General features: G+C 37.9%; 2 protein-coding genes across 2 annotated transcripts; one reads left to right on the top strand and one right to left on the bottom strand.

The window, feature by feature from the left end:
• Positions 1 to 8,284: 8,284 nt before the first annotated feature.
• THAP6 (THAP domain containing 6) lies at positions 8,285 to 25,430 on the bottom strand. Its single transcript, XM_007463203.1, has 4 exons — positions 25,328 to 25,430; positions 23,894 to 24,101; positions 20,444 to 20,569; positions 8,285 to 8,539 (listed from the first exon to the last, which is right to left on the bottom strand). Exons 1-4 carry the CDS (start codon positions 25,405 to 25,407, stop codon positions 8,285 to 8,287), a joined length of 669 nt encoding a protein of 222 aa, XP_007463265.1. The 5' UTR covers positions 25,408 to 25,430.
• Positions 25,431 to 26,409: 979 nt separating this feature from the next.
• Positions 26,410 to 42,471, top strand: RCHY1 (ring finger and CHY zinc finger domain containing 1). Its single transcript, XM_007472406.1, is given in 10 exon segments — positions 26,410 to 26,644; positions 31,381 to 31,500; positions 31,751 to 31,866; positions 36,704 to 36,782; positions 38,383 to 38,427; positions 38,537 to 38,595; positions 38,684 to 38,710; positions 39,904 to 39,986; positions 39,989 to 40,023; positions 41,815 to 42,471. Coding segments are annotated over 10 exon segments (783 nt in total). The 5' UTR covers positions 26,410 to 26,554; the 3' UTR covers positions 41,944 to 42,471.
• The last annotated feature ends 29,618 nt before the right edge of the window (positions 42,472 to 72,089 follow it).

The following is a 72,089-nucleotide window of genomic DNA, read 5'->3' on the forward strand; positions in this document are numbered from 1 at the left end:
CCCAGTGACTAGACAGACTCCCGAGCAGGTGGAAGCTGTGGATACCTGAATGTCTTGGCTATATATGCGGTGAGGTGACTTCACCCTGCGTGCTCAGCCGCCCTGTTTATGCTTGGCAGTAGCATCAGACAGATCCAGATTGTGGCGATGAGTCACCATGGGCTTTCCCCAGCTTCAGACATAGGGTGAGTTCACATTTTATCCTTCAGTCTCTAACTGCCCCAGTAGGAGCTTCTGAACGGAATGATTGAAGTCTGGCCTTCAGGTGTTTTGAATATTCAATAGTAATTCAGCATTCAGTGAATCGAAATCTCTGGGTCTGGCGTTGTAGATCAGGGTCGACAACGTGTCTCTGTATAATAGCGAGAAAATGTGTCATTATACCAGCTGTGAGACCATGAGCAAGTTACCTGACTTTTCTGTCCAATTTCCTCATCTATAAAATGAGAATAATAAGAGTACTTACCTCATAGGTTTGTTGGGAGGTTAAATGAGTTAATACCATTTAAGCACTTTCAGTAGAGATTGGTGAAATGTAAATGTTAGCTATCATTACTACTGAAAAAAAATAACTTTCTGTCTTGGACAAACATCTCCCCTAGAACCTGGATATCTGAAACGAAACAAAGAAAAGGGGCTTCCCTGGTGGCGCAGTGGTTGAGAGTCCGCCTGCCGATGCAGGGGACATGGGTTCGTGCCCCGGTCCAGGAAGATCCCACATGCCGCGGAGCGGCTGGGCCCGTGAGCCATGGCCGCTGAGCTTGCGCGTCTGGAGCCTGTGCTCGGGAACGGGAGAGGCCACAACAGTGAGAGGCCCGTGTACCGCAAAACAAAACAAAACAAAACAAAACAAAACAAAGAAAAGGCAGAATGTGAGGATTTATGAAAATTGTGAAAAGTTCTATGAGAGTGTGCAATACTTCTCAGGTAGCAGTACTTTGAAGTCCTGTTTTTCAGTTTTTTGAGGTATTGAGTCAGTTGGAAAGCTGAATGGGAAATTTCTCAACAGGAAATGAAGGGGGTTTTCTTTGGGGTTCTGCTAGGTGATCAGTCACAGGCAAGCTAACTAAAATCTTGTCATCATACCTTCCCAGACAGTGGTTTCTGTAACTTGCAATAGTAAAGCTGGCAGGGGGTTGAGAGAGTTCTTGGAAATATCCAGGAGTTACAGGAAATGGTAGTAATTTAAGACTTGGACCTAACTTCAGCCAATGTCTCCAGGAGATGATGAGGGTAATGGTAACAAGCAACTACTAGTTTTTCAGAAATGGCGTAGTTTTGATTTAAATTTGTAGAATGCTGTTAACATTTTATTTTCTCTCCCACCCTCCCTGCCTGCCTTTTTTCCTTCCTCTCCTTTCTCTCTCTCTCTCTCATACCGCCCCCTGCCCGCCCCCGGAAGTATATGCTCCCTTCTCTAGAACTAGGTACTTTTAACAGTTTGCCATATATCCTTCCATACCTTTTCCTATATATTTACATACACGCACACTCAGAAACTGTTCTGTAGGTGGCTTAAAAATTTTTTTATATAAATGGGATAATATTTTGTGTTGCCTTCTAAATTATTTTTTTCACTTAAAATATGTCTTTTCTTTCCATGCCAATCCATATAGATTGATCTCTTTCTTTTGAATTGTTGCTTGTTATTGCCTTTATGGGTGCACCATAGTTTTATTTATTGATTCACCACTTGGTGGAATTTGGGTTGCTTTCCATTTTCTGCTCTTACAAACAATCCTCCCATAGCCCTCTGGGGCACATGCAGAGTGCCTTTGCTATAAGGTACATTTAAAAATAACTTGCTGAAACTGTTTTTAGATTTAAATTATAGAATACGTTTTCATTTCACTCTAAAATTTTCCAGTCCCTATGGGCCTTGGTGAGTTTGATCCTTTGGATAGCCACATTTCATTGCTGGCTAAAACCATTTCCTATCTTTTCAACAAAATATGTCCAGATAGTGGTGACAGCCACAGAAAGGTGAAATGTACATCTCAATAAGGCATTCCCTACTTTTAAGACCCACCCACAAGTCATGGTCACTCATAGAGTGGCAGCCAAAACATTTTTTTAAATCCTCAGGATTTCAGAGGTCATTCCCTTCAGCTGTAAAGCCTGGCAGCATTTTGTACCATTATAAAGTCTACCTCTTTTATAAGCACCAGTACCCTTCATTTCTAATTAAATTCTATGTTGAGTACACTTTGCTGGCAAGTCTGCAACTGACGCCCATCTCCACAAGGTGCTCACCTCTAGTATTTGTGGTTAGCATTCTGCACAGCCTGTATGCGTCATTATCTTTGTTTGATAAAACACTTGTCTTTTAAAAAGCATGAGGCCAGATTTGCTGAGTCATATGTGATGTTATTTTTTAACTGCACAAGCTCTACCACAAGGATTTGGGAAATTTATTATCTGACACAAATCTGTTGGGGACTCCTCAGCTAAGGTTAGTTCAAAGACTGTCAATTTAGTAAGTGACTGGGTACTCTGAGACAGTGCTACTCAAAGTAGCTAGTCCAGAATGAGATAAGGTGCTCCTCGTTCTACATTGTAAATCAACACATTGTTTCATTCAGGGAGAAAATCTTGCTGTGAAAAAATGTTGACTAAATAGTGGGCTTGGTGATGTAGTTGATTTACTTTCTGGTGCCAGCTCCTTCACTCGGACACTGGTTTCTGAACCACATGATGAGTAGCACTGTTTAAAGTGCTTTATGAAATCGAATGAATAAATGAATGAATGAGACATACCTAAGACAGATTAAATGACTTTTCAGGGTTGACGTGGGAGGATATGATTAAATAAAATTTTCCCTTTCAGTGGGACAATGTTCCTTGCCTGCTTTTGAGCTGCCACAGAGAGGGAAAGTTTATTTAAGGCACAAATAGCTCAACTGGCCACTGTTGCCTGTACTACTATTATTCCCTATCTCCCTATCAAGTTCATTTTTCCTTCTTGTGTTTTGCCCTTCTTCCTGTTCTTATCTCCTTTTCCCATGCTCCTGCCATGGCATTTAAAGAGAGAAAAATAATGTATGGAAAGCTCATTGTATGGTCTATGTTTTACAACCAGTTAAATATAATTCTCACTACAACAGGGTGAGGAAGGTATTACTGTCCACTTTGTAAATAGAGAAGCTCAGTAACTTGGGCCAGGTCCCATATGTAATAAACTGACAGGCTTGAGAATTGAACCCAGGTTTGTTTGGTTCTCCCCAGGTGGTTGGGTCTCCTACTCTCACATCTAAGGAGGGTGCTAACAGAATCCAGGCCCTGGGACAGAACCTTTTAAGGTGCCCACACTGACACACTTAAGTTCCATTTTGGAACTTGGAGGCTCCATTAATTTCATAGTCACCTACTTTAATTGCCACGGTCCTGCCATGTTGCCCACTTCCCTGTGTTTGTGTTACATACATGTGTGTTCCTGTAGGATATGAATTCCTTCATCTAATCATCTTTGTATCCCTCGCAACAGTGTATGGGGCTTTGAAAACGGCACACTCTATGGGTTATGATGTTAAATATGCTAGTCTCTAAACTTCTTTATGTGCTTAAGATAAAGATTAAATGAATGAGACTGAGACTGAGCACTTATACTTTAAGATGTTGCGGTATGAATTCTATTGCACATGTGTGTCTACTAATAAAGCAGGGCACAGTGAGGAGAAAGGCATGAGGCAGCCCATCCTCCTGAAATGCACTCCTTGGTGTCCCTGGATTATGACTTTTGGAACATCTTACTAGCCTCTAACTTCCTTGAGGGTAGGAACTGGTCTTTTATCGGTTCTCTAGTGCCTACATTTTCTGGCATACGGTTCCCGAAACTTGAAAAATACTTGTGAAATTGTTGAATGTGCTAAGTTCTCAGCATTTCCTCTTAAACTGCTGTTACCGGTGCTTACTATGGACCCCCATGCGGTTCTTAAATGACAGATTGTATCTGGCTTCTGCTTCTGAGGTTTCCTTGTACTGGTCCGACATTTTCTTCTCCCAACTCCATCTCTTCCAGCTCCTGCTTTGCATCAGGCATAATTCTATGAGCAGAAGTACAGCTGGGAGGAAGGTGAGGGATGTGAGAGCATGGGCACCACGGTTTCTCCTGAGCAAATCTCCAAAAGGGAGATGTGACAGTTCTTAGAAGTATGGTGAAATGCAGTTTGAGGAATCAAAGTCTATCAGGTGTAAGCTTCCAAGAGTCCTCTCTTAGTGCAGTACTTAATGCCTGTAGCATGGAACTGTGACAACACACAGGAAATGCTGCCTACCAGGGAAGCTCATGAAAGATTCAGTGTCTAAGTTTTCCTGGAGGCTGCTCATGTAGGTACTCTTTGCCTAAGATATTCCCCAATATCAGCACATTATCAAATGGGCTCGGCATAAACCACGTTGTTTCTACAAACTGTTGAGGCACAGAAAGCCCCTCTTATCAGTTAGGGAATGGTGGAAACCCTTCTGAAATCCAAATTCCCAGATGCCAGCCAAGAGCCAACTTTGCAATCAGGTCTTTCTACGGACAGCAGTCTCAGGCCTGCTATGCTAATTCCTTTTTTTCAGACCCCTCAGCTTCAGATTTGTGTGGGGGGTGTGCCACCTTTACAGATCTTACAGAATGTAGGAGCTGTGGCCTCCATCATATCGCCATTTAATTCACCACTCTGGCTCCTGCAAATTTAGATAGATGCTGCAGGATGACAGCAGACTAAAGCAAATTCAGCCTAGTAGTAGCCCTGACTACGGCTGTGTGCCAGATGTGACATCTTGCTAGAGTCAATTAACATGGCTCTGGGTACATGGTATGCAATCAGTGATCGGCTGGGTGCATGCTTTCCCATCCCTATTAAAAAACAAGATCAGAAACAGTTCACATTCACATGGAATTAATAAAAAGCGATGTTAACAGCCTACGTTATAACTCTCCTGCTTCTGTTATAATTGAGAGAGACCTAATCCAGGTAGATATTCTACAGAAAATCACTTAGTCCACTATATTGATGGATTATGTTAATCAAATGGGATGAGCAAGATGTGACTACTATATCTGACGCCTTGATAAAGTACATATGCTCTAGAGGGTGAGATAAAACTCATGAAATTCAGGGGCCTACCACATGAGTAAAATTTTGGGGGAGGAGTGTCCAGTGACCAGGGGCACGCTAGGACATGCCCTCTGAAGTAAAAGACAAACCAGTACAACTTGCATCTCCCACTATGAATAAGGAAGCACAATGCCTAATAAGCCTCTCTGGGTTCTGACGGCAGTGTATTACAAATCTGAGAATACTGCTCTCAGTTATATACTGGTGACATGAGGCTGCCAGTTTCGAGTGAGGCTGAAAGGAAAGAGGTCTATGGTAGATTGATATTGTGGTGGAAGCAGGCCTGCTACTTGGGTCACCTAACCTAGCAGACCCTAAGATATTAGTTATTGGTGGAGAAAAAAATGTAGCAGAAGTTAAAGCAAAACCACTGTATACATACTCTTGATTTTTGTCTGATCATTTTATTGAATAACTGAATGTATAAAAACCACATGGAGAACATTACTGGGAAAAATTTTTATTCTTCAAATATATAATGAATTCTTCACCAATTTATTTCTATAATAATTTTATCTTTTTATTAAAACTCTCTCTCTCTCTATATATATATATATATTTTTTTTTTTTTGCGGTACGCGGGTCTCTCACTGTTGTGGCCTCTCCCGTTGCGGAGCATATGCTCCGGACGCGCAGGCTCAGCGGCCATGGCTCACGGGCCCAGCCGCTCCGCGGCATGTGGGATCCTCCCAGACCGGGGCATGAACCCGTGTCCCCTGCATCGGCAGGCGGACTCTCAACCACTGCGCCACCAGGGAAGCCCCGTAAATATATTTTTTTAATACGTTTCATCTTTTCTCAAATGAATGACTATGGTATAATTGTGATTATCTTTAGCAACCAAAATCTATTTCCAGAAATTGAAACTTGATATGGAGAAAAATGCCATATCAAGTCCTTTGTACCTGATTTGGTGCTGAGGTTGAACTGGTGTATTGGTTTGTTCCAGGATCCAGAGGCTATTCCAAGCTTGAAAGCAAAGTGATATCCTTAGGTTGGCCTTGGCTGCTTAAGGAACCTCTGGATGCGGGATGACTGGCTCTGCTCTGCACAGGACAGTTCCTTCTCAGGCTAAGCTGGAATCTCTGGGAACAATGGACTGAGGTATGCACCGTGTTCAGGCATTTGTTTGGGTGGCAGGTGGAGAGGACCCTCTCTCTTATGTCAGATTTCTATCTATTGGTAATCATTTCTCCATAAAAATAAATGGCAAGTGGAAAGCTCTGGGTTCTTGATGATACCAATACTTTGCCCACAGTTCTCTCTCTCTTGATGATACTAAGACCAACAAAAAAGCAGACAAAAGCTGAGTTCACTGTGAACACTAGTAGTAGAAGTGACTGTGGCAACTGTGACGATAGTGGCAGAAAGTGGGAACTGATTTTTGGAAAGGTCTTCTGGGCTTGATTTATTCTAAGCAGCCAGTAGAGATCTAGGATTTGGACATACTGTGCTTGGATCTATCCTCTTAGTTTTCTCCACTGTCCACTGACTTTAATTTTTTTTTTACTCAAAAACAGGTTGAGGGAAAGAGTCTCCATCTCTATCACAGAATCTCCATAAAACTTAAGATCATACCCAAACTTCCCATTAGAGTGTCCACTATGAATTCAAAATTAAATAACTCAAATAAATAATGGGTAGGTAATGAGTTTTTTTTAAGGTAGTAAAACGATAGGACCTCCATGATTTCTTCTTAGCATAATGCTAATCTTTCAAATGTGGGTAAAATCCCATTTAGAGGGAAGGTTTGGAACCCTACATAAAAATGTAACGTGCGTTAAAACAGAAAATTCTTAAATATAAAAAAATTCAAGTGACCATATCCTTACTGATATTAATGTAACACAAATAAAATTACAATGAACATTAGCAAAAAATGCAGCTCATTTCTAGTTAACACATTGAAATAACTGATATTCAAATTGTAACTATTATAGCATGGATGTGTGAATGAAGTTCATGAATTTACACATGCTTCAAAGTAGAAATTGGCTTTGGGCTAGTAATTTTATTCTGATCCACAGTGTTTATGACTCTTCATTTCAGTTGTTTTTACTAAGAAATTAGGAGATAAACCTAAATTTCTGATCCTTGGGTTAATCAGAAAATAACTAAGAGTTATTCTTTTGTAAATTCAGTAAGAAGCTATTCTAAAATTGCTGTTTACTTATCCAATTCTCTAAATAAAAGCTCTTGGATAGTAATCTACTCTCCTAATTAAAGGAAAATATTGTAACTCTCTCTCCAATTCCTATTTTAACTAGAAGAGCCACATCATTATTTTTAATGGTTTCTTCTGTATTTCGTATTTTAAAAAACGTTAGTAACACTACTTTCTGTAAAATACAAAACAGCATTGAAAGTATCCAGTTACTACTGGCATTCAGATTTTGAAGATACACCTTTATGATGAAATAACAGTCATGAAACAAACTGTTCAGAACTGTCAGAGTAACCATTTGAAAATCAGATTTATGACCCTCTTTAAAAATTTGTTAAAGCTATGCTGGTTTACATCAAAGTACTCCTAGTGAGGAGGAATGATGTACTGTACCGAAAAAACAAGACCTCATCAGGGGTCTTCTTAACTTGGCTCTGAACAACCTTAAAAGCCAAAAGATCTGCACCATATGTTGTTCTCAAGGTCAGTACCATGGGATGCCCTGTAAAAAGATCTTTTGGTATTACTGATAACAAAAGCACCTTGGATTGGATCCAAGATGGGCATGTGTTATAAATGAATTCTGTTTTGTGGTAAAATACAGTTAAAGTACAATTCAACATACTTACCATAAAGCCTACATAAGCAAAGGTACTCCTTTGAAGCCAAAAATCTGATGCTGCTAAAGTGTCCAGTTTCTACTATTACAGCTTAATGTGGCTGATTTGAAATCATTTCCTTAGTCCTACAGAATCTTCTTGATTTTTAACATCTTACAAGTGACCTGGCACTAGTTTAGGTCTATAAAAACATAATTGTCAAAAGTCACCCAACAACCAGCACAAATTTCTGCACATCTTAAAAAAAAAAAGCCTTTGGATGATAACACTAATGCGTAATGCTGCGGAGGATCCAAAGAAGCACTCTAAATGATGGATATTATTTAATGATGGTAATCATTTTCTGAAAAGCTGTACCAATAACCATTTTAGGTAGAACATAACATGAAATTATTTCATGAAATATAGTCTTGTTCTATGCTCTCCTGACACCACTCCCAAGAGAAAGCTTCCAGTCTATTTGCTGTTTCTTTGCTGATGAGACATTCATCCTTTAATTCCCTGATTGTCTTCCTCAATGATTTTTGTAAACGTCTTTCTCGGCCTAAAACATTCCGCAGACTTTTCTTGGTATCCTCTAGCTCGCTGATCACTTGATCTAATTTATGCTTAAGTTTCTTTGGACTGTCCATCACACTGTAGCTATGTTCCTAAAAACATAAACACCAAGTTATTAAACCAGACAGACAAGCAGTGAGATAAAAAATTATAACTAGGCCTCAGCTATTTCTCCACTTACTATACTTAGAGAAGATCTTTAAGTTGGTGATACTAAGAGGTTTAAAGAACACAGGAAGAGGATGAGGGTAGAACAGTATTTTTGGCACCTAGGGCCTCCCTCTTTGTCTAAGGCCAGGCATACACGAGGAGTACAGAATCCTGTGGATGGGAAGTACTTCTCACCTGGAGGTAGGTATCTGCTTATGAACAGCAAGACATGCACAATGACTATACAGCTTTTGGTCCCTAAGTGTGGAGCTGCTAAGTTTAAGTTTTACCTATCACAAAAACTTAAATTTTTAAACTTTTAACTGAATTGCTTTATTTTGATGAATATTTCACTTTATAAGGTATGACAGGAAAGGAGCACTGAAGCAGGTCCTCAGGCTGGGTGTTATGGATTTAGAGAGGACTCTGGTCTTGGGGTTTTAAAGAGATAATTTAAGTTCTCAGTATTTTCTGTGGTTACGTTTATGTCTGCTGGGTAGACTCTTCTTCATCCAAAAACAACACTGACATATCTTATAAATGTAACATAAAATAATTTTGAAAAGCTGTTACTTTAGTGAAGAGGACTTTGCTTTCAGCCAAGATGCGATAACATAGACTGGATTGACTCCTATCTAAAAAAACCCCAACACATGGCCAAAAGATGTAAAAATGTTTGAAGATAAACAGACATCAGGCAACGAAGGCAGATACTGCAGAGAGATGGGAAACAAAGAGGTGAGTGCTGTGATTGCCCAGCTTATTGCCTTGAGAGAGTTCTAGGCCTCAGTGCAAGGGGAGGAAACCCAGGGAGAGCTTGGTAGATAGAGTTGAGGAGATAGTGCAAAGTATCCAGGGAGACCAAGGTGGCTACAGTTCATAGGGCAAAGTATTAGAGAGGAAAGAGCTACACAGAGAGGGAACCCTGGAGATCTTCAGAGGCTCCGCCTCAAGTATTTCCTTGTAGGAAACTGCTCGAGGTTGAGGAAAGAGAGACCAGAACAGGTTAGGAGTGCCCTGAGCTCACAGGGCATAGACACTACCCCCACCAGGCAGACCAGATTCATGGGGCACTGAGCAGAGTATACAAAAGTCTTGCCTCAGTGGTGGAGAACAAATAGCCTGAGACTGAGCACTGTTCTAGTCCTACCTAACAAAGCAAAACCTGAAAGGATCAAATCGTTTCCAAATAACCAAACGCCGCAACCAAGCTCAAGAAAACAGGACAAAAAACTATCCAACATCCAGCAAAGTAAAATCCGGCACTCAAAATTTACCAGGCACACAAAGCAGCAGGAAAATACGAGCCATAATAAGAGATAAACCAATCAATAGAAACCAACCCAGAACTCACAAATGTTAGAATTAGCAGACAAGGGAATTAACAAAGTTATTAAAACTGTATTATAGGGCTTCCCTGGTGGCGCAGTGGTTGAGAGTCCGCCTGCCAATGCAGGGGATACGGGTTCGTGCCCCGGTCCGGGAAGATCCCACATGCCGCGGAGCGGCTGGGCCCGTGAGCCATGGCCGCTGAGCCTGCGCGCCCGGAGCCTGTGCTCTGCAATGGGAGGGGCCACAACAGTGAGAGGCCCGCGTACAGCAAAAAAAAAAAAAAACTGTATTATATATGTTTAAAAGTTAAGCAGAGACATGAAAGATATTAAAAAAGAATCAAATAGGATACCTGTACATAAAACTTACAATTTAAATTTATTTATAATAAATTTAATAGATTTATTATCATAATAAATAATATATAACAGATTTACTATTATTTAAATCTCTTTAAAAGAAAATTTTTTGTTTAAACAAAAAGTAATAAAATGTAGTGTGGGGTTCATAGCATATGTAAAGTGAAATGTATGATAGCAGTAGCAAAAAAGGTTGGAAAGGAGAAATAAAGTATATTATGGTAAGATTCATATACTATATGCTAAGTGGAATAATATCACTTATCATGTAGGCTGTGGTAAATTAAAGATGGATGCTATAAACCCAAAAGCAACTATCAAAGAGTTATGGCTGATGAGTGAAAAAAAGGAGATAAAATGGAATTGTAAAAAGAATTCAGTTAATCCAAAAGAAGGCAAAAAAAGGAGAAAATGAGAACAAAGAACAAATGGAACAGGAAATAAGTAAAATGACAGATTTAAACCAAACCATATCACATTAAGTAATGTGATATAAAAAAATTTAAAGTAATGTAATAATAATCACATTAAGTATAGAGTTTAAATAATCCAATTAAAAGGCAGAAATTATCAGGTTATATTAAAAAAATCAAGACCCAAGAGTACATGCTGCCCAGAAAAAAAGCACTTTAAAGATAAAAAGACACAAACAGGTTGAAAGTAAAGGAGTTGAAAAAGATATACTATGATAACGCTAGTAAACAGAGAACTAGAGTGGATATGTTACTATCAGACAAAGTAGACTTCAGAGCAATGAATATTACCAGGGATAAAGAAGGCCATTTCTTAAAAATAAAGGGGTTAATTTATCAAGACATAAGAATACTAAATATTTAGTACCTAATAACAGCTGCAAAATGTAACAAGCAAAAACTGACAATTTAAGGAGAATTAGACAAATCCACAGGTATACTAGAAGATTAACAGCTCTCTCTCAATAAAAAATAGAACAAGTAGACAGAAATTAATTAAGAATGCAGATTTGAACATTATCAATTTGACCTAATTGACATTTATAGAACATTCTGGCTAACATCAGCAAACTATACATTCTTTGCAAATGCATGCAGAACGTTTACCAAGACAGACCATATTGTAGGCTATATGTCTCAAAAAAATTAAAAGCATTCAAGTCACACAATGTATATTCTCTGACCACAACAGAATTAAGTTAGAAATTAATAATAGAAAGATACTGGGGAAATTCCCCAATATTTGCAAACTATAAAGCACACTTCCAAACAACCCATGGATCAAAGAACAAATCAAAATGGAATTTGGAAGTATTCTGAACTAAATGAAAATGAAAACACATTTAATTTGTGGAATGCCGCTAAAGCAATACTTAAGGAGAAATTAATATCACTAAATGCTAACGTTAGAAAGGAAGAAACCTCAAATCTATGACCTCAGCTTCCATCTTAAGAAACTAGAAAGATGAGGGCTTCCCTGGTAGTGCAGTGGTTGAGAGTCCGCCTGCCGATACAGCGGACACAGGTTCATGCCCCAGTCCGGGAAGATCCCACATGCTGCGGAGCGGCTGGGCCTGTGAGCCATGGCCGCTGAGCCTGCGCGTCCGGAGCCTGTGCTCTGCAATGGGAGAGGCCACAACAGTGAGAGGCCCGCGTACCGCCAAAAAAAAAAAAAAAAAAAAACCAGAAAGATGAGCACATTTTACTGAAATAAGTAAAAGGAAATAATAAAGATGAGTGGAAATCAGTGAAGTAGAAAATAAAAACAACAACAAAAAAGAAAAATGAGAAAAATCAGTGAAAGCTAGTTCTTGACAAGATCAATAAAACTGATAAATCTCTAGGCAGACTAATCAGCAATAAAAGAAAACAGAAACAAATCACTGACATCAGAAATGAGACAGATGGTATCACTACAGATTCTATAGATATTGAAAAGATAATAAGGAAATGTTTTGAATAATTTTAAGCTAATAAACTTGACAACTGAAATAAAATGGACAAATCCCTTGGAAGATAACAAGCTCCTTAAAAAACTTTCCCACAAAGAAAATTACAGTCCCAGATAGTTTTACTGGGGAATTCTACCAAATATTTATAGAAGAAATAACTGCAAATCTATACAAACTTTTCTAGAAAATTGAAAAATAAGGCAACATTTTCTAACTTTTTCTTTGAGGTTAGCATTATTCTGATACTGAAACCAGACAAAGACATTCAAAGGAAAGAAAACTATAGGCCAATATTCTTTGTGAACATACAAGGAAAGATTCTAAACAAAATTTTAAATCTAATCCAACAATATATAAAAGGGATAACATCATGAAGAAGTAGGGTTTATTCCAGAATGCAAGGCTGGTTTAACATTAAGAAATTAACTGGGGAATTCCCTGGTGGTCCAGTGGTTAGGACTCTGCTTTTACTGCCGAGGGCCCAGGTTCAAATCACTGGTGGGGTAACTAAGATCCCACAAGCCATGTGGTGTGGCCAAAAATAAAAATAAAAACAAATCAATCAATGTAACTAATCATACTAACAAACTAAAAAATAAAACCCATATGATCTCTCAACAGACACAGAAAAAGCATTTGACAAAACTAACACTCCTTTCTGATAAAAATTCCCAGCAAAGTAGGAGTAGAAAGGCGCTTCCTATGTAACAGTATGGATGGACCTAGAGGGTATTATGCTAAGTGAATTTAAGTCAGACAGAGAAGGACAAATACTGTATGATTTCACTTATACGTGGAATCTAAAAAACAAAACAAATGAACAAACATGAAGCAGAAACAAAGTTGTAGACACAGAGAATAAACAGGTGATTGCTAGAGGGGGTGGGGAGGAAAGAAACAGGTGAGGAAGTACGAGGAACAAACTTCCAGTTACAAAGTAAATGAGTCAAAGGTATGAAATGTACAAGTGTTGGGAATACAGTCAATAACTATGTAATATCTTTGTATGGTGACATATTGTAACTATACTTATTGTGATCAGTTTGAAATGTATAGAAATATGGAATCACTATGTTGTATAACAGGAAAGAACATAATGTTGTAGGTCAATTATACTTGAAAAACAGACAAACAAACTCAGAAAAAGAGCTCATATTTGTGGTTATCAGAGGCAGGGGATAGGAGGAGGGAGAATTGGATGAAGGCAGTCAAAAGGTAAGAACTTCCAGTTATAAGAGAAATAAGTACTAGGGATATAATGTACAACATGACAAATATAATTAACACTACTGTGTTATATATGAAAGTTGTTAAAAGAGTATATCCTAAGACTTCTCATCACAGGAAAAAAATTTTTTTTCTATTTCTTTAACTTTGTTTATATGAGATAATGGATGTTCATTAAACTCACTGTGATAATCACTTCCTGATATGTGTAAATCAAACCGTTACTGTACACTCTAAACTTATACAGGGCTATATGTCAATTATATCTCAGTAAAACTGAAAGAAAAAAATTGAAAGGTACTTCCTCAATCTGATAAAGGGCAGTTATGAAAAACCTACAGTTAACATCATATTTAATATCATATGAATATCTTTAATAGTGAAAGACTGAACAACTTCCTTCTAAAATCAGGAACAAAGCATGAAGATCATTTCTCAGTACTTCTCTTCAGCATAACCTTGGAGGTTCAAGGTAGTGCAATAAAGCAAGAAAAAGAAATGAAAGGCACTCATATTGGAAAGGAAGAATTAACACTGTTTTTTTTTTTTTTTTGGCCACGCCACGTGGCTTGTGGGATCTTAGCTCCCCAAGCAGGAACTGAACCTGGGCCCTCAGCAGTGCAAGCGTGGAGTCCTAACCACTGGACTGCCAGGGATACCATAAAACTGTTTTTTTTTTTTTTTTTTGCGGTACGCGGGCCTCTCACTGTTGTGGCCTCTCCCATTGCGGAGCACAGGCTCCGGACGCGCAGGCCCAGCGGCCATGGTTCACGGGCCCAGCTGCTCCACAGCATGTGGGATCTTCCCGGACCGGGGCACGAACCCATGTCCCCTGCATCAGCAGGCGGACTCTCACCCACTGCGCCACCAGGGAAGCCCCATAAAACTGTTTTTAATGACAGACACCATGATCGTCTATGGAGAAGATCGGATAACCTCTAAAAAAAAGCTTTGATAATTAATATGTGAGTTTAGCAAGTTTGACAGATACAAGATTGATATACAAAAGTCAATTTATTTAATAGAGAGAGGACAGTAGAAGCAAGAAGAACTACAATCCTGCAGCCCGTGGAACAAAAACCGCATTCACAGAAAGATAGACAAGATGAAAAGGCAGAGGGATACGTACCAGATGAAGGAATAAGATAAAACCCCAGAGAAACAACTAAATGAAGTGGAGATAGGCAACCTTCCAGAAAAAGAATTCAGAATAATGAGAGTGAAGATGATCCAGGACTGTGGAAAAAGAATGGAGGCAAAGATCGAGAAGATGCAAGAATTGTTTAACAAAGACCTAGAAGAATTAAAGGACAAACACCTAGAAGAATTAAAAAACAAACAAACAGAGATGGACAATACAATAAATGAAATAAAAAATACACTAGAAGGAATCAATAGCAGAATAACTGAGGCAGAAGAACAGATAAGTGACTTGGAAAACAAAATGGTGGAATTCACTGCCACGGAACAGAATAAAGAAAAAAGAATGAAAAGAAATGAAGACAGCCTAAGAGACCTCTGGGACATTAAATGCAACAACATTCGCATTATAGGGGTCCCAGAAGGAGAAGAGACAGAGAAAGGACCCGAGAAAATATTTGAATAGATTATAGTAGAAAACTTCCCTAACATGGGAAAGGAAATAGCCACCCAAGTCCAGGAAGCACAGAGAGTCCCACACAGGATAAACCCAAGGAGAAACACGCCGAGACACATAGTAATAAATTGGCAAAAATTAAAGACAAAGAAAAATTATTGAAAGCAGCAAGGGAAAAAGGACAAATAATGTACAAAGGAACTTCCATAAGGTTAACAGCTGATTTCTCAGCAGAAACTCTACAAGCCAGAAGGGAGTGGCATGATATACTTAAAGTGATGAAAGGGAAGAACCTACAGCCAAGATTACTCTACCAGGCAAGGACCTAATTCAGATTCTACGGAGAAATCAAAAGCTTTACAGACAAGCAAAGGCTAAGAGAATTAAGCACCACCAAACCAGCTCTACAACAAATGCTAAAGGAACTTCTCTAAGTGGGAAACACAGGAGAAGAAAAGGACCTACAAAAACAAACCCAAAACAATTAAGAAAATGGTCATAGGAACATACATATAGATAATTACCTTAAACGTGAATGGATTAAGTGCCCCAACCAAAAGACACAGGCTTGCTGAATGGATACAGAAACAAAACCCATATATATGCTCTCTAAAAGAGACCCACTTCAGACCTAGGGACACATACAGACTGAAAGTGAGGGGATGGAAAAAGATACTCCATGCAAATGGAAATCAACAGAAACCTGGAGTAGCAATACTCATATCAGATAAAATAGACTCTGAAATAAAGAATGTTACAAGAGACAAGGAAGGACACTACATAATGATCAAGGGATCAATCCAAGAAGAATATATAACAATTATAAATATATATGCACCCAGCATAGGAGCACCTCAGTACATAAGGCAACTGCTAACAGCTCTAAAAGAGGAAATCGACAGTAACACAATAATCGTGGGGGACTTTAACACCTCACTTACAACAATGGACAGATCATCCAAACAGAAAGTTAATAAGGAAACACAAGCTTTAAATAAAACAATAGACCAGATAGATTTAATTGATAGCTATAGGACATTCCATCCAAAAAACAGCAGAACAGCAGATTACGCTTTCTTCTCAAGTGTGCCCAGAACATTCACCAGGATAGTTCACATCTTGGGTCACAAATCAAGCCTCAGTAAATTTAAGAAAATTGAAATCATATCAAGCATCTTTTCTGACCACAACGCTATGAGATTAGAAATCAATTACACAGAAAAAAACATAAAGAACACAAACACATGGAGGCTAAACAATATGTTACTAAATAACCAAGAGATCACTGAAGAAATCAAAGAGGAAATCAAAAAATACCTAGAGACAAATGACAATGCAAACAGGATGATCCAAAACCTCTGGGATGCAGCAAAAGCAGTTCTAAGCGGGAAGTTTATAGCTATACAAGCCTACCTCAAGAAACAAGAAAAATCTCAAATAAACAATCTAACCTTACACCTAAAGGAACTAGATAAAGAAGAACAAACAAAACCCAAAGTTAGCAGAAGGAAAGAAATCATCAAGATAGAGCAGAAAAAAATGAAATAGAAACAAAGAAAACAATAGCAAAGATCAATAACACTAAAAGCTGTTTCTTTGAGAAGATAAACAAAATTGATAAACCCTTAGCCAGACTCCTCAAGAAAAAGAGGGAGAGGACTCAAATCAATAAAATTAGAAATGAAAAGTTACAACAGACACTGCAGACATACAAAGCATCCTAAGAGATTACTACAAGCAACTCTATGCCAATAAAATGGACAACGTGGAAGAAATGGACAAATTCTTAGAAAGGTATAACCTTCCAAGACAGAACCAGTAGGAAATAGAAAATATGAACAGACCACTCACAAGTAATGAAATTGAAACTGTGATAAAAAATCTTCCACCAAACAGAAGTCCAGGACCAGATGGCTTCACAGGGGAATTCTATCAAACACTTAGAGAAGAGCTAACACCCATCCTCTCTCAAACTCTTCCAAAAAATTGCGGAGGAAGGAACATTCCCAAACTCATTCTGTGAGGCCACCATCACCCTGATACCAAAACCAGATAAAGATACTACAGAAAAAGAAGATTACAGACCAATATCACTGATGAATATAGATGCAAAAATCCTCAACAAAATACTAGCAATCAGAATACAACAGCACATTAAAAGGATCATACACCATGATCAAGTGGGATTTATCCCAGGGATGCAAGGATTCTTCAATATACACAAATCAATCAACATGATACACCATATTAACAAACTGAAGAATAAAAACCGTATGATCATCTCAATAGATGCATAAAAAGCTTTTGACAAAATTCAACACCATTTATGATAAAAACTCTCCAGAAAGTGGACATAGAGGGAACCTACCTCAACATAATAAAGGCCATTTACGACAAACCCACAGCAAACATCATTCTCAATGGTGAAAAAGTGAAGCATTTCCTCTAATATCAGGAAAAAGACAAGGATGTCCACTCTCACCACTATTATTCAACACAGTTTTGGAAGTCCTAGTCATGGCAATCAGGGAGGAAAAAGAAATAAAAGGAATACAAATTAGAAAAGAAGAAGTAAAATGGTCACTGTTTGCAGATGAAATGATACTATACATAGAGAATCCTAAAGATGCCACCAGAAAACTACTAGAGCTAATCAATGAATTTGGTAAAGTTGCAGGATACAAAATTAATGCACAGAAATCTCTTGCATTCCTATACACTAATGATGAAAAATCTGAAAGGGAAATTAAGGGAACACTCCCATTTACCACTGCACTAAAAAGAATAAAATACCTAGGAGTAAACCTACCTAAGGAGACAAAAGACCTGTATGCAGAAAACTATAAGACACTGATGAAAGAAATTAAAGATGATACCAACAGATGGAGAGATATAACATGTCCTTGGATTGCAAGAATCAATATGGTGAAAATGACTATACTACCAAAAGCCATCTACAGATTCAATGCAATCCCTATCAAACTATCAATGGAATTTTTCTGAAACTAGAACAAAAAATCTTAAAATTTTTATGGAGACACAAATGACCCCGAATAGCCAAAGTAGTCTTGAGGGAAAAAAACAGAGCTGGAGGACTCAGATTCCCTGACTTCAGACTATACTACAAAGCTACAGTAATCAAGACAATATGGTACTGGCACAAAAACAGAAACATAGATCAATGGAATAATATAGAAAACCCAGAGATAAACCCACGCACCTATGGTCAAATAATCTATGATGAAGGAGGCAAGGATATACAATGGAGAAAAGACAGTCTCTTCAATAAGTGGTTCTGGGAAAACTGGACAGCTACATGTAAAAGACTGAAATTAGAATACTCCTTAACACCACACACAAAAATAAACTCAAAATGGATTCAAGACCTAAATGTAAGACCAGACACTATAAAACTCTTAGAGGAAAACATAGGAAGAACACTCTTGGACATAAATCACAGCAAGATCTTTTTTGATCCACCTCCTAGTGTAGTGGAAATAAAAACAAAAATAAACAAATGGGACCTAATGAAACTTCAAAGCTTTTGCACAGCAAAGGAAACCATAAACAAGACAAAAAGACAACCTTCAGAATGGGAGAAAATATTTGCAAACGAATCAACGGACAAAGGATTACTCTCCAAAATATATGAACAGCTCATGCAGCTCAATATTAAAAGAACAAACAACCCAATCCAAAAATGAGCAGAAAACCTAAACAGACATTTCTCCAAAGAAGATGGCCAAGAAGCACATGAAAAGCTGCTCAACATCACTAATTATTAGAGAAATGCAAATCAAAACTACAATGAGGTATCACCTCACACCAGTCAGAATGGGCATCATCAGAAAATCTACAAACAACAAATGCTGGAGAGGGTGTGGAGAAAAGGGAACCCTCTTGCACTGTTGGTGGGAGTGTAAATTGATACAGCCACTATGGAGAACAGTATGGGGGTCCTTAAAAACTAAAAATAGAATTACCATATGATCCAGCAATCCCACTACTGGACATTTACCCAGAAAAAACCATAATTCAAGAAGACACATGCACCCCAATGTTCATTGCAACACTATTTACAATGGCCAGGTCATGGAAGCAACCTAAATGCCCATTGACAGACGAATGGATAAAGAAGATGTGGTACATATATACAATGGAATATTACTCAGCCATAAAAAGGAATGAAATTTGGTCATTTGTTGAGATGTGGATAGTTCTAGAGACTGTCATACAGAGTGAAGGAAGTCAGAAAGAGAAAAACAAATATCCTATATTAATGCAAATATGTGGAACCTAGAAAAATGGTACAGATGAACCAGTTTGCAGGGCAGAAACTGAGACACAGATGTAGAGAACAAACGTATGGACACCAAGGGGGGAAAGCGTAGGAGTGGTGGTGGTGTGATGAATTGGGAAATTGGGATTGACATGTATACACTGATGTGTATAAAATGGATGACTAATAAGAACCTTCTGTATAAAAAAATAAAATAAAATAAATAAAAAAGTAAAAAATAAAAATAAATAAAAAAGTAAAAAAAAGTAAATTTATTTCCCCACTTCAACAGTAAATAAAACAACACTGTCTATAACAGCATCCAAATATATAAAATATTTAGGGATAAATCTGATAAATGGAGTGAAAGACCTGTATACTGAAAACTACGAAACACTGCTGAGATAATTTAAAGGTCTAAATAAATGATGTGATACAATGAATTCATGGGCTGGAAGACATAAAATAGTCTTATTAAGATGTCAATTCTTCCCAAGTAGATCTGTAGGTTCAACATAATCCCAGTCAAAACTCCAGCAGGATTTTTGTAGAAATTTATAAAGTAATTCTAAAATTCATATGAACATGCAAAGGACCCAGAATATCCAAAACAACTTTGAAAAAGAACAAAGTTGGAAGATTAACACTGTCTTATTTCAAGAATTATTATAAAGCTATAGTAATCAAGACAGTAAAACAGATCTGGATTCCAGGCCTGGTTCTAACATCAACAGGCAATGAGATGAATAAAGCTTTAATAATGTGTGTGTACGACTGTCCTTTAAGAAAACCTAAAGACATAACTATTTTTTAAATTAGATATTTCCATATAGAAACTATAGTACCTATAGGAAGGACTTAATTATTGTATTTTATTGGTTGAAATATCCTTGTGAAAGCACTCTTTGAACTATGTAACAAAAGATTAACTACCTGTGAATTGTCATTGCAAATATATAAATTATAATGCCCCTGGGAAGCAATATTTCTGGATATTACATATTAAAAAAAAATCTCAAACACCTAAACTCCTAGTTTTTCAATAAGATTTTGAAAACTTAATCCTAATAGAGAGGACATGGTCATCTTAATAATATTAACATTAGCCCAGTAAGTAATTTTACTTACAAAAATGAACTGGGACTGGAATTCTTCGATACACGAGGAAGCACCAACAAGCTGGTGATTGTGGTTTGTGACTGGAAGGGCTTTGAGGGTGAAGTTTTTCCTACAATGAAGCTTTTCTCTTTTCCCCTGTTAAGAATAGTTAATAACAATCATTGTAGATTTTCTGTCCTTTTCAAAAATTTTAACCTTCTTAACTGTATGTAGTAAAATTAATATATTTCTTTTTATGGAAATTGCTTTTAAAAGTCAGTAAAATTTAGGGGCTTCCCTGGTGGTGCAGTGGTTGGGAGTCCACCTGCTGATGCAGGGGACACGGGTTCGTGCACCGGTCCAGTAGGATTCCACATGCTGTGGAGCGGCTGGGCCCGTGAGCCATGGCCGCTGAGCTTGCATGTTTGGAGCCTGTGCTCTGCAACGGGAGAGCCACAACAGTGAGAGGCCTGTGTACTACCAAAAAAAAAAAAAAAAAGTCAGTAAAATTTAAATTTACTGAGAGTACTTTAAAGGAACTTCCCCAAAGTAACTCTAAAGTTGATCTGGAAACATGAATTTTTCTGTAAAAAAAAAGAAAAAAGAGTGATAATGAGGGAAGATATACCCTACAAAGTATTAAAAATACCCTACTCAGTAACAATAGTTTAAAAAGTATACTACTCTCTTAGAAAAATCTGAATAGATCATGTAGATAAGAGCCTTTAGGATAAAAAGTGCCATTCTAAATAAGTGGAGAAAGGCTACAAATCATGAAAAAATGAACTAATTATGAAAAACAGTTACATCCTTTATGTATAATAAGTCAAAATGAAATTCTATCTACTGAAAATTTATGTAAGAATGAAAACAATGAGGAAGTAGAAAAATACATGGGAAATATTTACATAATCTTAAAGGCTAAAGTCAGATAGCACAAGAGAAAATATAGGACTACTCCAAAAAAAGTCTGAATTTCAAACAAAACAAAACAAAACAAAACAAACCAACCCCATAATGTGAGCTAAAGACAAATAACAAAAAGTAACCGCAACATTGATGGCAGTTAAATGATTCATAGCCTCAATATCTAGTGTTGTTCCAAAACAGCTTAGAAAAAGACGAAAATGGAAGAGGACCTGAATAAGAAATTCACATAAGAAATAAAAACGTCTAATAAACATATGAAAAAATGCAGAAACACATTTTCTAATATTCATATTCTAATATTCAGAGATAAATTAAAATAAGATGCCATTTTTGCCTATCAATTTTACCAAAGATTAAAATCACAACTTACATTGAGAATTAGGGGGAACAGACACTTTTATGCATAACTAGTAGGTAAGCAGATTGGTATAAGCTTTATGGTGGGCCTTTATATATGTTGACTTCACTATAAAGTTTAGTTAAAAAATTGATGTTCCATATAGGTTTCTCTTAAAAACGTGATCCCTTAAGCTGCAACACAATCATGCGGGCTGCTTGTTAAAAAGTGCAGATTCCTAGACTCCAAACCAAACTTGCTGAATCAAATTCTTTGGGAAAGGGGCACAGGATTCTGCATTTTAAGCAAGCTCCCTGGATAATACTTATGTAGACTAAAGTTTGAAAGCCATTGTTGTGGAAAAAATATATACTTTTAAGAGGACATCTGTCACACTGTCCTTGTGTCTTTTTTTTTTTCTTTTGGCCATGCCACATGGCTTGCGGGATCTGATCAGGGATCGAACCCGTGCTCCTGAAGTGGAAGCATGGAGTCTTAACCAGTGGACCACCAGGGAAGTCTCCTTGTGGAAAAATATTTAACATCATGGAAAACAGTAGTTAAGAGTGAACTTGGGAGCCAAAATGCCTGGGTTCAAATCCAGCCTCTACCATTTAACAGCAGTGTGACTCGGGGAATGTATTCCAGCTTTCTGAGCCTAAGTTTTCTCAAGTGGTTAAATGAGAATAATAATATTATTTAACTCTTATGGTTGTTTTGAGGACTAAAAGAGTTTATATGTAAAGTGCTTAGAATAGTGCCTGGCACACAGCCAGCACTATATGAATGTTGAAAGAACGAAAGAGTGAAGCAAAAAATAAAAAGGATATACAGTATAATTCTATTTTGTAAGAATATATATAGATGAATTTATATACAAACATACACATACAAATGACTGGAAAGATACACATCAGAGTGTTAACAGTATTATTTCTGGATTACGTGATTATTGTTAATTTTAATTTTCTTTTTGATTGTATCATCTAATTTCCTATAATAAAAAATTTACTTGTTATTAGGAAATAGTTTTTCAAAGTTAGTAATTTATGGTTTATTTGATTTAGTATGTCCATATTTCTTAAGGTCCTCCTAACATTACAGATGACTCCCTGCTATAGGAAACAAACCCTTGAGAGCAAATTGCACAAGATACTGTACATTTATTAATATGGAAGAAAGTGAGGCAGTCTCCACCGGATAGCTCAGGTACTGCAATATGAACACCCGCAAACGTGACCCAGACCACCTGGAAGCAGGCACTCTTCTAGACTACTTTCCTCGTTTCCAGCTGTCAGGAAGGAGACACCTTTCAATGGAGGTTCACGACTATTGTTGTGGGAACCCACAGGCTCTCCCTGAATTCTCCACATTGGAATCAGTCAGTCTCTATAGTTTCTGGACACGAATACACTTTCAGGTATACGAAGTCACGTGAGATAGTGAGGGTGAAGCAGCCCACCCACGGCACTAACATCATTGAGGAAAAAACACAGAATTCAACCAGAGTTTACTTCAACAATCGTTTGTCTTTTTCTGACCTCTCTTCTTTACTTCTCCTATTTTGGTTTTCTACCTTCTAGTCCTACCTAGGCTTTAAGCTTGAATGTGTGTGTGTGGCTCTAAAAGTATACTTTGGGGCTGTCAGAGGCTCTGCTCTTGACTTCTGCTGCAGTGTGAGGAGCACTGCCACCTTGGAACTTCAGTTCAACGCTCTCATGTTCCTCCAGTTTTCAGACACGAATCTTGAGCTATACCAACTCCTAAGGTAGCCTGCTTCACCAAACCTTAGTAACATACAGATATTTCTGAGTGGATACTGGTAAAATTCTCCTACTACTCATTCAAAAGCTTAAGCAACAGTTTACAAACCTAAAAACTTAAAAAATGGGCTTCAAATTAATAAGCAAACAATAAAAATGGTAGCAAGTGTGGTGAAGTTTCTTAAATAGTACCATAAAAAGTGGGTAATGGGGCTTCCCTGGTGGCACAGTGGTTGAGTGTCTGCCTGCTGATGCAGGGGACATGGGTTCGTGCCCCAATCTGGGAGGATCCCACATGCCGCGGAGCGGCTGGGCCTGTGAGCCATGGCCGCTGAGCCTGCGCGTCCGGAGCCTGTGCTCCGCAACAGGAGAGGCCCACAACAGAGGCCCGCGTACCGAAAAAAAAAAAAAAAGTGGGTAATGATGGTAAGCAGTATGTCATAAACAAACCTGTGAGTGAGATGGGGAATCAAAGATAGAAGGTATGACTCCAGGTTTCAGTTTAATATTTGGAGTACTTCTGTCAAAATCTGTCTTCTTAAAGTGCCTTGAACACAACACATCTCCTTTTTTAGGCTCCCAAATGTCTACAGCATTCACATCAAGTCTTTTCATTGCTAATACCCATTTTCTTTTGACGTTTTCATCTGTGGGGAATCTAGAAAAACATACAAGAAGTATTTTAAAATTAAACACTATAGATATATACTTGAATTAAGGCTGTGCCTAAATTGATTCTTGGTATTACTCTTGGGAACTGGAATATTGAGGAAACCATCATGACTCATGCTTTCTTAACTTTCAGTTTTCATAGTCAGATTTTTCTACCAAACATGCTGCAGGCATATGGCCCTCATTTACATCTTTCTCATATTATAAAGAAGAAAAGTTTCAAACGACATTTAACACCTTTTAGTAAGATCCACAATTGAAGGTTTTTCTTCATCTGTAGATGATAAAGAATATCACTTGGGCCTTTTCCTATCTGAGGAATTTATCCCAGATGAACAGAGACACTTGTACTTTCATTCTTCTGTCAGCATCAAAAAAAATTGCTTAGTACAGCATTTAATACAAAACAGGGGTATAAATGCTTAGTGAATGAATGCAGAGAACACCTGCAGAGTTTGGAATTCTGGAGATCAGAATTATTTTGAGATCTGGAGGCCAATAACCATCTTTTCCAATTTTTCCAGCTGGTTCAAATCCTTTTTGGAATACGGTAGGGTACACATACTCATTTTTGATTTCCTTATACCTAGCAAAGTAGTTAGCAGGTCTTTCTCTGGCACACAGCACAGTGCCTGGCCCAAAAGCAGCAAAATAAACCTTTAGCAAATGCATAATTATTAAATCTTATTGCTCCTTCTTTCCTATTCTCTCAGAAGAATGACTAAAATTTTAAATTAGGACGATCTTGGTTGTAATTTGGTTCAGGACCATCCTGAACTTGTAATTTATATTTTTTTCTCTACAACATAGGCTTGATCTATTTCTAAAGGACAGAATATATTTAGGCAAAGATCCTTCAGATTGTAAACTATACGTAAACAACACTGAACTTCTTAGAAGGTATGTTAAAATATAAAGTAATAATATTAGCAAAAATGAGGTTGATATTTTTGATAATCAGCCTGTGATTCCTTTGCAGGTATCTTAAGCTTCTAAACGAAATGATAAAAGTGTAAAAGTATCACTGTCATTTCAAATTCAACTCAAAAGGCTATTTAAAAAGAACCTGAGAACTGAAGTTCAAAATTGAACGTCTAGGGCGTATAGCTCAGGGATAGAGCATTTGGCTGCAAAACTGATGATTTAAGTAGAACTATCTTTTGCTTTTTCTAACAGTCAGAAGTACTTGGCTTAACTACAGCAGAATCTTACACGTGAAATGTCAGTCCTTTTAGCTTGGAATTTGGTAAACAGCGAGAAGCACATCCAATGGCCGAGCAACATTTCACCATGGTTTTAGCAACTCATACCAGAACTGAAAGAAAATTAAAAGGGTTAGTTAACTCCAAAGCTAAGGGTAACATAGTTACCTTTCCCGGTACTTTCCAGTATGTTTTAGGTAACATGAAATCATGTTAGAAAGCCAAAGGGAAATATTTTCTTCCAAAACCTGCAGCTCTGCTCATACAATTTTCTAGGGGTTTGGCTTCTTTAATAAGGCAAGTCATATTTAGCGATGCACTGAGGCGCCCAATTTCCATTTAGGAGGCCGGTACATGTCCCTTCCACCGCTTCGTACAGGCACCATGTTCCCTCGCCACCACGCCTTGGCACACTGACTCCCCTGGCACACTAACCTAGGCTGAGCTCCCAGCCCAAGCGTTGCTTCCCCAGGGAAACCTTCCCTGACAGCCAGATTAAGTCAGATTCCCTCTAGGATTAGCTCTCGGGGAACACACACGTCTCCTTCCTAGCACTTCTCAAAGCTGTAATCCTCCATTTATTTCAGAGTCCCCGATGAACGTCTTTCTCGGCACCAGTCTGTGAGCTCCCTGAGGGCACGGTGGGGAGTGCGTTTTTTCTCACTTTTGTCCCCACGGCGTAGCTGCTGACTGGCACAAAGTAAATATTAGGATATATACTGAAGGAATGAAGAGGAGGTAAAGGAGAAGAGGAGCTCGGGGCGCCTACCTGCCGGCGGAGCACGCGCCGGACCCGCTCAGAGCCAGGAGGCCGGGCCGAGCCCGGCCCCTTTCTCGAGGCTTCGGCCGCCGCCGGGAGAGGGAGGGGCCGCCCTGTCACAAATGCGGATGCGGCCGGAGAGCGGCCCTTCCTCAGGCGCCTTACTCCTCGCCCCGAACCACGCCCAGGGTGTGGGCGGGTAGCGAAAGGGGGAAAAGGGGAGGCAACCTAAGAGTCATTACCATTTGCGGCGAAGGCAGCGACTAACTCAGACTACAGAGATTGCGCTTCCCCTCGCTTCCGTCCTGTCAGCTCGGGAACCGGAAATCCGGCTGCCCCGGGTCACGTGCCCAGCCGCCATCTTGGTTCCGGTGGGAGCTGCACCCGGAAGCGGGTAGGGTCGAGCTGTGATGCTTCTCAGGGCGTAGCTTTCGTCCTGGGGGAAGGGTCCGTGGAATTTGAGGGGAGGTGGAGGAGATGGCTGCCTTGGCGCGGGAAGACGGCGCCCGCGGGCGAGCGCAAGGGCGGCGGGGCTGCGAGCACTATGACAGAGGATGTCTCCTGAAGGTGAGGACTTCAGTGGGCTCTTCCCCTACGAGCTTCCACCGGGCTGGGCTGGGGGCGGGGTGGGCAGGCAGGGCGGTTTTAGACTTTTGGGCTGAAGTTTGAGGTTAAGCTGTTGTCAGGATACCTTCCCCTCTCACTGGGTTCCTGCTGTAGAGAACGTTTATGGCAAGGCGACCGCAGGCCCCACTTATTCTCTTGTGTTGTGCTTCGCGAGCAAAGCTCGTCTTGCTTGGGAAGAGCCTGGCCTTGCACATTGGTTAGTTTATCAGTGGGTTCATTTATTTAGTCTTTCGCTGCTGGAAGTAGACTGAGGCAGCCTCAGGCCTGTGCCGCTTTTCTCCAGGATCACTTTCAGGTGTGTGATGAAATAAGAGAACAGGGGCAAGCAGGTGTAGAATCAGAATACGATTTCATCTCCTGTCGTAAGTTTTACAGCTTGCCAGCTTCGTTTTAGAGTCAGTGAGTATGCCTAAGCCTGCCAAGGAGGAAACGTAAGTGTGTAATAGGAAGACAGTTATGTAATTGCCACTAAATAGGGAATTATGTGTAGGAGAGTGTCTAGTATGCATATACTGTTACTTTAGCTGTTTGAGGAAAATTCCTAGTCAGTCTAGAAGTTTAAAAATTCGCATCCGTCCAATTAAAGTTCATTAATTTTTCTTGCAAGAAGCGGTTTAAAGATTTTGCTTAGAAAGCTTGAGCTTTGGAGTCCCACAGCCCTACCCCCCAAATTTTAGCTCTGCTCTTTGATAACTCAGTACTTTTTTTTTTTTTTTTTTTTTTTTTTTGCGGTACGCTGGCCTCTCACTTCTGGGTCCTTTCCCGTTGCGGAGCACAGGCTCCGGACGCGCAGGCTCAGCGGCCATGGCTCACGGGCCCAGCCGCTCCGCGGCATGTGGGATCTTCCCGGACCGGGGCACGAACCCGTGTCCGCTGCATCGGCAGGCGGACTCTCAACCACTGCGCCACCAGGGAAGCCCGATAACTCAGTACTTTTGAGAAAACTGGTTAATGCCCCACATATAAAATATGGGTGATAGAAGTTCCTGTTTCATAAAAAAGTATGAGGCCTGTAAGGATAACCTAAAGCCTTTTTTGTAGGCGGTGGTTTGGTGACCATTCCTCCACTGCCCTGGATAAAGCTCTTTCAAAGGTGGTCATTCACCAGGTGTTGTTTTAAGGAGAGTGAGTGCTACCCGTATGATTCCATTTCCATTGAGATGTGTTAGAGTTTCAAACTTCAGGTCTAAAACTAAATTCAACATCCTCATCCTCCTCTCCCCCCAAGAAGTCACACAAATACCTCTGTGTTTCATAGCACTCAGGTAGTTGACCCTGAGTGTCAAATGCTTTTTTGCCCCCCTCCCTTCCCTTAAATACCAGAGACCAAGTGAAGAGTTTTAAGGAGGAAGTAATCAACTAAATTAAAAGCTGCTGTTTGCCTTTAAATTTGGCAAGGAGGAGGTCACTGGTGATCTTGAGGAGAAAAGTTTCTGTGGAGAGGTTGGGACAGAGTGTGATTGGAGTGGATTCAAGAGAGAATGGGATTAGTGGAAATGGACATAGCCTTTATAGACAATTGTTGGAGTTTTGCTGTAAAAGAGAGCAAAAAAAAAAAAATTGAGGCTGCGGTTCTTGGGAGATGTGGGATCATGGGATTTTTTTTTTCCCATGGGAGGGAAAGATGGGAGGTGTTGCAGCATGTATGTATATTCTTAGAGGTGACCCCCCAAAATGAGAACGTTTATCATACAGGAGGGAGAGGGAAAACTGCAGGAACCCTGTCTTTGAGTAGCCAAACTGAAGATGGGATCCAGTGTACAAGGAGAGGAGTTGGCCTTAGATAAAAACATGGACTGTAGACTGTAACAGAAGGACAGACGGTGTGAGGTACATTTGCAAGTATGTTGACAGAGTTTGTGGGAGAATGTTCTCTTTTGATTACTTCTGTTTTCATAGTGAAATAAGCAGGAGTGTAGCAGGAAGAAGAGGTTTTTGAGGTTTGAAGAGAGAGGAGAAGATATGAAATAATCATCTAGGTGTTCGGTCCTGGACGGTGGAAGAATGAAGGAATTGACTAGGGAAACATGGTAGTAAGAGCCCACGTTTTATTAGGGGTTATGACTTAAACGTGAGAACAGCCAGTGTGGTGGTGCTTTTGCTTTAGCCGTATTTAGGTGTTTCTGTGCAGGTTGAGTAGGAGAGAATTGGATTTAACCAGAGTTGGGGTTCTGGGTAGGTGAGTATGTAAATAGAGAAGGAACTAGGGTGTGTGCAAGGGAAGAAGTGGAATTAGTTGGAAAAGGAGGAGGTAGTGGTTAGAGAATTTAATGCTTGAAATTAAGATACAAACAGGATTCAATTCTTGTTCTAAGCAATGGTTCTTAAAGTGTGGGTGATTGGACCCCTGGGAGTTCCTGAGGCCCATTAGAAGACTGCTTTGTACTGCTAAGACATTATTGTCTTTTTTAGCATGTGTGAAACTAATGACTAAAACCGCTAGCACCTTAACATGAATCAAGGCAGTGGCACTGAACTGTACTAAACCTATAGTTATAAAGAAAAAAAGCCAGTTTCACTTAAGAATGTCGTTGATAGAATTAAAGCAGTAAAATGATTAATTGTATAAAATACCAACCATTGAATACATATCTTTTTGTATGTCTGAAATGGGATGTTTTCATCAGGCACTTTTGCAGACTTACATTAGGTGCTTGTTCTGAGGAAAAGCTCTGTGCAATTGGATTATGAACCGAACGAGTTTCGTTTTTAATGGGACATTTTTTTACTTGAACTATGATTATTCAGACTTGAGTATTTGCTGGACATTTTCTCCACTAGGAGGGAAGTGAGACTGTCATTGCAAGGAAAACAATCAGCAGTGATAAAATTCAAGCTTTCGTGTAAAAATTAGAGTTTTGGAAAATCTGTGTTAGCCTCTGTGAGCTTGAAAGCTTCACAATACTTATTTTTCTGATAAGATGGTTAGTGATGTTAACAAATGTGATTTTTTGATATTGCATGTCAAATGTGGGAACATTGGGAAGAGCTACATAATTCAGTGAACTGATATTTTCCAAATGACCAGTGGGTGGATAAAAGGTCCATTCACAATGCAAGATAGATCAATGGAAGGGAGAAAAGTTCACTGATTAGTTTCAGATTTCATGTTGCAACTACCTGTTCTTAAGATTTGTTGAGTTTTGGTGTCGTATCAGAAGAATATCCATAATTTTCTAAGAAGGTTATTAAAATACCCCTCCCTTTTCCAGCTACATATTTGTGTGAGCCCAAAATTTCTTCATATACTTCAGCCAAAACTGTGAATGCAGAAGCACATATGAGAAGCTACCTATTTGGGGGGAAAATATAGCTGTTTTTCATTAAAATGTGTTATTTATGTTAACATGTAATTGGTTTGTTGCTATCATTTTAAAAATAAGTAATATTTTAAAAACCTGTAAGTTTTAATTTATAATATGGTAGGTGTCAATAGATATAATTTCACAGAAACAAAAGCTCTTTGGGATCCAACATAATTTTTAAGACTATATGTAAAGGGGTTGAGACCACAGTGTTTGAGAACCACTGTTTTGTGGCATGACTGAGAATATGTGGCTGAGGAGGGCTGGAGGACAAGGCCATTGCAAGTGAGAAAGGGAACTGAGAGTTCAGGGTATTGGAGGGATTATCACTGTTGGATGTACAGATAACTAAGATTTAGAACAAGAGTAATATTGGAAAGAAAAGAAGCCAGTTGAGTGTTAAAATAAGAAAGGAATGAGCTATGGTATGGGAAGTCATGGCATAGGAAGTCTTCAGAAATGAGAGGATCTGAAAGGTCACAGTGTACTGGAAAGTATCAGGTTAGCTTACTGGCCTGCAGACTTCTCCAGGTACTAGTTAGGGTAAGGTCTACAAAAAGACCCAGTAGTAATGTGAGTTAAAGAATAAAGAGTTTATTTCTTCTCACCTAACAATTCAAGGTGAATGATCCAGTTTGGTAATGAGGCTCTGTTTCACATTATCATCCTAGGGACAAGTTTTTTCCATTGTATTATTTTGCCATGGAGGAGGAGGCATGCCCAGTTTCTTAATACGCAGGCCCAGGAGTGGCACTGATTTCTTCTGTGTGTATTCTGTTTGTAAGAACTTTGTCATTTGGTCACAGGTAACAGCAAGGAAACTGTAGTATAGCTGGGCAGTCATGTGCCCGGGAAGAAGGAGACAGTAGATTTTGTTGGACAACTGGCAGTCTTTGCTGCTCTTGAAAACAAGGACTGTCTTTTACGTTTATTGCATCTTCTAAAGTATCAGATACATAGTTGATGGTTAGTAAACTTAAGAGGACTAAAATATAATCTTTATAGTATTTAATGCTTCGGGTTTGAAGTTGGTAAATGAATTTATCTGGAATGTCTAAGTAGAAATTGCCTGCCTGCCATTTAGGCTGAGAATGAGTTTAGGGTGTTGTGGGATTAGTTTTGCAATCTAGGGACTTCCATCCTTCACAGTTCTTCTGTCTTTAACTACAAGGTTGTGTTCAGCTTGACACAGAAATGTAGATGTTGAAGGAAAAACAGTGAAATGTCATGCTTAGTGTCAGTTTACCAAATGATCTATTGGTTGTAATCTTTTGACCTTGTTCCAAGGAGGAGGAGGAAGGAAATTTCTTTTTGCATTGCAAGCTTGTCTTTTCTTGCTTCTTATAACTGTTTTTCTCCCTTGGGGATTAGGCACCATGCTGTGACAAGCTTTATTCTTGCCGGTTGTGTCATGATAACAATGAAGATCATCTGCTAGATCGCTTTAAAGTAAAGGAAGTGCAGTGCATAAACTGTGAAAAAATCCAACGTGTAAGATTTTATCACAAATTTCTATTTTCTTTCTTTAAAAAAAAATTATCCTAAGGTGGTTTAAAAAATTTAATCAAGAGTATTGCCAGTATGACTTTAGCTCTTAAAGTAAGCCTTATCTTGGATTTCAGTGTATAAAAACTTGTAAATATAAAACTGCCTGTACATTAATAAAAATTCTGGATATTTAAATAGTAATTCAAAATGTTTTGGTAAACTCTAAGTTTTTAGTTACATGTGTTTTTTTCAGGCACAACAGACTTGTGAAGAATGTAGCACATTGTTTGGAGAATATTATTGCAGTATGTGCCATCTGTTTGACAAAGACAAGAAACAGTATCATTGTGAAAACTGTGGAATTTGTAGGTACTGTATGTAAAGTATTCTTTTCTAATTGCTTCTGATATATCTGAGGAATAGTAGTTTTTAAAATCAACTTAGTTGGAATATAATTATTGATACATCTTATAAAATGCATTCATTTTAAGTGTCTAGTTCAGTAACTTTTGACAAATATATATACTGGGTTACTACCAACGCAAATCAAGATAAAAAATATTTCCATTACTCTAAAAAGTTTCTTCATGCCTTCATCATTTAACTAGGCCATCGACAATTGTGTGCCTATTTAAATTTTAACTTTGGGGTAGAAAATATGCTTTTATATGAAGTGTTTTGTAGGCAACGAAGGTAAAAAATGAGGGTAGATTTTTTTCCTTTTTGAAGATTAGTTTAAAAAAAATTGTCAAAAGTTTTGATAAAATCACTACAGACTTAAAAATGGGAAAATACAGAAAAGTAGAAAGAATGAGAGTATTGATAAAACAGCCTGAAGTCCAGTCACCCACTGACAAGGTACTATTGACATGTTGGTATATAGGAATTTTTTTCTTTCTAAAAATCCTGAAGTGTTAGATGTATACATAAGCATATATGTAACGTGTATGTTTTAAAGTATACTAATACAACAAGCCACTCATTTTAAGAAATAGAATGTTACCAATACTGCTGGAGCTCTTAAGTATTCTATGTTAATTCTTTCTCCTTGATCCCACTGGAGAATTTTAAATCGCTTTCTCTTCTTTTATGTAGTTGTTTTTAAGGAAGGATAACAAACATACCAAAAGATGTACCAATCATAAGCAAATAACCTTTTCTAGTTTTTAACTCTAGAAGTTTGATTTGGGTCTTTTTTATATCTTTCATGTCTATACTCTTTGAACGTGTGGAATATAGTAATAATAATTGGTTTAATGTTCTCTGCTAATTCTAACATCTTTTTCAGTTCTGGATTGATTCTGATTGATGGATTATTCTTTTTTGGTTGGGTTTTCCTGCTGCTTTGTGTCACTGGTCATTGTTGGATACCAGACATTGTGATTTTTACCTTGTTGGGATATTTTCATATTCCTACAGATCTTCGTGAGCTTTATTTTGAGATGCAGTTAAGTTACTTGGAAACAGTTTGGTACTTCTGGGACTTGCTTTTTTAATTTGTTAGATGGATCTGGAGGTGTGCTTGTTCTAGGAATAATTATTCCTCACTACTGAGGTATTACTCAGTACCTTCCTGAGTACTCTACCCAGTATCCCATGAGTTTTAAGGTTTTCCAGTCTGGCTGATGGGAGTAAGCACTGATCCTGGCCATGTCTGAGTGCTGAGCACTGTTCCTTCTAGTTCTCTTGGATGGTTCTCTCTCTGGCCTTGGGTAGTTTCCTCACATGCGTGCACTGATGTGTATCCTGCTAAATACCTGAGGGGGCTCCCCTGTGCAGCTCTGTCCTCTCTGGTGCTCTGTCCTTTCTGGTACTCTGTCCTGTGAACTCCAGCCATCTTCTCAGTCAGGAAGTCTTTTTGACTCTGCCTTACTTCCTTCAACTTGTTTGGCCTGGAAGTGCTCTAAGCAGTAAACTGGGGCAATTGTAGGGCTCACTTAATTTGCTTCCCGTATCTCACAGATCATTGTCCTTCCTTGCCTGATGTTCAGTGAAACTTGTTTCATATATTTTGTTTCGGTTTTGTGGTGGTGGTTTTAGGCAGGAGGGTAGATCCAGTCTCTCTTATTCTGTCTCGGGCAGTAGTGGAAGCCTCCCTGCAGGGTTTTACCTGTGGAATTTGACAGGCTGATTCTAAATTTCACCTGGAAGAGAAAATTCACATAGCTAAGCAGATTTTGAAAAGGAAGAATAACAAGGAGGGGGTTGCCTTTCCACATAATCAAAACATGATAAAATTAGAGTAATTCAAATGGTGTGTTCTTTGTACAGGAATAGACAAATAGATAAAGGGAAGAACAGTGTGTTTGTGAGTGTGTGTGTGTGTACATTCACATATTTATACATATGAATTTATAACAAGTGGCATTTCAGATCAGGGGAAAGGGAATTAGGGAAATTGATTATCCATTTGGGAACAAAAAATTGATTACTAAAACTGCATTCATTAGAATATGGTTTTAGCATGTTATGACAGAAACTCTAAATAACAAGTGCTTCAAAAAAGGTAGACGTTTATGTTTCTTATGGAAAAGTCTGAACCATGTAGTTAATTAAACAGAAGTCCAGGTTCCTCTTATTTTTTTGCCATCCATAAGATATTTTCTTGCCTACATAGTTTAGAAGAGTCCATATTCTGATATATCAGTGGAAAGGGGGAAATAGGTGAATGGAAGGTATACCCTTTTCTCCTAAGGGCATGAGACAGAACTCTCATTTGTCTTTTCTGTTCATACCTTCAGAGAAGTTAGAAAATAGTCTTTATTCTGGCAGCCCTGTGCCTAGCTAAATGTTCTGTTGTTGTGCAAGAAGAGGTATAAGAAATTTGGGGACAACTAGCAATCTCACCTTTACCATACCTAATACATTTCAAATGGATGAAAGAAAAATATAAAAATTATAAGCCATAGTATTAGAAGTATATAGAGGAATATGTTCATGACCTATAGGTTTCAAAAGTCTTTTCAAGACCAGAGGCAGAAGCATAAGGCATAAAGGGAAATATGTCTTTTTATTACATAAGAATTAAAATGACTGTATAACAAAAGATGTAAAAAAAAGATAGATGACATACCAGAAAAATAATTGTAACATATGCAAGTGAAAAAGATTAATACCCAAGATATGTGAAGAGCTCCTTTAAATAAGGTTCCTCAAAAAAAGTAAAAGTAGAACTACCATATGATACTATATGCAATTCCACTCTTGGGTACATATTCGAAAAAAATGAAAACACTAATTTAAAAAGGTACATGCACCCCAAGTGGTACTGTTCATAACAGTACCTCTCTCTCTCTCTCTCTCTCTCTCTCTCTCTCTCTCTCTCTCACACACACACACACACACACACACACACACACACACACACACACACAGGAATATTACTCAGCCACAGAAAAAGAATGAAATTCTGCCATTTGCAATGCCATGGGTGGACCTAAAGAGTATTATGCTTAGTGAAAAGCCAGACAAAGACAAATGCTGTATGTTATCACTTATATGTAGAATCTAAAAAATAAAACAATGAATGTATATAACAAAACAGAAACAGACTCACAGATATAGAAAACAAACTAGTGGATACCAGTGGGAAGAGAGAAGGGGGGAGGGGCAAGATACAGGGGTAAGGGATTAAGAGATGCAAACTACTATGTATAAAACAGATAAGGAACAAGGATATATTGTATAGCACAGGGAAATAATAGCCATTATTTTGTAATAACTTTAAATGGAGTATAATCTATGAAAAATGTTTTTTAAATTTTTATTTATTTTGGCTGCTTTGGGTCTTCGTTGCTGTACACGGGCTTTCTCTAGTTGCAGTGAGCGGGGGCTACTCTCCGTGGCGGTGCGCGGGCTTCTCATTGCGGTGGCTTCTCTTGTTGCGGAGCACGGGCTCTAGGTGTGCAGGCTTCAGTACTTGCAGCATGTGAGCTCAGTAGTTGTGGCTCGCAAGCTCTAGAGCTCAGGCTCAGTATTTGTGGCGCACGGGCTTAGTTGCTCCACGGCATGTGGGATCTTCCCGGACCAGAGATCGAACCCGTGTCCCCTGTGTTGGCTGGCAGATTCTCAACCACTGTGCCACCAGGGAAGTCTTCTATGAAAATATTGAATCACTATGCTGTATATTTGAAACTAATATAATATTGTAAATCAAGTATATACTTCAGTTAAAAAAAAGAGCTTTTTAAAAAATATTTATGCATTTGCTGTGCTGGGCCTTAGTTGCGGCACACAGGACCTTTGTTGCTGTGTGTGGGATCTTTGTTGTGGCATGTGGGATCTAGTTCCCTGACCAGGGATCGAACCTGGGCCCCCTGCACTGGGAGCATGGTGCCTTAACCACTGGACCACCATGGGAGTCCCAAAAAGACCTCTTTTAAATTGATGAAAGACAAATAACCCTAGTAGAAGAATGAACCAAGCACATGAACAGGCAATCCACGGGAGAAATCCAAATGGTTCATAAACATTAAAATATGCTCCCTGTCTCATCATTTGAGAAATGCAAATTAAAAAGACTTTTCAAATTTGTCTGTCATATAGGTAACCAGTGTTGGCTAGGGTGTGGGGAACATGGGTGCTGTCACACATTGTTGGTGGGAGTATAAACTGTACTGTCTTTGGAGGTCAGTTTGGCAGCATGAGAACTGATGATGCAATGACCTCTGACCCCATAGTTTCACTTTTAAGAATCTTATAAAAAGTCATCAACACGTAGGTTGAGTGATGTCTGTATACAGATATTTATTGTATCATTGTATTAACTAAAGATAGTAAATTATATCAATAAAAGAATATTAAAAAATTATGATATATCCATACCATGTAATATTATGAAACTGTAGAGAGGAATAAAGTGGTTCTGTGTATTCATACATAGAATACTCTTCAGGAAATAATTGTTTTCTTCAGAAAGTTGCAGAACAGGATATATAGAAAGAATCCATCTGTGTAAAAAACAAAACCCAAAGTGTGTGTGTCTGTATATATATATGGGCAATTTTATAGGAGAAAAAGACATGGAAGGGTAGGTACCATTCTGCTTATAGTGCTTTTACATTTGGGGAATGCTGTTGGGGAGGTAGGGGTTTACCTCATTTCTTCAGTGTGGTTTGAACTTTCTTTACAGTGAAACTAAATTTGTATGTGATGAAAAGATTATCACTGTAGTAAAAGACATGTTTGTTTTTCATGCTTTTTTTAGGATTGGTCCAAAGGAAGATTTTTTCCACTGTCTGAAATGTAACTTATGCCTCACAGTAAATCTCCAAGGAAAGCACAAGGTATATAATTCAGTTTGCATGATTTAAAAAGTATTACAGTGTTTTTGAAAACAGCTCAAATCCTAATTTGTTTAAAAGCATGCTCATTTTCAGATATTACCGAGTACAATCATATCACTTTTTATTTTTCAGCAGTATTAAGTAGATATTCTAAAGTATACACCTTAGAATATCTGATCTACAATTCCTTTTCTTCTCTGTGGTGTGTAAGAATACTTCCATCAGTTATTAGTAAAATGTAGACAACTTCTAAATTGACTTATGGATTCTTATCATTGATACTGGTGTTAAGAATAGCTTTTAAAAAGTGTGGTACAGGAGGGCTTCCCTGGTGGTGCAGTGGTTGAGAGTCCGCCTGCCGATGCAGGGGACGCGGGTTCGTGCCCTGGTCAGGGAAGATCCCACATGCCACGGAGCGGCTGGGCCTGTGAGCCATGGCCGCTGAGCCTGTGCGTCCGGAGCCTGTGCTCCGCAACGGGAGAGGCCACAACAGTGAGAGGCCCGCATACTGCAAAAAAAAAAAAAAAAAAAAAAAATCAGTATTCCTTTCATAATTAGACAAATATTTTTCATTTGGATGTAGAAATTTTGTGTCATGATCCTAGGCCTGTTAAAAATTATTTTTCATTACTTAGGAGAAAATCTAATAAACTGTCGTTTATAGTACTGATTCTATTCCAAGAATTTAGAGAATGGAGAGACTAACGAGGGTGTTTTAAAAATAGATACTAGATAATAACTGGCCTAAAATACTGAGGTGGTGAGATGAATAATGAACATAGGGGATATTGTGACGAGTATAAGGAAGAAACAATGGGGCTGAATAAAGATGACATCCAAGGTTTTTAGTGCTGGCTTAAAGTAGTTGATTAATAGCTTGTGACTTTGTAGGAGATAAAAGATTGGGTTTGGTTTTACCAACTTGAGTTTAGGGTGAAAGCAAGATATGCTTGCTGTGTTGTCTTTAGAAAACTGTATACTCATTTTCTCTTGTGGTATTTTTATTTTGTTTCTCAGTTATTTTTTATTGTTTATATTAGTAAATGGTCGTATCATCTACTCAGGTGCTTAGTTAAAAAACCTGGGCATCATCCATGGCTTGGTGCTTTTTCTCTTACCTCCTCACACCTAATCAGACACTGTCTTGTCCAGTTAAGAACTCTGGCCCTGTGGGCACCGTGTTGGAGCTCAAATATATTTCCACCTCTTGCTATCATATACTTTTGGGAGTTCTTTAGCTTCTCTAGGCCTCAAATACATCATCTGTAAAATGGGGTAATAATTGTACCTGTTTGATTTAGTATTGTGGGAATTAATTGAGGTAATACAGGTAACGAACTTGGCATATGGCATGTAGTACAATCTCTGTAATATGAACTGTTATTATTTATAAAATGAAGATAATTTGAATAATTAAGACATATTCATAGTTGTGAGAGTTAACTGTTCAATTTTTGTCTGACATATAAGAAACGTGTATTAATGTTCATTATTATCTTTAATAAGTTGGTATGGTTTCCTTTGTTTTTATTATTAATACTATGGTTATATCATTTCCATCTAGTTAAGCTTTGGTAATTTTAGTTTTGCTTTTAAACAGTGTATTGAAAATGTTTCCCGGCAGAATTGTCCAATATGTTTGGAGGTAAGCTTAAAATATTTTTTGTTTTGGAAATATCCCCTCTTGAATTTAAAATACTGGGTATTATATTGTCTTCATGTAATTAAGCACTAGCATTTATTTCCCTTTACAGGACATTCACACATCCCGTATTGCTGCTCATGTCTTGCCATGTGGACATCTTTTACACAGGTAAAGTAACTTTGGTTTTTTTCCTGAAAAATGTTTGGAAATAGTGGAGGTACTTTTTGCTTTATTAAAATAATGTTATATTTTTCAGAACGTGTTATGAAGAAATGTTGAAAGAGTGAGTGTTTCACGGGATTTAAAAAAACTGTAATTGTAAGACCTCTGTTTTCTTTTCTTTTCTTTCCTTTTTTTTTGTTTTTTTGAGGGGAGGGGGAAATGGGCAAACCTTGCAGTTACTTGCACCATATTGGACATGGTAGCTATTTCTCTCGAGATGGGTTGGGTAGATGGGTAGTGTTAAATTGAGCAAAAAGCATGGTGGGGGCATAGGACTATACCTTTGTCCTCTTGTTTCTGTTATGCCTTATCTCATCCCTCAACTTGAGACAGATAACTCATTTTCTGGCTGTACTTATTGGGGAGCTCAGTCTCTGCCAGAGGCAGTCATAGCGTTGTAAAAAATAAAAATGCTGAGGCATGTTGCTCAAAATTCTTAGTTGTTTTATCGGCCCAGTATAATGACCTGCCAAAAAAAGCTGCTAACAAGATTTATCTAATGCTGATTTTGTTGTGAGGAAAGGATGCTAAAGTGAGATGCAAATAGTTAGGAAAGAGGAGACTGTGTTTTGGTCTTTCAAATTAATGAGTAGAAACTTTAAGAGCCAGATAGAAGGGAACTTTTTCAGAACTTTTAGAAAGGAAATAATATGATCTGAATAAGTTTTAAGGAATACAATCTCTCCTTTGCTTGAATAGGTTAAGAAATTGAGGCTGTTTAGCTAAAAAGCAGTTTAATTGGTTTTTAAAATATATTGAGTAGGGGCTTCCCTGGTGGCGCAGTGGTTGGGAGGCCGCCTGCCGATGCAGGGGACACGGGTTCGTGCCCCGGTCCGGGAAGATCCCACATGCCGCAGAGCGGCTGGGCCCATGAGCCATGGCCGCTGAGCCTGCGCATCCAGAGCCTGTGCTCCGCAACGGGAGAGGCCACAACAGTGAGAGGCCCGCATACTGCAAAAAAAAAAAATATATATATATATATAGAGAGAGAGTATATTCTACAGAGAATATTGAGTAATTCCTCTTCATTTTAGAGAACTGAGGAAAAAGAAGTAGGTTTAAAAAACACTCTATGGCACAAGATTTAATTGAAAACTTTTATATTATGAAAGTTTCCAGATTTGTAAGATGATCTTGAAATATAAAATAATAACTATCTTGGATGGTTTATGTACCAGTTAGCATGCATCTTCTTGTATACCTGAGTTGATATACTCCCCATTTAATGGGAAATAACTCTTTTATCTCTCCTAGAGGCTACAGATGTCCATTATGTAGGCACTCTGCTTTAGATATGACTAGGTACTGGAAACAGCTGGATGATGAGGTAGCACAGACTCTATGCCATCAGAATATCAGAACATGACTGTGGATGTGAGTAGAATCAATGCTTAGAAACACTTTTCAGGTTCCTTGTTGATGTTCATGTTTATTTTTGCCCTTTTGCTTAGATCTGTCTAAAAAATACTATTTGGGCATAGATGCCAATGTGATGATTAATGGGAAGGACAGAATAATCTTTAAATTTTAGTTACTCTGACCTCAAAAGACCAGGGAAAAAAATCCAAGAATATCTTTGTGAAATTCTTTCCAACACTAGATGGCAGGCAAAAACTTTATTCTGAATAATTTACATATTACTTAACAGAGTCAGTTGGTAATATAACTGAGTAGAAGTGGATTACTGGTTTGATGTTTTATTTTAATTATTTTAAATTTTATTTCAGGCAGACATGTTTGCTAATTTTTTTTTTAAAGATTACTTCTTGGTTTTTAATGTTTATTACCCTTTTTAGTCTAAGACTTAATTTGGTCTTAGCCTGTAATCTAAAATGTAAGAGGTATTTCTGTGCCTTTTGCTTTGTGGAGAATGATCATCTTTTCTCCATTAATTGAGATGTGCTGCTATCTAGTCTCAGCATAGTACATTCAGTTACAGGTTAGAATTGGAAAGTAGATAGCTTTCTGGTGCTTTAATAATTTTTTGACATATGAATTTTCAAAACATCTTCATTTCAAATACTTCTGCACAAAAAGATAAAAACCACTTAACAAAGCCAGATAAAAATTATTTTCTGTTTTATTCACACTGGAGCATTTCATAATTCATGTGGATAATTGAATTGTTAGTAAGATCAATGAAAGATCACTTTTGTAATACTGATAGTTGTGTCATGTTTTATTAGAGGCTGTAATGTGCTATGTCCTATTTAGATTATTTTTTAAAACAACAGCCTTATTGAGATATAATTCACATATCATACAACTCATTCATTTAAAATAACCAGTTCAGTGCTTTTTAGTGTATTCTTGGAGTTGTGCAAACATAACCACCATCAAATTTAGAATATTTTCATCACCCCAAAAGGAAACCCCATAGCCATTATCAGTCATTCCTTAATCCTCTAGCTCTAGGCAATGAGTAACCTACTTTCTACATTTAGATCATATTCTTAAAAGAATTACTTTCCAAATTATAATTTAGAGAAAATTTGGATGTTTTCTACTTATTATGGTGTGGTTCTTCTAAAGCTAATGCTTTTCTCACATAGTAATTTATTGATCTTTTTTCAGGTTAACACCTTTTTTATTTTTCAGGATCTCAGTACTGGAAGAGATTAATTCCTAAGTGGCATCTTATTGTCATTTTAGGGACGAGCCAAAAGCTTTTCTTTGTTCAACTTTAGAAAGTATTCTTTTGGACTTTAATTCATTTTTGAGGCATGGAAGGCTAGGAACTTAGCATATTAAAGAATAAGCAAAAATATTATAAGTATGTAAAAATTTGTTTTGTTAACTAAGATAATATTCTAAGTGTCAGCGAAAAATAATGAAATTGTGTGTTGTTTTGAATTAGTATAGGTGTTCTGATTATGATGCCTATGTTAATTTTTGTGCTACTACTATTTATACTATTTGGGAACTATTTTAAAATAAGACTTCTTAGCTCAAATCTACATTTTCATTTTCTAAATTTACAGCTACTCTCTTATTAGAGATTTTAATGAACAAATAAAAGGTATTTCTATTTATGGAAACGTTTAGACTTAACATATGTATGTTTTCATATCTTTAGTATGATTTTCGAGGAATTGTTTTGAGCAGACAGTGCCACTTTCTATCTATAAGGTTTAGTATACTTAATTTTAATTCATCTCTTTTCAGATTCTCTGCAATGATTGCAATGGAAAATCTACAGTCCAGTTCCATATATTAGGCATGAAATGTAATATTTGTGAGTCGTACAATACTGCTCAGTCTAGAGGATGTAGAATTTCAGTAGATCAGCAATGACCAGCCTGTACTGCACTGGACAACTCAGCATTTTCTGATATAGAAAAAGGCTATCTTTTTATCATGATGCATCAGAATCTGTGCATTAGAGTTGATGTGTTTTGTATTAGTGTCACAGGGTAGAATCATATTACAGGACTTAAGGATTCAGGGTCTCTTTGTAGAATTATCACAGCTCTACATTGAATGACAGCCACCATGCTTGTGTTTTGATTGGAAATTCCTTTGGTGTCAGTTGTTTGGAAGTTAATGTTTGCCACTGAAATTCACATCCATAGATGTATTATACTTACATGGAACTTTGTTTTAAGTGACACTATGCACACAGAATTCATTTCAAGTTCCTGCTAGAACTGTACTTAATTCTCAGTATTATTATTGACTTTTTAAGGGGTGTGCTATGAGAATATGTTCTATCTTACTGTTAAAATCTAATTACATATACTTTAGAATTTTCTAAGACGGTCCTTTGGATCCTGTAAATGTGAATTTTGATGTAATAACTGCTAATAAAACTATATTGAAACAGTATTTTATAGAAAGTTTTTTTCCAAGACTATCTATTTTTGGCTCAGAGCAATCCTCTTTTCTTTATTTTGAAGTATTCTTCTATAAGAGTAATTGGGAAAAAGGTAAAATAATAGAACTCTTCTAAGCGTTAAGAAAGCCATCAACATTGAAAATAGTCGTTTTGGTTGTCCAGAATTATTTTTTCAAAGAATAATTTATTCATTCAGTCAGCAATTATTTAGTGAGCAACTGTTATGTGCTGGCTATGGTTCTAGATGCTATAGAGATAACAGTGAACAATATAGACCAAAGTCCCTGCCTTCATGGTGTTACATTCTAGTATTCTTCACACTTGGCTAGCTTTTTTCCTTATTTTTCTTTATGTATGCAGTGGTTGTCTTTGTTGTGAATGGGGTGGATTCTTTCTTCTCTAAATGCTTGAAAGTAGGTATGGATGAGTAGAAGGGACATGAAATGTAACTTTTTCAGGGACTCGTGATGGAATTAAATATACCTCTTAATTCAGGAACATGGTACACAAAAATGTTTGATGACCTGAACTTTTTTACAGCAGTGTCCCAGTATCCAACTTAGTCTGTTTATAAAAAGCTTTAGGTTAGGAAGTAAAATGTGTACATATCAGTCGACAGGTATTTATTAAACACCAATTATGTTTCCAGCTTTGAGTTAGTTGAATCTCCTGTGAATAAGGAAGATAGCCTTTTAACTAAAAATCCTCACATTTCTAGTACATTTATTTCTTTGTTGAAATCTCTACCTGGACAAAGATAACAATATTTGTTGGTCTGTTTGTTTTGGCCACTCCGTGTGGCCTGCGGGAATCTTAGTTCCCCTACCAGGGATCAAATACCTGCACGCCCTGCAGTGGAAGCACAGAATCTTGACCACTGGGCTGGCAGGGAAGTCAAGGCAGCAGTATTGATTTCCAGTTTTGGGCCCAGATCTTCTTTATTGTGTCCTGTCTTCCTGTCTTCCATGTTCTGCTCTTGTGTTCTCTCCCTTTGTCGTTTCCTCCGCCTGGGCAGAGCACTCGTGCTGATCTTGATTTGGGGAAGGAATGGGATATTTTGCTAGGTATTACCAGTCAGTATACAGAGAAGGAAAGACTAGTTTTCCAGTTGTATTACTTTTTATTTCTGTTGTCTAACCCTGCTAAACTGATTTAAATCATACTGTTGCTTTTAATCATAGAATCATTGGCTCTTTGAGTAGGAGTGAGTATTGTAATAGTAACAAAGTTCTGATTTGAGCATCTACTGTTTGCCAGGCTTAGTGATTAGCATTAATCACTACCATAATTCTGTAGGGTAGGTGCTGTCATTTCGTAGATGAGAAGGCTGAAGTTCAGAGGTTAAATGACATGCTTGAGTTAGTGACAGGCACTCAGTATTGGAGCTGGGAATCAGATCCAGGTCTATGACCCCAAACCCACTATACCATGCTGCCTTTCACTCAAACTTCCATTTTACTAAACTACCCTTGATAGCTAAGTCATCTGTCATGGAGGAGCTTGTGATTTGATAGACCTTCCATTTTTAGTTGCCTTCTTTTAACTCTAAATCTGATTAGTTATATCTTCAGCTCAGGATACAGATCTGTCCAAAATAATGCAGAATTGGTAATGTAAAAGCTTGTTTATGATATCATGTGCTTGTGTTTATGATATCAGTCATGTGCTTGAAGCAGTTTTCAAATGCCCTTGAAGTTTATGTACCAAGGGTTTCTTCAAGGGTTTGTCCATGACATGTCAATTCAATGCTTAAAATCCTTCAACAGTTCTCATTCACAGTCAGAAGTTCCTTAGCATTCAATACATAATACTTAAAATGGAAAATCTTAAAAATTGTTTTGGCTTGTCCTAATTCAAAAATATCTTTATTGTAGGAAAGAGATAGGAAAAGAAGGTTAAAAAAACCTCATCTTTCAGAGATGACTACTGTTAATATTTTTTAATGGATAACTTTGTTCTTTTCTTGTTCATAGAGACTTTAAAAAAGCTTAGGAATGTTAAACGCTTAGTCTGATCTTGGGTATGGTGGTATGGTAGAATTGTCTGTCCCTGAAATAAGGTAGAGCAGAATTGTCTGTCCCTAAAATAAGTCAGATTGCCTTGCCACAGAATTTGTATGTACAGTGTACTTACTGTAAAAACCAGTAACTCAATGTGTTTATGAATTTCTTGATGCATGGAAGCCTGTTGGCCCCTTTTATCATTAATGAAGTGTGTATATCAAGTTGTTCACTTTTTACCTCTTGTAGTTTCTAGAGTCTTCTTAACCAGATTGTGGAGTTGTGTGTGATACTGGCTTTAGCTCATGTTTGAAGTAGTAGTATGTTTATGGTGTCATAGATTTTAAAACTCATTCTTGTTTTTTTTCCACTAAAACCTATTTTCATATTGTACACATATTTAATTTTCTTTTAATTAAAAAAATTTTGGTCATGAATCACAACAAATGTGAGTAGTAAGGAGCCAACATCCTATCTTATACGTGCTTGACACCTAATAGGTGTTCAGTAGTGAATACATTAATTTGAAGTGAATTAATTAACTTGAAACGGATGTTCAAAAGTCTGTGTCATTTCTTTAATCATCTCTAAGTTCTCTTACAGTTTTTGCCATTTGTATTATTTCACTGAATTTATTTCTTACTAAATGGACTTATTTCTTATTGTCATTTTCGTGTCGATTTTTTCCCCTTGTGCTTGTCCAGTTAATCCTTTGTATTACATGCCACCTTTAGGCAGGTCTGCTTTTGTAATTTGTTCTTACACATCCGTTTTCATTCCCATAATAGTTTCATACCTACTTGGTTGTCTTCCATCTGATTTCACTTTCTGCCTCCCTCAACGTCCATCTTGCCAGATTACTTTTCCTAAACTTACTTGTTATAATTTTAGTGAAAATAATGTACAGGTTCCCTACCGTATATTTGATTAAGCCCAGATTCCACACATTGACGTCTTTACAGTATTGTTTCAGTTTTTTGTTTTTTGTTTTTGATAATCTTTATTAATTCAGTTAACATTTTTTTCATTTTATTTATTTTTTTATACAGCAGGTTCTTATTAGTAATCAGTTTTATACACATCATTGTACACATGTCAATCCCAATCGCCCAATTCCTCACACCACCACCACCACCCACCCCGTGGCTTTCCCCCCTCGGTGTCCATACGTTTGTTCGCTACGTCTGTGTCTCAATTTCTGCCCTGCAAACTGGTTCATCTCTACCATTTTCTAGGTTCCACATATATGCGTTAATATATATTTGTTTTCATCTTTCTGACTTACTTCACTCTGTATGACAGTCTCTAGATCCAACCACGTCTCAACAGATGACCCAATTTCGTTCGCTTTTATGGCTCAGTAATATTCCATTGTATGTATGTACTACATCTTCTTTATCCATTCGTCTGTCGATGGGCATTTAGGTTGCTTCCATGACCTGGCCATTGTAAATAGTGTTGCAATGAACATTAGGGTGCATGTGTCTTCTTGAATTATGGTTTTCTCTGGGTATATGCCCAGTAGTGGGATTGCTGGATCATATGGTAGTTCCATTTTTAGTGTTTTTAGGGACCTCCATACTGTTCTCCATAGTGGCTGTATCAATTTACATTCCCACCAGCAGTGCAAGAGGGTTCCCTTTTCTCCACACCCTCTCCAGAATTTGTTGTTTGTAGATTTTCTGATGATGCCCATTCTGAATGGTATGCCATTCTTGTATACCTCATTGTAGTTTTGATTTGCATTTCTCTAATAATTAGTGATGTTGAGCAGCTTTTCATGTGCTTCTTGGCCATCTGTATGTCTTCTTTGGAGAAATGTCTATTTAGGTCTTCAGCCCATTTTTGGATTGGGTTGTTTCTTTCTTTAATATTGAGCTGCATGAGCTGTTTATATATTTTGGAGATTAATCCTTTGTCCGTTGATTCATTAGCAAATATTTTCTCCCATTCTGAGGGTTGTCTTTTTGTCTTGTTTATGGTTTCCTTTGCTGTGCAAAAGCTTTGAAGTTTCATTAGGTCCCATTTGTTTATTTTTGTTTTTATTTCCACTACACTAGGAGGTGGATCAAAAAAGATGTTGCTGTGATTTATGTCCAAGAGTGTTCTTCCTATGTTTTCCTCTAAGAGTTTTATAGTGTCCGGTCTTACATTTAGGTCTTGAATCCATTTTGAGTTTATTTTTGTGTATGGTGTTAGGGAGTGTTCTAATTTCATTCTTTTACATGTAGCTGTCCAGTTTTCCCAGCACCACTTATTGAAGAGACTGTCTTTTCTCCATTGTATATCCTTGCCTCCTTTGTCATAGATTAGTTGACCATAGGTGCGTGGGTTTATCTCTGGGCTTTCTATCTTGTTCCATTGATCTATGTTTCTGTTTTTGTGCCAGTACCATATTGTCTTGATTACTGTAGCTTTGTAGTATAGTCTGAAGTCAGGGAGTCTGATTCCTCCAGCTCTGTATTTTTTCCCTCAAAACTGCTTTGGCTATTCGGGGTCTTTTGTGTCTCCATACAAATTTTAAGATTTTTGTGCTAGTCCGTAAAAAACGTCATGGGTAGTTTGATAGGGATTGCATTGAATCTGTAGATTGCTTTGGGTAGTATAGTCATTTTCACAATGTTGATTATTCCAATCCAAGAATATAGTATATCTCTCCATCTGTTGATATCATCTTTAATTTCTTTCATCAGTGTCTTACAGTTTTCTGCATAAAGGTCTTTTGTCTCCCTAGGTAGGTTTATTCCTAGGTATTCTTTTTCGTGCAGTGGTAAATGGGAGTGTTCCCTTAATTTCCCTTTCAGATTTTTCATCATTAGTGTATAGGAATGCAAGAGATTTCTGTGCATTAATTTTGTATCCTGCAACTTTACCAAATTCATTGATTAGCTCTAGTAGTTTTCTGGTGGCATCTTTAGGATTCTCTATGTATAGTATCATGTCATCTGCAACAGTGACAGTTTTACATCTTCTTTTCCAGTTTGTATTCCTTTTATTTCTTTTTCCTCTCTGATTGCCGTGGCTCGGACTCCCAGAACTGTGTTGAATGATAGTGGTGAGAGTGGACATCCTTGTCTTGTTCCTGATCTTAGAGGAAATGCTTTCAGTTTTTCACCATCAAGAATGATGTTTGCTGTGAGCTTGCCATATATGCCCTTTATTATGTTGAGGGAGGTTCCCTCTGTGCCCACTTTCTGGAGAGTTTTTATCATAAATGGGTGTTGAATTTTGTCAAAAGCTCTTTGTGCATCTGTTGAGATGATCATATGGTTTTTATTCTTCAATTTGTTAATATGGTGTATCATGTTGATTGATTTGTGTATATTGAAGAATCCTTGCATCCCTGGGATAAATCCCACTTGATCATGGTGTATGATCCTTTTAATGTGTTGTTGGATTCTGTTTGCTAGTATTTTGTTGAGGATTTTTGCATCTATATTCATCAGTGATATTGGTCTGTAATTTTCTTTTTTTGTAGTATCTTTGTCTGGTTTGTTATCAGGGTGATGGTGGCCTTATAGAAGGAGTTTGGGAGTGTTACTTCCTCCACAATTTTTTGGAAGAGTTTGAGAAGGACGGGTGTTTGCTCTCTTGTAAATGTTTGATAGAGTTCACCTGTGAAGCCATGCGGACCTGGACTTTTGTTTGTTGGAAGATTTTTTTTTTTTGCGGTACACGGGCCTCTCACCGTTGTGGCCTCTCCCACTGCGGAGCACAGGCTCCGGTCGCGCAGGCTCAGCGGCCATGGCCCACGGGCCCAGCCGCTCCGAGGCATGTGGGATCTTCCCGGACCAGGGCATGAACCCGTGTCCCCTGCATCGGCAGGCAGACTCGCAACCACTGTGCCATCAGGGAAGCCCTGTTGGAAGATTTTAATCACAGTTTCAATATCATTACTTGTGATTGGTCTGTTCATGTATTCTGTTGCTTCCTGGTTCAGTAGATTTTAGATCGTCATGTTTGCATTGTCATTTGTCTCTAGGTATTTTTTGATTTCCTCTTTGATTTCTTCAGTGATCTCTTGGTTATTTAGTAACATATTGTTTAGCCTCCACATGTTTGTGTTTTTAACGGTTTTTTTCCCTGTAATTCATTTCTAATCTCATAGCATTATGGTCAGAAAAGATGCTTGATATGATTTCAATTTTCTTAAATTTACTGAGGCTTGATTTGTGACCCAAGATGTGAACTATCCTGGTGAATGTTCTGTGCACGCTTGAGAAGAAAGCGTAATCTGCTGTTCTGCTGTTTTCTGGATGGAATGTCCTATAAATATCAATTAAATCTATCTGGTGTATTGTGTCATATAAAGCTTGTGTTTCCTTATTAACTTTCTGTTTGGATGATCTGTCCATTGGTGTAAGTGAGGTGATAAAGTCCCCCACTATTACTGCGTTACTGTTGATTTCCTCTTTTATAGCTGTTAGCAGTTGCCTTATGTATTGAGGTGCTCCTATGTTGGGTGCATATGTATTTCTAATTGTTATATCTTCTTCTTAGATTGATCCCTTGATCATTATATAGTGTCTTTCCTTGTCTCTTGTAACATTCTTTATTTTAAAGTCGTTTTATCTGATATGAGTATTGCTACTCCAGCTTTATTTTGATTTCCATTTGCATGGAATATCTTTTTCCATCCCCTCACTTTCGGTCTGTATGTGTCCCTAGGTCTGAAGTGGGTCTCTTGTAGACAGCATATATATGGGTCTTGTTTTTGTATCCATTCAGCAAGCGTGTGCCTTTTGTTTGGAGCACTTAATCCATTCACATTTAAGGTAATTGTTGATATGTATGTTCCTATGACCATTTTCTTAATTGTTTTGGGTTTGTTTTTGTAGGTCCTTTTCTTTTGTGTTTCCCACTTAGAGAAGATCCTTTAGCATTTGTTGTAGAGCTGGTTTGGTGGTGCTGAATTCTCTTAGCTTTTGCTTGTCTGTAAAGCTTTTGATTTCTCCATTGAATTTGAATGACATCCTTGCCAGGTAGAGTAATCTTGGTTGTAAGTTCTTCCTTTTCATCACTTAAAGTATATCATGCTGCTCCCTTCTGGCTTGTAGAGTTTCTGCTGAGAAATCAGCTGTTAACCTTATGGGAGTTCCCTTGTATGTTATTTGTCATTTTTCCCTTGCTGCTTTCAGTAATTTCTCTTTAATTTTTGATTACTATGTGGCTTGGCATGTTTCTCCTTGGGTTTAACCTGTATGGGACTTGATGCGCTTCCTGTACTTGGGTGGCTATTTCCTTTCCCATTTTAGGGAATTTTTCGTCTATAATCTGTTCAAATATTTTCTCTGGTCCTTCTTTCTCTCTTCTCCTTCTGGGACCCCTATAATGTGAACGTTGTTGCGTTTAATGTTGTCCCAGAGGTCTCTTAGCCTGTCTTCATTTCTTTTCATTCTTTTTTCTTTATTCTCTTTTTCACTATCATTCTGAATTCTTTTTCTGGAAGGTTACCCATCTCCATTTCATTTAGTTGTTTTTCTGGGGTTTTATCTTGTTCCTTCATCTGGTACATAGCCCTCTGCCTTTTCATCTTGTCTATCTTTCTGTGTGGTTTTTGTTCCACAGGCTGCAGGATTGTAGTTCTTGCTTCTGCTCTGTGCCCTCTCTATCGTTCTAGTTTTATCTTTTCAGTTTTGTTGTTCATTTTTCATTTACATGTATTTCTTAAACACACCTTCGAGTTTTTGCTCTTTGCCTTTGCACACGTGGTTCCTTTAGGAATGATCATTCTCAGAAAAATGTAGTTGTCAGAGGCCTGCCTCTTGCTAGTCCAGCTCAAAGTTTGCCTTCTGAATGACTGCTGATTAGCATCCAAAACTCTTTTTTAACCTCTCCTTTTTCTAAACTATAGCACACTGTATGAGCCTTAAAAGGACTTAGCATTTCCTTTATCATCATTCAATTTTTGTCTTCCTCCTTCTCATTTCAGCATTGTATATGAGAAGGTATGTATATAAAGCTTCTCAAGGACAAAGCTGGGGTAGGGGTACAGCTAAAGCTACTGAAAGCCCAGCTGCATTGCAGAGGGCCAGCGAGGTGGAGGTAAGCAAGGTGGACTGTGGCAGACACTAACTCCATGGGCTTAGGGGTGAGAAAAGCCTGTATTGCTCTCTGAGGATAGGGACGGAGCTTTTCATCTCTTCAAATACCTTGTTCATAAGAATTTGTTGAATTTCTATTGACATTAAAAAAAAAACTGTTTCCAAGTGTTACTGTATATGAGAATTTGATACAAGGTTGTGTGTGTACATGTATGTGCAAAAATTCTTTGAAAAGACAAAGAAGTGGTTAGTACTAGGATATATTGATTGAAGTATGGTGGTATCACATCTTTCTCAAACTAGAAGACAGGAATCAAGTCATGCTGGAATCTGATTGATAGGTCCATCTACTCATTTATCTCATTTACCAGGCATTTACTTTGCACCAAGTGTGTGCCAGGCACAATATCTAGAGCTGGATTATTAAAAAAATGAGTAACACAGTAAATGACCTCAAGTTGTTTCTGGCATAGGAGAGGTGGGTATGTGCCTGGTAATGTTACAGGAGTGCTTTTGCTGGTTTCTAACAGCCTCAAGTGGCTCAGTAAGTTGTGAGCCCTTTAGAAATAGCCTCTTCAGGACAACTTTTTGGCTTGGTTCTGCCACACAGGGACCACAAAATTATAGTCTTTGGGAGGTTTGTAAGCCTGTGACTTACGTGTTCTCTATTTTAGAATAAGCAGTTAAGCTTAAATTCCTGTGGATGGAAACTAACAGGCCCACTCTGTGATAGGTGATACACAGGGTCCCTGGTGTAATGCTTGCCATTCCCCAGTTCATTAAGGATTGTCCTTGTCCAGATTTTGTTGCTTAGGCATGTCAAACATCTACTCTTGTAAACCTCTGATCAGGATCAAAGCATCAGGCTGGTTTCACTCCCCCCGCTCCCCCAGAGGCAAACAATATGATACTCAAATTGGAGTCAAAACTTCCCTTAATCACCCACCTGCTTTCAACTGTTCTATCCTGTTTTCGCTCTGTCCTTATTACCATGTTGCGTATTCTATTTTTCTAGAGTCAGAATTCAGAATGAGCTAAGTAGGATAAACAATCCTTTAGCCTCTTTAGGGGCTGCTGTGATTTCAGCCATTGCTCCTCATCCTCTTATGTGCTGGGGACCCTGAGGAACTGAGCCTGCCTGAGCCTGGAGAACCTTGAAAGGAAAAGACAGTTCTGGACATTCTCCCCCGGTCTGGTCACAATATCAAAAAGATTTCTTTTGGAGACCCATCCACAATTTCCCTGGACTGTTGTCCCCCGCCCCCTTCTCACCACCTCCCCCTGGGCATCACAACAACATTTACTTGAAATCTCTGATTGGCATTTGTTCCAGTCTGCATTGCTTAGATTACTTATACTTTAATCTCCTTGTTGAATTCTAATTTCCTTTAGAGAAAATTGTACATTGCCTGATATTGAACTTAATATGATCTGTGCCTTCTCTTAAAGTATTCCCTTGAAGTATTAGAGAGTTATATGCCTCCAGAGTTCTGAATCAAGTTCTGAATCAATTGGAAAGTAAATATGGGAGTGAGATATTGCTGCTAAAGCTGGAAAGGAGATTGAGGCTTGGAACCGAGGCCACATTGAGTTTTCTCTTCCTTATTCTAAGTTGAATTTACCTACACAGTCACTGATGGCAGGCTTCACTCCATAGGGGGGGGTCTCTGCCCTGAGGAGGGGACCAGTGAGTCCTAAACACTGCAGCTGCTGGGGGCAAGGCTAGAGCCAAGAAAGGGCTTGGACCACACATGTGCAATGGCTTTTCCCAAATCATCTCACCACTATCAGGTAACTCCCTCTGATGGGGTAGGGTGAAGGGGGCAGCCATGGGAAGAAGGATGGAGGCTTTCTTAATACTTCCAAAGAGGGCAGGGTTGATGACCTGAGGAAAGAATATGGAGAAGCCCTGTTGTCCTGGCATCCACTGGATGCAAGGTAATCTGAATCTGGTCAGACCCTGTGGGCCAGATGGAACTTGTAGAGGAGGAGATGAATAACCTCTTCCTGTTACAGACTCTAAATTTGGCCTGACCTCCAGGGATGGCGGCTGTGACACCAGGCAAAGCCTACCTTCCAGTCTGTCATCTTGAGGGTGAAGCAGTGCTGGCTGGAGTAAGTCTGGGCACTTTTTAAAAAAAATTAAATCACGTTGATATTCTAGGCAAAGAGCAGTATTTGTTAGAATTAATCTATCTCCTTTTGACCTTTTTCTTTGTGAGTTGATGTATTTCTTTGCGGCTATTTCATTGTGAAGATTAACAGATTTTAAAAACAGTAATGGAATCATAGACTTTAGACCTGGAAGACCATATAGTGCAGCCCACTCTGGTTTTGCTTGATCAGACTTCAATTTACTTGCCCAAGCTTTCTATGAAGCCCTGCAAAGGGGAAGTTTCTTGTTATTTTCTGCACCATTATCTCCTCTGAGGCTCTGTATAATGCACATGCATTGGAGGCCGGAATAAATAGTGTTGTCCCCTTTGATAAACACCAGCCCAAGACATATAGACCAAGAGAGATGATCTAGGTTGGGAGAAGGGAGACATGAGGAATATGGGAGAAAGATGGGAAACATGGAGGAGTAAACAAGTTTCTTGTCTAAACTGTACTTCCCAATGTCATAGCGAGCATTGCAATATAGGTGTATTTGTATATCCAAGCATTTGGGCTCTTAGGCTAGTCTAAAATTTTGGGGGGAGGGCCAGAAACAACTCTGAGTTGCCCAATGTCATGAATTGTATGTTGTTGTGAGCAGCCTGATACAATAGAAATGGCTTGGACTTTGAAAGCAGAGAGACAGAAGTTCAAATTCTGTCAATCTAATCTAACATACTGGCATGTGACCTTGGTCAGTTCTTAACTTCCCAGACATATTACTCTTTGTGAATAAGGGTGGTAGTGACAGCCTATTCATAGGGTTTGTGTGGTGAGGTTTAAATAAGATAGAGTCTAAAGCACTAAAAATAGTGCCTGTGTGTACTGGGCCCTCAGTAGACATCAAGGCTCATATCCTTCTTGTTTGCAGTATTGAGGTGATCTCCAGCATGTGCTCCCAGTGAACTGTAGCAATATCCCCAAGTCTCCAGTGACTGGAACTAGTCTGGGCCCTACCATTATCGCCTGAATTCTGGCTGCGGAGGGCTTGGGAGTCTGCCCAGGGACAAATGGCCTCAAGTGCATTGGGCCTTGCTCCTTGCTCTGCCTAGAGGGCCTCACAGCCATGAGGTTCTTCTAGTACCAGGAATGTGGTCCTTTCCATTCAGCCTGCAGACCAGAGGTCTCTAACCCCTTGGACATCCCTCTGACTCTGCCCCAGACCCGTTAGACTCGTTTTTCCACTGAGGAGGACGGGAACTGGTTGCCTTGTCCTTTATGACGAAAGGTATTTTTCTGCTCTCCCTTGGCAAGTGAACCAGTCTTTGGATTTGGAACTCTCCAAGTGACTCTGCTCAGCTGATTGGTTGGTTGGTGGATGAATCAGTCTGGTTGTGTAGACCTTGAACTTGTTATAGGGGGAATCCATTCTCTTTGTAAAAGCGGCTGATGGATTTTAGCGAGGTTGTGATGAGAGACATTACTTTTGGGGTCATTGTAATACATTTTGATTTCCCAAAAGAACAAAATTGTTGCTAAATTTAGGAGGGAAAGAATCTTCTAAACTTCAGAATGGTTTTATTGTGGATAGGGGACTTGGATTACTTCCTAATTTCTCTGCTTAGCTTGGGGCAAGTAATTTTCCTGACAGTCAGTTTTCTTTTAGATAAGAGCAGTAATATCTAATAATAATTCTTGTTACATTTAAAGGAGTAACTCTCCCCATACCCCCTACCCCCAGTAGTCATATTTATTTCTTAGGCAGTAGAGCAGAGTGGTTAAGGACACAGACTATGGAGACAGATGGCTGGGATTTGTATCCTGGCTCTGCCATTTACTTGCTATGTGACCCTGGGCAACTTGTTTAACCTTTCTGTGTTTCATGGGTTATTTGTGGAGATTAACCTTACTTACGTAAAGAGTTTAGGCAGAGATTGCTATATTATGATGTCTTTGATATCTGCTACCTCTTGAGATTTTCTACCTGGCTCCCTTTTCCCTTTCCTACTTATTACCATTCAGCTACATACGCTGATTGGATTTTCATTCTTTACCTTTACTATCTTGCCCAAATTAAGCCCCATGATTTTCCTCCCCTTTCTGATTTATGCTTTTGCATCTGGATAAGATGATTGGCAGCGTATGGTATGAGGATGCTGGAGAATCCTGCAGGGAAAATGAACCCAGAGTACCTTAAACTTTGTTTCCTGACATCAGAGGGTGCCACAACGTTTCTGGTGACATGAATGTTTTGTACAGAATGATTTTTTTTTCTACCTGGTACTTAAAAGTAAGAACTTTCTCAGGATGCTGACATTGAGAACTTTTATTGTCTATTGTATAATAATGACACAAGCCAACATAAAGAATGCACAGTCTTTGGACAGTTGTAAAATTTAATTAAGCATGTCTGTTACCACAATATTTCATATCTGCCTATTTGTATTCCTTGGGCCAGGTTTGTAAAGGTAGAGTATTTTCAAGAGTGTATGGCCAGTGTAATCTGCTGCTATGTCCTTATACATTTTGGAATGGGCAAGAGAGGAGGGAGGAGGAATGGTGAGCAGTCAGGGGTGGAGGTAGAAGTCTGGGTAGCTGGCAGCACCAGTACTGGAATGTAAATTTTGGTGCCAAGGGGAATCTGCAAGCTGAGAAGGGCCAGATGGATGATAGCTCTAAGATGAAAAGTGCTGTTTGGCTTGCTGATAATTGGGAACTGGTCAGGGCCAGAGAAACTAATGTGCATGCCAAGGGGGACCCAAAATATGACAGATTGAGTATTCTAAGATGGCTGCAACAAGATCTTCATTCCACAGGCTCATCTTGCAATGTGACATTGACACTCCTCTCACCAAGACGTGGGACCTACTTTTCTCCCATTGAATGTGTGTGGCTAGTGACTGTGGTTGAAGTGATGTTTCCTAAACTAGGTTATAAAGGTGATAGATTTGCTACCTGGGATATTACTGGGATGCTAGCTCTTGGTACCTCACCACCATGCTATGTGGAAGCCCACGTCACATGGAGAGCCCACCAGTAGGTGTTCTGGCTGACAGCCTCAGCTGACATCCCAACCAACAGCCAGCATTGATTGCCAGATTTAAGAGTGAGGAAACCTTCTGATTGTAACTATGTGACAGACTGTGCGTGAGAACAGCACAGCTCAACCTAGTCAACCCCCAGAGCCATGAGAGATGAGAAAATGATTGTTGTTGTTTTAGCCCACCAAGTTTTGGGATGATTTGTTACCCAGCAATAGTAACTGAAATATGAAGTTAAGGTCTATCAGCCAGAGGGTCTGGTATGAGAGAGTTAAGTCAAGGCTGAATTTCCAGAGTAAAAGCTAAACAACGGAAAGGAGCATGAGCATAGAAAAAGGATGGAGAAGGGAGGATGGGGTAGGTGATAAGGGAGTCTGTAATGAAGCATGACTGGTCAGGGTTCTGTGACGTGGCAGACTACTTACTATCCTGCTCTTCTTAACAGTGGGCCTGGTTGTAGCCTCCTCCACCCTCCGTCTAACTTTTTATCATTGAAAATATAAAACATGCAAAAGTGTAGCAACTAATACAGTGAACCCCATATTCATTGCCCAGTTTCAACATGATCAACACATGGCCAACTTTCTTTATACCCTTACTTACTCACTTCCCCCCTTCATATTATCTTGAAGCAAATCTCAGTCATAATATCATATTATCCCTACATATTTCAGATATACCTCTAAAAGATAAAAAACATAACCACAATATTATTATCACACCTAAAGCAATGAAGAAATAAACAATTATATCTATATATCTCTCTCTATATATCAACTTTTGTGTTTAAATCAGAATCTGAATAATATCAATAATATCAGTACTGCCATAGAAATATAATGCAATCTACATATGAATTTTAAATTCTGATTAAAAAGGTAAAAATAAAATTTCCTTTAATAGGCTTTATTTAGTCTGTTTTATTTAATCTGGAAGCTTGATCAGATTTAAATTAAATTTTTGTCAAGACTATTTGTACGTTGTGTTTTTCCATTAGGATACACAGAGTGACTGACAGTCAATGATGAACATTGTCTTATATCCAATACTTTATTAGGGGCTTAAGGTTATTTTATTATTCAGCTTTTGTTTATTAGCCTGAACATTACTATAAAGAGAAAACATTACTATAAGGAGAAAACTCCCCTCATCCATTTGGTAACGTAAATAACAACTCTGGCTTGATTTTTTCATTTTGTAAACTATTGCTTCAAATTCATATAAAAATCAGTAAAAATGCCTCCTTTTTTATGGTGAGATTTCTATGCAGATTATAGCTTTTCTTAAAGTTATTTTTGTTTCTTATCATGAGTAACACATGTTCATGATAGAAAATATGCAAAAGTAGAAAGAGGAAGAGAGAAAAACAGTGGCCTTGAATTATATCACCCAAAGAAAATGCTGCAAACATTTTGGTTTATTTCCTCACAATCTCATCTCTAAGCATTAAAAAAGAGCCCTATTTATAATCATAGTGTCATACATATTTGTATCCTGCTCTTTTTCATGTAATAGAGCAAACATGCTTGTAGTAGTACAATCTTTCTGTAAACATCATTTAAAAGTCTTGCACAGTATTTCAAGTTATAGATACTAAGCATTTAGAGTGTTGCTGATATCTTTCCTTTTGTAAATGTGTGACGAAGATGTATTTCACTCTTCTGTATTTCAGAGACCATCCTTAGGAAATGCAGTTTATTTCAAAAACCCATGAAAGGTTATGTGCAATGTAGCATAACAAAATCAAGTAAGAACTCCACAATCTGACTATTCACTCAGTCACCAAATATCTATTGAATTTCTGCTATGTCTCTATTCTAGGCACTGGGATACAGTGGTAAACAAATAGACACAGTCTCTTCCTCTTATGGGGCTAATTACAGTCTACCCTCTGTATCCATGGGTTCCGCATCTGTGGATTCAACCAACCACAGATCAAAAATATTTGGGAAAAAAATTCCAGAAGGTCCCAAAAAGCAAAGTTGAATTTGCTGCACACTGGCAACTATTTAAAGAGCATTTACATTGTATTTATGGCTATTTATGTAGCATTTGCATTGCATTAGTTATTACAAATAATCTAGAGATAATTTGAAGTATATGAGAGGATGTGTGTAGGTTATATGCAAATGCTATGCCATGTTATATAAAGGACTTGAGTACCCATGAATTTTGGTATCCATGGAGCCGGAATGAGGGTGGTGGTGGTCCTGGAACCAACCCCTGTGGATACCAAGGGATGACTGTGTTTCAGAGTGTGTATGGGAAAACAGACAATAAACAAGTAAATATGATTATTTTAGACAGTGATAAATACTATGAAGGAAATAAAACATGGAGGGACTACTTTAGAAAGTAGCTCTTTATGGAGTCTCTAACTAGAGACTAAGTTTGGAATAGCTGGAAGTATGGGGAACAGGGATGAAAGAAGCAGAAAATGGGATACCAAACTGTATGAACATTCTCTTGATAGAAGAGAGAACAAACATTTTAGAATTAAAAGAGGTGTTCCAAAAAGAATCCTAAAGTGAGAATCTGCTGGTTTCAATCTGCCAGCCATATAACAAGATTCTCAACATCATAAGCCATCAGGGAAAAATGAGAATCAAAACCACAGTGAGGAACTACTTCACACCCGCTAGGATGGCTGTGATCAAAAAGACAGATAACAAGTGTTGGTGAGTGTGTGAAGAAACTGGAATCCTCATACGTTGATGGTGGGAATGTGATATGGTGCCATGGCTTTGGAAAACAGACTGGCGGTTCCCGAAAAGGTTAAACTAAGAGCTGCCATACTACCCAGCAGTTTCACTCCTAGATGTGTACCTAAGAGAACGGAAAACATATGTTCACACAAAACCTTTTACATGAATGTTCATAGTAGCTTTACACATATTAGCCAAAAAGTGGAAACGGCCTGAATGTCTATCAACTGAAGAATGGATAAACAAAATGTGGTATATCCATATAATGGAATATTATGCAACCACGAAGAGTAATGAAGTACTGGTACATGCTACAACATGGATGAACTTTGAAAACATTAAGCTAGGTGGAAGAAGCCAGTCACAAAGGACCACATATAGTATGATTCCATTAATATGAAATGTCCAGAATAGACAAATCCCATAGAGATAGAAAGTAGATTGGTGATTGCCGGGGGCTGGGGAAGTGAGGGATGGGCAGTGACTATTAGTGGTTATGGAACTTCTTTTTGGAGTGATAAAAATGTTCTAAAATTGATTGTGGTAATAATTGTGCAACTCTGTGAATCTACTAAAAACCATTGAAATGTACATTTAAATGGGTAAATTTTATGATTATGTGAGTTATATCTCAATAAAACTGTTATTAAAAAAGATCTGCCAGCACTGCACTCCAAAATGCTTCCAGATTATATGATGCCTGGGATTTCCTTCAAAGTAATCCATTATTGGGGGCTAAGGCTCTAGATAAAACAAGATTGGCCATGATTTGATAATTGTTGGAGCTAAGCTGTGGGTTATGAGGGAGTTCATTATACTATTTTCTCTGATTTTCTATATATTTGATATTTTCCATAATGAATATTAACAACGTAGTTTTTATTTAAAGACCTTTGGTTCTGGGGTAGTTATTTGCAGGTCATAACCATGAGAGTCAGAGTGGCTTGGTTAATACAGCCAGGTCTCTGGAGGCAGTCTTTGTATTTTATTTTATTTATTTTGTTTTTAAGTTTTATTTTATATTAGAGTATAATTGATTTACAATGTTGTGTTAGTTTCAGGGGTACAGCAAAGTGATTCATTTATATATATACATATGTCCATTCTTTTTCAGATTTTCCCGTATAGGTCATTACTGAATATTGAGTAGAGTTCCCTGTGCAATACAGTAGGTCCTTGTTGATTACCTATTTTATATATAGTAGTGTGTATTTGTTAATCCCAAACTCCTAATTTATCCCTCCCCCTCACGTTTCCCCTTTGGTAACCATAAATTTGTTTTCAAAGTCCGTCAGTCTGTTTCTGTCTTGTAAATAAGTTCGTTTGTATCGTTTTTGTTTTAAATTCCACATATAAGTGATATCATATGATATTTGTCTTTCTCGGTCTGACTGACTTCACTTAGTATGATAATCTCTAGGTCCATCCATGTTGCTGAAAATGGCATTATTTTGTTTTTTTTAATGGCTGAGTAATATTCCATTGTATATATACCACATCTTCTTTACCCATTCATCTGTTGATGGACATTTAGGTTGCTTCCATGTCTTGGCTATTGTAAATAGTGCTGCCATGAACATTGGGGTGCATGTATCTTTTCGAACTATGGTTTTCTCTGGATATATGCCCAGGAGTGTGATTGCTGGATCCTATGGTAGGTCTATTTTTAGTTTTTTAAGGAACCTCCATACTTCTCCATAGTGGTTGTAACAATTTACATTCCCAACAGTGTAGGAGGGTTCCCTTTTCTTCACACACTCTTCAGCATTTATTGTTTGTAGACTTTTTTTTTCTTGCGTTACGTGGGCCTCTACACTGTTGTGGCCTCTCCCGTTGCGGAGCACAGGCTCCGGATGCGCAAGCTCAGTGGCCGTGGCTCACGGGCCCAGCCGCTCTGCGGCATGTGGGATCTTCCCGGACCGGGGCACGAACCCGTGTCCCCTGCATCGGCAGGTGGACTCTCAACCACTGCACCACCAGGGAAGCCCGTTTGTAGACTTTTTGATGTTTGTAGACTGATGATGGCCATTCTGACCAGTGTGAGGTGATACCTCATTGTGGTTTTGATTTGCATTTCTCCAATGATTAGTGATGTTGAGCATCTTTTCAAGTGCTTTTTGCCCATCTGTATGTTTTCTTTGGGGAAATGTCTATTTAGATTTTCTGCCCATTTTTTGACTGGGTTGTTTGTTTTTTTGATATAGAGCTGCATGAGCTGTTTGCATGTTTTGGAGGTTAATCCCTTCTCAGTTGCTTCATTTGCAAATATTTTATCCCAGTCTTTGTATTTTAAATCCTGGTTTTGCTGCGTGACTCTGGGCAAGCCACGTAGCTTCTTTATGCCTCAGTTTCATCATCTATAAAATAGAGGCATAAAGTACCCACCTAGGGATGGTACAAGGATTAAATGAGTTAATATTAACAAAGTGCTTCAAACACTGTCTGATACTTAGTAAGCATTATGTATGTTTACCTTATCATTAAAAAGAAGAAGGAAGGGATACTGGTTGCAACCCATTAAATTGATTTTATGACAAAGAATTCAGTTTTGGCAACATCACTGCCGTCTTGGAACTTGGCTGTTTCCTTCTCAAAATCCATTTCATATTATATTTCTGGTATCTTGTGCGTAGGCATGGTGTTGCACCTGCACCTCCATCTTGCTTCCCTGAGTGTGGGTGTCCTCAGTGAAATGAAATATATTGGTTTGGGGACAGGACCATCTCTCTCAAGGGAAACCTTTAGACCGACCACACATAGTTGATCACAAACAGAATGAGTTCTTCCCTATTTTTAAAGAAAGAACTTTATCTTTCCTCCCTCTCACTTTAAAACTGAGAATATGCTTTTGCTTTTGAAACATCCATACTTGCTACTCATCTACAGGGAGACAAGTGCTGTTGACATGCCCCAAAAAAAGTGCTACTCAGATGCTAAAGCAGATCAGGAACTGATGGGCAGCCTCTCCTCTTCAGCCTGCTGTTCCCAGACACTTAGCATCATTTGTCAGATGCTCTGGAAATGCTTCTCCATAGACTGTGTTGAAACAGGCAGGTCCCCTCTAGCTGCTGTTCAGGGCCACCTTACACTTAACACTTGACCCTGGTAGCCATTTTCCTGCCTGCAGTGGAGTAGGAGGGGAGAGGAGATAATTGTACTCAGCCCATCATTATGTTGTGTTTTCTGCTCTGGTGCTTGAAAATTCTCTCTCTGCCCTGAAAGCATGCAGTGGCCCCAGTTAGAGGGCCAGATATAGGTTTCCTTTCCTTTACAAGGGTAAGTACTTTGGGTGTCATATTTGTTCTTGTCAGGAAGGATTTTCCACTGCCTTTTCCTCTGTGGCTGAAGCGTGACTCTTGGTTCTGACTCTGGCTTTGGGTTGGGTCCATGGACGACCTCCATGGAGATACTCTTGACTTTGCAGAAGGAGCCATCAACTTTTCCTTGCCATCCCCTAACCCACCTCTCACTCACTATCAACCCCATGAACCGTAGACATGCATCCATTCCTTTAACTGTTCAGTAAGCATTTATTGATTTTCCACTACATGTAGAATGCTGCACTCAAGGCTCCGAGGTCTCCACCAAAATGAAGGAAGGAAGAAAGGAGGAAAGGTGGTTCTTGTCTTTGGGAAAAACCAAATTTCTAGTTGGAGAACTAAAATGTATATGTAATGTTCTCAGAGCAAATTATCAGTGTCTGTGAACACTTATCTTGCTTGCTTGTAACACTTATAACATCACCTGTCAGCCATCATAATTTTCCATGTGCAATAGAAGCTTACCCTGTCCTTTATTCCACTTCTCTTTATTTGAATTCTCCTCTATAAGAAGCAAAGCTCTTTACTTTGATGCTTTTTGCATCCTTCACCCACCCTGACACATGCCCACCACTTGGCAACTGTGTTTCCTTTCCCCCTTTTCTTCCTTCCTTCCTTTTCCTGTTCTCCCTCCCTCTCTTCCTTTTCTTCCTTCCTTCCTTCTGCTTTCCTTTCTTCCTTTCTTCCGTCCTTCCTGGTATTTGGATTGTGGTAAAGATTTTATGTGAAGCTTTGATATATTTAGAGTTACTTAGAATTGCTCTTTTAAGTTTATCAGACCAGCACCACTTCATAGTGGAGAAGCAAGAGATGAGTCTGAGGACATTAGCCAGGTCACATGATGTAGCACTTGATTGCCATAATAAGTTTGGATTTTATCCAGAAAGTAACAGGTGGTTAGTCACACATATTTATTGAATATTCACTATGGGCAAGCACTGTTCTAGGCACTAAGGATATAGCAGTCAAATGGGGGCCCTACCTTTAGGGTGCTTATATTCCAGTGGGGGAAGACAGATAATAAACACAGGAAAAGGTAGTGATACGTGTTATGAAGAAGATAAAAGAGAATATTGTCAAAGAGAGTGCCTGGGTTTGGGGATGGTTGTTCTAGCTAGGGAGGTCAGATCAGGCCTTTCTGAGGTGGTAACATTTGAGGTAAGAACTGACAAATAGAAAGGAGGAAACGTATTCCAAGCACAAGGAACAGCAGATGCAAAGGACCTGAGAAGGAAGCAAGTTTGGCATCTTCAAGGAGAGAGAAAAAGGACAGAGCGGTTGGACCATGGTGGCTGGGGTATGAGTAGAGTGAGATGTATATGAAGAGTTTGAAGGGTGGCCAGTTCATGTAGGGATTTCAATGCTGTATTAAGAAGTGCAGATATTTTTTTCTGGTTCAATGGGAAACTTTGGAAAGTTTTAAGTATGATAGTTCATCTAATTTTTACTATTAAAGAGTATTCTAATGGTTGTCTGGAGGATAGACAGTAGTGAGGCAAGTCTCAGGGGACCAGTTAAGAGGCTGTTACAGTCCAGAGATGAGATTAGAGTGGCTTGATCCGATGTCATAACAGAGGGTCACATGGCCAGTAAGTGGCTGAGAGAAACTTGCTTATGTCTGAGCAGCAACTGAAGGCTGTGTAGGAACTCAGATTGATGATGGAGAGGAACAGTCTTTACAACTAAATGAGAAGCTGCTGGGTTTCTGAGGCTTGCTCTCATTTTATTTCTGTTTTAACTCATGATCATGCAGTTTCATTATGACAAATTTGAAAAACTAGAGGGAATGTTTATTTCCCAGAAAAATATCAACAGTCAAAATTGAAAAAAGAAGAAATGGAAACTATTGATGAGAATGAAAAGATGATTCAGGATCTATTGAAAAGACCCAGGCACAGATGGTTTCATAGCAATTATCTGATCTTTAAAGAATGAATAATTCCATTGTTTTTCAAGTGATTCCAGGCCACGTAAAAAGACATGTATCTCTCCAAATGATTTCATGAAATCATCATAACTATAATACTGAAACCTGAGAAAGGTAGGAAAAAATATAGACAAATATAGACACATCTCTTTTATGAATATAGATGCAAAAATTACAAATAAAATATTAGCAAAAATAATTAATGAATCAAAAGAATAATACATTTTGATCAGATCTTTTTATTTTAGGAATTTAAGGCTAATCAATAGTAAGAAATCTGACAACATACTTTATTATATCAGTAAATCATATAATCATTTTAATAGATATGGAAGTTTTCAATAAAAGTTAACTTTCATTCCCAATTAAACTAGAAGTAAAATGGAAACAAGGGAATTCTTTGAGGTAGTACATTTTAGCTGACAACCATTATTTTAAAAATTAAGCTTTCTTACCTTTATGATAAAATACAAGTATTCTGAACTTGCTAACCAGCTGATTGCAAACAGCTGGCCAGGTAACCACATAAATTTCCAGAGAACTAGTTAGCCAGACAAGTTATCCTTTTTTAGCTAACCACCAAACTCTTTTATGTTACAAAATGCTCATGACATTCTGCTAATTACTGTGATATGAGATGCTATGAGACCTTAGTTTTGCCTAACAGTAGGAAACTGTACACTGTCTAGACTGAAGGTCAAGGGGATGAATGCAGCCTAACCTGATGATTGACTCTCACCTGTAGTCCTGTGTCTTTGTTTACACACTAATTACCATTGTGACTGGTTATTTCCAGTTTTACTACAGAATTAATGAAAACAAAAACAATGCACCCAAACCTGACAATCCTAAAATCAAATTATAACAACTATTTCTATTAAAATTTGGAACCAGTTGGGTATGTCCTCTCTCACCATTATAATTAAAACTGATTGGGAAGTACTAGTGATGTAGTGAGACAATAAAATACAGTAATTGATATAAATATTAGAAAGCAAGAGTGAAAACAGTCACTTTTTGCTGATGATATGATTTTATATTTAGAAAACCCAAGACAACAGTAAATAAAACCACACAAGAATTAATAAGAAAACTTGGTTAGGTGATTGCTACAAGATTCTTATACAGGAATTGGTCATTTCCTCTATTTTAACAATAAGCACTGAGTAAGGGAAATACAAAAAATAGCATTTATACATAAGTTACAAAAACTACCAAGTACTTAGAAATAAGTTGTAAAGGAAAAGCCCAGGAATACTATGAAGAAAATTATAAAATCTTCTTGTATGACCTAAAACAGGATTTGAACAAATGGTTAAGACAGTGTTTTTAAATGAGAAGGAAATGTAATAAAAATGTCAATTTTCCCTAAATTAATATAAACTGATGAAATTTAGATTAGAATACCAATGACATTTAAAAATAAACTCTTTGGGACTGGGTAAAATTATCTTAAAATTTAGGAGTAAGACTAGGTGCCTAAAAATAATCAATGAAAGTTTGAAAACATAGACTAGCACAGGAGGGACTCTCTTATCAGATGTTAGAATGTACTGTGAAGCCACTCAAGTCAAAACAATATGGCAGTAGCATAAGAATAAACAAACAGATAAATGGGTCAAACAGAGAATACAGAAATAGATCTTAGTGTATAAGAGAATTAAAAATGCATGAAACTGGTATTTTATTATGTTTGGAGAAGTTAGAGTTATTTAATAAATATTAAACTAGAAGAAATTTAGAAGAAAGTAAGATTTGACCCTTATATCATATACAAATATAATTTTAAGATTATCTGATATTGTAAATGAAGAAAAAGTAGTGTAATAAAATTCTGGGAATTTAGAAGTTGTATTGTGTGTGTATGTACTTGTGTATGTATTTTTTTCCCTTAAACATTTTTGACTACATTTACACATTTAATGTAACTACCTATTTTAAAACCATCTTTTGTCGATGGTTTCCTTTACTGTGCAAAACTTTTAAGTTTAATTAGGTCCCACTTGTTTATTTTTATTTCCATCACTCTAGGAGACAGATCCAAAAAAATATTGCTGCAATTTATGTCAAAGAGTGTTCTGCCTGTGTTTTCCTCTAGGAATTGTATAGTATCTGGTCTTACATTTAGGTCTTTAATCCATTTTGAGTTTATTTTTGTATGTGATGTGAGAAAATGTTCTAATTTCATTCTTTTGCATGTGGCTGTCCAGTTTTCCCAGCACCACTTATTGAAGAGACTGTCTGTTCATCATTGTATATTCTTGCCTCCTTTGTTGTAGATTAATTGACCATATGTGCATGGGTTTATTTCTGGGCTCTCTGTTCTGTTCCATTGATCTATGTGTCTGTTTTTGTGTCAGTACCATGCTGTTTTGATTACTGTAGCTTTGTAGTATAGTCTGAAGTCATGGAGCATGATACCTCTAGCTTTATTCTTTTTTCTCAAGATTGCTTTGGAAATTCTGGGTCTTTTGTGGTTCCATATAAATTATTTATTCTAGTTTTCTAGGATTATTTGTTATAGATCTTTGGAAAATGTCATGAGTATTTTGATAGGGATTGCATTAAATCTGTAGATTACTTTGGGTAGTATGTTCATTTTAACAATATTAAGTGTTCTGTCCATGAACATGGAATATCTTTCTAACACATCTATTAATGTATTTTTTTTATAAATCGAAGACCATGATTTTGCACCAATATCTTCATTTCCAGTCCAACATCACAGATATAATCTAGTTTTTTTCCTTTATATCCTCATTTGAAATTTTAATTGTTTAAATTTCTTTTACACATATTTTTGGTGTGAATTTTGAATAATATATTTTATCTTTATCCCATTTTGGTTATTTGCCATCTTCAATCAGAGAGACTGAATAGAAAATTTAAAATTAAATATTTATTGTTCAAAATATACAAACTTAAATAAGCATAGAAGACTTTAAAATACTTAAACATTCAAATTAATTTTTTATAAGTTTGTAGAATTTATGGTTCTGAAGTTATTAGAGCTTAAAATTGCATGAAGACCTCAGGGACATCCTTTATTTACTTATTTGATTAATCCTCCTTATGCAATCAATTTCTCATCTCTGCTATCATGCCCACCCCTGTGTGATGCCCTCCTCACTGTACCCATTATTCCAATCTTCTGGGCAAGGCTGCTCTTCCATGGGGATGCCCTGCTCACCCTGCTGGGGCTCTGACTCCCTGTGCCTCAAGGTGGAGGTGACCTCTTATCCTGCCTGGCTAAGAAGCTTCTTGTCCTTCTTATCTTCCAAAGATACCAACTCCATGCTCTGGGCTGCCATGGCTCACCCTCTCCTCATTCTGAGGTGTGGATGTCTACATCTCTTAGAAGTGGGCTCATCTAGTCCTACGTTTAGGACTGAATTGTTCAGGAAAGGAAAGCAGGAAAAAAAAAATGGAAAAGAAATGAAGAGGAAGAAGAAGAGAAATAGTTTTTAACCTTCTATAAATATATTCAAAGACATTAATTTCCCTCTAAGTATTATTTAGGTGCATCTCACAAATTTTAATATATGGTACTTTCATTGTCATTTAGTTCTAAGTAGCTTCTAATTTTCTGTTTAACCCAAGTGTTAGTCATTTATTTAAATAACATGAGACTTTCAATCAAATTCTGCATAAAATGGAAACGTAAAAGTCATTTTACTTGTTTTCTCTTTTCTCTAGGCATGTTAAGTGCCAATGATCCCTTTCTGGCTTAACAAAGAAAGTCAACAACTATTTATATCTTTTTTTTTTTTTTTTTTTTTTTTTTTTCCTTGCGTTATGCGGGCCTCTCACTGTTGTGGCCTCTCCCATTTGCGGAGCACAGGCTCCGGACGCGCAGGCCCAGCGGCCATGGCTCACGGGCCCAGCCGCTCCGCGGCATGTGGGATCTTCCCGAAACGGGGCACGAACCCGCGTCTCCTGCATCGGCAGGCGGACTCTCAAGCACTGCGCCACCAGGGAAGCCCGTATTTATATCTTTAAGATGCCATTTTAAATATTATCACCAGGGCAACACATTATAAAACAACCAATCAGCATTATAAGCCTCTTAGAGATGAGGAACTATTTCCTCAGGATACAACAGTTTCTGAAGTCTGGATGTCTTACAAATCTTTGTTATAATTAAAGTTGTCAGGTCAGTTTTTATGATGCAGAATATTCTATGCTTTTCTGGCAGCTTCTGGGGGAATTGGAAATATTTGCTACTTATTTTGCAAAGACTTTTCACCAGAGTTAGACGAGTCTTTAGTTTTTCAAGGCTAAATGTTGAAATGTATGAAAAGAAAAAGAGACAGTTCTGAAAAGCCCCAAATTCATTTGGAATGGGTTATATAAAATTTGCATCTATTTTAGTAACTTTTAAAGTTTTTTTTTTACATCTTTATTGGAGTATAATTGCTTTACAATGGTGTGTTAGTTTCTGCTTTATAACAAAGTGAATCAGTTATGCATATACATATGTTCCCATATCTCTTCCCTCTTGTGTCTCCCTCCCTCCCACCCTCCCTATCTCACTCCTCCAGGCGGTCACAAAGCACCGAGCTGATCTCCCTGTGCTATGAGGCTGCTTCCCACTAGCTATCTACCTTACGTTTGGTAGTGAATATATGTCCATGCCTCTCTCTCGCTTTGTCACAGCTAACCCTTCCGCCTACCCATATCCTCAAGTCCATTCCCTAGTAGGTCTGTGTCTTTATTCCCGTCTTACCCCTAGGTTCTTCATGACCATTTTTTTTTTCTTTTTCCTTAGATTCCATATATATGTGTTAGCATATGGTATTTGTTTTTCTCTTTCTGACTTACTTCACTCTGTATGACAGACTCTAGGTCTATCCACCTCATTACAAATATCTCAATGTTGTTTCTTTTTATGGCTGAGTAATATTCCATTGTATATATGTGCCACATCTTCTTTATCCATTCATCCGATGATGGACACTTAGGTTGCTTCCATCTCCTGGCTATTGTAAATAGAGCTGCAATGAACATTTTGGTACATGACTCTTTTTGAATTATGGTTTTCTCAGGGTATATGCCCAGTAGTGGGATTGCTGGGTCATATGGTAGTTCTATTTGTAGTTTTTTAAGGAACCTCCATACTGTTCTCCATAGTGGCTGTACCAATTCACATTCCCACCAGCAGTGCAAGAGTGTTCCCTTTTCTCCACACCCTCTCCAGCATTTATTGTTTCTAGATTTTTTGATGATGGCCATTCTGACTGGTGTGAGATGATATCTCATTGTAGTTTTGATTTGCATTTCTCTAATGATTAATGATGTTGAGCATTCTTTCATGTGTTTGTTGGCAGTCTGTATATCTTCTTTGGAGAAATGTCTATTTAGGTCTTCTGCCCATTTTTGGATTGGGTTGTTTATTTTTTTGTTATTGAGCTGCATGAGCTGCCTGTAAATTTTAGAGATTAATCCTTTGTCAGTTGATTCATTTGCAAATATTTTCTCCCATTCTGAGGGCTGTCTTTTGGTCTTGTTTATGGTTTCCTTTGCTGTGCAAAAGCTTTGAAGTTTCATTAGGTCCCATTTGTTTATTTTTGTTTTTATCTCCATTACTCTAGGAGATGGGTCAAGAAGGATCTTGCTGTGATTTATGTCATAGAGTGTTCTGCCTATGTTTTCCTCTAAGAGTTTGATAGTTTCTGGCCTTACATTTAGGTCTTTAATCCATTTTGAGCTTATTTTTGTGTATGGTGTTAGGGAGTGATCTAATCTCATACTTTTACATGTACCTGTCCAGTTTTCCCAGCACCACTTATTGAAGAGGCTGTCCTTTCTCCACTGTATATTCCTGCCACCTTTATCAAAGATAAGGTGACCATATGTGCATGGGTTTATCTCTGGGCTTTCTATCCTATTCCATTGATCTATCTTTCTGTTTTTGTGCCAGTACCATACTGTCTTGATTACTGTAGCTTTGTAGTATAGTCTGAAGTCAGGCAGCCTGATTCCTCCAGCTCCATTTTTTGTTCTCAAGATTGCTTTGGCTATTCGGGGTCTTTTGTGTTTCCATACAAATTGTGAAATTTTTTGTTCTAGTTCTGTGAAAAATGCCAGTGGTAGTTTGATAGGGATTGCATTGAATCTATAGATTGCTTTGGGAAGTAGAGTCATTTTCACAATGTTGATTCTTCCAATCCAAGAACATGGTATATCTCTCCATCTGTTTGTATCATCTTTAATTTCTTTCATCAGTGTCTTATAATTTTCTGCATACAGGTCTTTTGTCTCCTTAGGTAGGTTTATTCCTAGATATTTATTCTTTTTGTTGCAATGGTAAATGGGAGTGTTTTCTTGATTTCACTCTCAGAGTTTTCATCATTAGTGTATAGGAATGCCAGAGATTTCTGTGCATTAACTTATGTATCCTGCTACTTTACCAAATTCATTGATTAGCTCTAGTAGTTTTCTGCTAGCATCTTTAGGATTCTCTATGTATAGTATCATGTCATCTGCAAACAGTGACAGCTTTACTTCTTCTTTTCTGATTTGGATTCCTTTTATTTCCTTTTCTTCTCTGACGGCTGTGGCTAAAAATTCCAAAACTATGTTGAATAAGAGTGGTGAGAGTGGGCAACCTTGTCTTGTTCCTGATCTTAGTGGAAATGCTTTCAGTTTTTCACAATTGAGGACCGTGTTGGCTGTGGGTTTGTCATATATGGCCTTTATTATGTTGAGGAAAGTTCTCTCTGTGCCTACTTTCTGCAGGGTTTTTATCATAAATGGGTGTTGAATTTTGTCAAAAGCTTTCTCTGCATCTATTGAGATGATCGTATGGTTTTTCTCCTTCAATTTGTTAAAATGGTGTATCACGTTGATTGATTTGCATATATTGAAGAATCCTTGCATTCTTGGAACAAACCCCACTTGATCATGGTGTATGATCCTTTCAATGTGCTGTTGGATTCTGTTTGCTAGTATTTTGTTGAGGATTTTTGCATCTATGTTCATCAGTGATATTGGCCTGTAGTTTTCTTTCTTTGTGACATCCTTGTCTGGTTTTGGTATCAAGGTGATGGTGGCCTCGTAGAATGAGTTTGGGAGTGTTCCTCCCTCTGCTATATTTTGGAAGAGTTTGAGAAGAATAGGTGTTAGCTCTTCTCTAAATGTTTGATAGAATTCGCCTGTGAAGCCATCTGGTCCTGGGCTTTTGTTTGTTGGAAGATTTTTAATCACAGTTTCAATTTCAGTGTTTGTGATTGGTCTGTTCATATTTTCTATTTCTTCCTGATTCAGTCTTGGCAGTTTGTGCATTTCTAAGAATTTGTCCATTTCTTCCAGATTGTCCATTTTATTGGCATAGAGTTGCTTGTAGTAATCCCTCATGATTTTTTTTATTTCTGCAGTGTCAGTTGTTACTTCTCCTTTTTCATTTCTGATTCTATTGATTTGAGTCTTCTCCCTTTTTTTCTTGATGAGTCTGGCTAATGGTTTATCTATTTTGTTTATCTTCTCAAAGAACCAGCTTTTAGTTTTATTGATCTTTGCTATTGTTTCCTTCATTTCTTTTTCATTTATTTCTGATCTGATTTTTATGATTTCTTTCCTTCTGCTAACTCTGGGGTTTTTTTGTTCTTCTTTCTCTAATTGCTTGAGGTGCAAGGTTAGGTTGTTTATTCGAGATGTTTCCTGCTTCTTAAGGTGGGCTTGTATTGCTATAAACTTCCCTCTTAGAACTGCTTTTGCTGCATCCCATAGGTTTTGGGTCGTTGTATCTCCATTGTCATTTGTTTCTAGGTATTTTTTAATTTCCTCTTTGATTTCTTCAGTGATCACTTCGTTATTAAGTAGTGTATTGTTTAGCCTCCATGTGTTTGTATTTTTTACAGCTCTTTTCCTATAATTGATATCTAGTCTCATGGCGTTGTGGTCGGAAAAGATACTTGATACAATTTCAATTTTCTTAAATTTACCAAGGCTTGATTTGTGACCCAAGATATGATCTATCCTGGAGAATGTTCCATGAGCACTTGAGAAAAATGTGTATTCTGTTGTTTTTGGATGGAGTGTCCTATAAATATCAATTAAGTCCATCTTGTTTAATGTATCATTTAAAGCTTGTGTTTCCTTATTTATTTTCATTTTGGATGATCTGTCCATTGGTGAAAGTGGGGTGTTAAAGTCCCCTACTATGAATGTGTTACTGTCGATTTCCCCTTTTATGGCTGTTAGTATTTGCCTTATGTATTGAGGTGCTCCTATGTTGGGTGCATAAATATTTACAATTGTTATATCTTCTTCTTGGATCGATCCCTTGATCATTTTGTAATGTCCTTCTTTGTCTCTTGTAATAGTCTTTATTTTAAAGTCTATTTTGTCTGATATGAGAATGGCTACTCCAGCTTTCTTTTGGTTTCCATTTGCATGAAATATCTTTTTCCATCCCCTTACTTTCAGTCTGTATGTGTCTCTAGGTCTGAAGTGGGTCTCTTGTAGACAGC

Source organism: Lipotes vexillifer, unplaced genomic scaffold (assembly GCF_000442215.2).
Source record: "Lipotes vexillifer unplaced genomic scaffold, Lipotes_vexillifer_v1.1 scaffold872, whole genome shotgun sequence".
NCBI lineage: Eukaryota > Metazoa > Chordata > Mammalia > Artiodactyla > Lipotidae > Lipotes > Lipotes vexillifer.

What these genes read in the sequence shown, in the direction of transcription:
- THAP6 (XM_007463203.1), bottom strand. Translation starts at nt 25,407, where the DNA reads ATGGTGAAATGTTGCTCGGCCATTGGATGTGCTTCTCGCTGTTTACCA. An exon ending in ATTCCCCATCTCACTCACAG is followed by an intron (nt 20,570 to 23,893) that starts GTTTGTTTATGA and finishes TATTCTTAACAG; the next exon opens with GGGAAAAGAGAAAAGCTTCA. An exon ending in TCCAGTCCCAGTTCATTTTT is followed by an intron (nt 8,540 to 20,443) that starts GTAAGTAAAATT and finishes TTATGTTTTTAG; the next exon opens with GAACATAGCTACAGTGTGAT.